General features: G+C 37.1%; 4 protein-coding genes across 4 annotated transcripts; 2 read left to right on the top strand and 2 right to left on the bottom strand.

Moving 5' to 3' along the window:
* Window positions 1-10,123: 10,123 nt before the first annotated feature.
* LOC18026645 (putative F-box/LRR-repeat protein At3g44810) lies at window positions 10,124-11,649 on the bottom strand. Its single transcript, XM_024148427.1, is given in 4 exon segments — window positions 10,124-10,387; window positions 10,467-10,613; window positions 10,701-11,268; window positions 11,270-11,649. Coding segments are annotated over 4 exon segments (1,359 nt in total).
* Window positions 11,650-12,081: 432 nt separating this feature from the next.
* Window positions 12,082-13,269, top strand: LOC112081495 (uncharacterized protein PHLOEM PROTEIN 2-LIKE A7-like). Its single transcript, XM_024148254.1, has 3 exons — window positions 12,082-12,207; window positions 12,299-12,796; window positions 12,907-13,269. Exons 1-3 carry the CDS (start codon window positions 12,082-12,084, stop codon window positions 13,267-13,269), a joined length of 987 nt encoding a protein of 328 aa, XP_024004022.1.
* Window positions 13,270-50,311: 37,042 nt separating this feature from the next.
* Window positions 50,312-52,668, top strand: LOC112081496. Its single transcript, XM_024148255.1, has 3 exons — window positions 50,312-51,346; window positions 51,421-51,952; window positions 52,046-52,668. The coding sequence occupies exons 1-3, from the start codon at window positions 50,312-50,314 to the stop codon at window positions 52,666-52,668; spliced, it is 2,190 nt and encodes a 729-aa protein (XP_024004023.1).
* A 4,575-nt stretch (window positions 52,669-57,243) lies between these two features.
* Window positions 57,244-59,583, bottom strand: LOC112081497 (uncharacterized protein At3g60930, chloroplastic-like). The gene is made up of 4 exons (XM_024148256.1): window positions 59,359-59,583; window positions 59,017-59,293; window positions 57,956-58,673; window positions 57,244-57,850 (listed from the first exon to the last, which is right to left on the bottom strand). The coding sequence occupies exons 1-4, from the start codon at window positions 59,581-59,583 to the stop codon at window positions 57,244-57,246; spliced, it is 1,827 nt and encodes a 608-aa protein (XP_024004024.1).
* Window positions 59,584-70,593: the final 11,010 nt, after the last annotated feature.

Genomic DNA, 70,593 nt, shown 5'->3' on the forward strand with positions numbered 1-70,593 from the left:
ACAAACCTAGCCTAACATATTGAAGGGCTTACTAGACTAACCTTATAAAGTTGGTTTAAGTCCATTTTATCCAGATGTTGAATATTATTACGAAAATGCCATTATGATTTTTTTTTTATAAATTTTTTTTTTTCGAAAAAGCTTTAATTTCGAAAAAAAACTTTTTAAAAAATCAAAATTTTTTTTGACGAAAAAAAACATTTTTTTTAAAACGAAAAAAGCAAAAAAAAAAAAATACAAAACCAAAAACTAAAAAAAAAAAAGTAAGCCCTAATTCATCTTCTTCTCTCTCTTTCTCCTGCGCCGTTTTTTTTTCTCCCATGGAGCTGCTCTTCTTCTTAACCTTTTCATTCCTCTCTTGCTCTCCTCTTTATCTTTTCTTTTGTTTTGTTAAATTTTGTTGTATGAATATGTATTCTTTATGAACTTCAAAGCTTCGATGTTTCAGATCGAGAAAAACACAACTAGTTCTACCGATTTTTTGTATCAAGAAGCCTCCAACGTTTCCAAGCTCGGAGATCTAGATCTTCCTATGGTTTCTATAATTCATTCTGCTATTATGTGAGTTTTTTTTTTCATTTTTTCGAATTCTTTGATTTTTTTCTAGATCTGGGTTTTTGGATCTAATATCAACGATAAACTATGGAGATGTGGCGGTTGGCGGTGACTCTTAAGCAGCATTCTCGCCGCGTCGCGCACAACCGTAGTGGATAGACGTTGTTTCGATGGAATGGTGGTGTTGTGGAGGTTGTCGGCGGCATAAATTTTTTTTTTCAGGTACGTTTGGTAGATATATTTGGAAATCGATTTTGTATTTTTTTGGTTGTAAAGTTCATAATGTGTGATGGTAGATTTATTTGAAAAACGGTATGTAGTTTGGTAGATTATTAGTTATTTGATGGTAGATATATTTAGAAAACGAAATGTGGTTTGATAGATTTATTAGTTATTTGATGGTAAAATTATTTTAAAAAACGATGTCGTTTGGTAGATTTATTAGTCATCTAATGATAGACTTATTTTTAAAACGATGTGGTTTGGTAGATTTATTAGTCATTTAATGGTAACTTATTTGAAAAATGATATGTGTTTGGTAGATTTATTAGTTATTTATGGTATATTTATCAGTCGTTTATATTTGAATTTTATATATGAATAACAATATTTGTTTATTTTTTTCTGACAGATTATGGGCTTTGCCATGGTGAACAAATCTTTGATGGGATATCCAGCACCGATCCGACATGTTTTACTATGAATTGTAGATTTACATTTGGTAGATTTGTTTTGAAATGATGGTAGATTTATTATTAAATTGATGGTATATCTATATTTGAATTTGTAAAAATGATAATTAGATTTTGAATAATAATATTTTTGTTTTCAAATTATATTTATCGTAAAACATTGATCCAGACATTTCACATTTTTATCACATTTGCTAGTAATGTTATTATTCAATTTAATTTATTTCTTTACTTTCATTATGATGTATATCATAACTGAAATCATTTGACATTGTGATGTTGTAAAAGTTTATGTAAATAGAGTTAAATGTAACAAATATTCAAAAATGAAAATCAAAAGATCATAAGTTAAGAGATGGTAATTACAAATATGACATATATGTTCAAAGTTAATATGAAAAGCAAAGTTATCATAGAGAGAAGATATATCATAGAAAAAATATTCATGTTAGAAATTTTTGATCATTGATTATGGCATCTATATCGTAAAGAACAATACTCATCTGTGATCGAATCACAGTTAACCGACATAATCTTAGCAAACTCATGCAAAGAAAACATCAATGGTAACAAAACCAAGTCAAATATAGCCATGGAACAAGTCTACCATATGTACGAAACCTGTTTAACATACAACATTCCAAAACAAGTCTACCAAACCGCTGGTTTTTTCGTAGATAGGAGAATATATTTAGGACAAAAAGTAATTTCAATCCAAAAAGTCAAATGTCTGCCAAACATTAACAACTAAGTCTACCTCAAGCATGGAAAATAACTCTACCATAGAAACAAGTCTACCATAAGCACCTCATATGTCTACCAGATCGAGGTTATATTTGTAAATACCAAACTTAATTAATCTACCACATGATTATTATAAGAAGTCTACCATACGTACAATAACTCTACCAGATTACATAAACTCTACCAAACTGACAAACAAATCTACAACATTCTGTAAGTCTATTTCATGTAGCAAATAATCTACCACTTACCGGAAAAAATTTTATTTCAATTTAAATCTACCACACAACAAACATATCTACCACAAAACAAATAAATCTACCAACATTTTATAAGTCTACCTCATGTAACAAATAATCTACCACTCACCGGAAGGAATTTTACTTGAATTTAAATCTACCACAAAACAAACATATCTACCACAAAAGCAAAAAATCTACCAACTAAATATAACTCTACCATGAAACAAATATATCTACCGTCACATATTGACAATTTTTTTCACATAAGTCTACTGCCAAAGGACATAAGTCTACCAACTTAGAAATTAAATCTACCTCATTGTCAATAAATCTACCGATAAAGTCAACTATGCGATAAAGTCAACACTTTCTTTAACAAATCTACCAACACGTTTGGCAAGTCTGCCATTCATAACAACAAATCTACCAAAACATAATAAATCTACCTCTTATCATCAAAACTCTACCAAGATAAGTCTACCAACATTTGTAAACTCTACCAACTCTCGAATAAATCTACCGACAAAATTTTTGCGTTGACCAAAATTTAATAAGTCTACCGTCAAAGCCTGGTAGACTTATCAAAATTTCAGCGCTATATTTTGCCTACGTGGCATTAAAAAAGTAATGGCATTTTCGTAATTATTTTTTTTCAACAAAGGCCAAAAGGGTGTTTTGGGTATGCTAGGTTAGTTTTGTAAAAAAAATAAAAGTGCGCCAAACAAGTAATATAGATACTTTCTAAGGTTAGTGAAGTAATTCTCCCAAACATTTATGAAGTTAATGAAATTGCTTTATACTTTGAAAAAGAAAACCAGTGAAAGGAAAAAAAACAAATACTTTTACCGGCCGCCATTTGATGGAAAAAAAAAGAAGAAACAATTAAGAATATAATTTCATAAAAATTGCAGTTTTGATGGACAAATAAATACATGTGATAATATCGGTAATTAAACAGTTTGTTTTCGCCATGGAAAATGGAAAACGGCCAATTCATACTTCAACTCTTTCAAATGATACTGATTAGTATCTGAATAATTTTGGTGTGCTAATTAATACCCGAACTTTTGAAAATTTGAATATGCATATCCGAACTTATATTTTTTTTGCCAAAACCAACTTTGATCCGAATTCTGTTAGTCAATACCGTCAAAATATTAACGGTGATGAGTAAGATGCCATGTGTCATCTTCGTTGGAACGAAACTGCAAAACAATATCGTTTTGTGAAAAAGAAATTTAATAAAACATGAATCCCAGGTGGATCGAATCCGGATCCAAAGCTTTTGTGCTCAGCTATTAGCGAATGCCCAAATTGAGAGAAAGCCAATCAATGGTGACAACAAGGCGCTGGTTCTCGCTTCAAACGACAACCTCTTGATCAAAAAAAAAAGAAACGACAACCTCTTGGTACACGTTTTATTTTTTTGTCGTTTCTTTTTTTTTATGATTACAATGATTCAATTAATTCATTTGGCGCAGCGGTAGCATAGGAATATTGCATTCTCTAAACTCAGGTTCGATGCACCTGATATGCATCTATATGATTAAAAAAATATAGTAAAATATCTAACCTATATTTAAAGAATTTTATTTAAATTAATATCTATAGACTATAGATAAATTCTATATTTAAGGAAATTTTTAGTTATCTAAATTAATATCTAATTTTCAGAATTAAATATATATATATATATATAAATATTAAAAAAGAAAATTTTGGGAATATTTGGAAACAAACACTAAAAATGTTTTTATTTTAATATAATAGATATATATATATATATATATAAATATTAAAAAAAAAACTTTTGGAGTGTTTGTTTCCAAACACTAAAAGTGATTCTATTTTAATATAATAGATTAGTGTTTTCAGCATTGAAGGCTCTTTTGTTTTTTTTTTTTTAACAAAACGACGTTGGTTGTTGTTCAAATTCGACAAACACAAATTATCAAAGAGAAAACAAAAATTGCAATCGGTTTTTTCGCTGTATTCCAAATTTCCAGATTGATGCATCTCTGACTGCTTCTTCTTCTCCTTTGGTTACTTTTCTTGATGGAGCCTCATAATGTAGAGTGCTGTCTTCAATCCCTGAGAAGACTATATGGTCTTCTCCGATCAAATGCAAACAACGAGTCCATACCCCAAGCATTTTTGGTGAGCTTTATATATATATTTCTATCATCGATCACTTCTTACATCAGGAACCTTGCATTTGCAATTCGCAGTTAGATGAGAATACACAGTGTCTACTAAAGCGCTTGCTCGATTCTGTGACTGTGAGGAACTTTTGGCTAGACATCCAAGGTTAGTATCTATCTGTTATCTACATGCTTCTTGTTGTATTCGTGTTTCTGCTCTAACTGTAATCTTAAAATAAGTTTTGTTACAGATACTTGCACAAGTGTAGTTGGGTTTGCCAGAGAGGGTTTCTACATCGAGTAAAAACTCAATTAAGGAATCAGTCTCAAGGGGTAGTGGTATCATCAAATTACTTAGTAAGGCTGGTTTAACAGAGGAAGTCGTCGAATCGAAACACAGCTTTCTGCTTTTTCGTTTTTGTACTGCTCGTGTGGACTCTCATAACGATAGAGCAAGGTCGTGTAAGGCTCCTAGCGTGTCTCCCATGGAAGATTACTCATCTTCTGGAATGCCTTTTCAAAGGTTAAGCGAGGGAGCGTTGATGAAACCAAGACAAAGCAATCAAGCTTCTGTGTTTGGTGTCAAGAGAAATTACATGATGCCAGCGAGTAAGCAAACGAGTCAGGCTCCAAGAACCTCGAATATAACACCTAGGCTGACAAGTGTGAACAATGCTGTAGAGGCAAGCCGTGATGATCCAACTTTGCCTCTTCAGACACAGGGAAGCCCTTCTCCTGATGATCAGTTTGTTTGAGTCAGATCATGTCGTCCATTACCGCCTCGTCCTGTGAGATCCGTTGGTTTCAAGAAGCCAAGTCAGAGTAACAGAACGTCACAGAAGATGAAACCATTTTTATTGGATAAAGGAACTTAGACTTGGGATGAAGATTCGATTGAAACAGAGAGTGGCGAAGAAACAGAACAAATTATTAGTGTAAAGGATCAAGAACATGAAGAAAACTAGTCTCAAAATTCTAAGGAAATTAACAGTGCAAAATATTTGTAAAAACTTAAAGCTGCAAATTCTATCTCTCCTGAATGAAGTTGAAAATAACATCTGATATGATCATGGCCAGCCACAAGAAAGAAGATCTTGCACCAGAGCCTGAACCAGATCTTGTACCAGTGGATGAGCTAGAGAATGAGGCATTGTTTGATCCAGATGGTACTAAGACCCGAGTTAATGCCGAGAAGCTCAAGGAAACAAATAGAGGAATACTTGTTCAAAACTATATTCGGCCAAGACACTTGGATCAGGAGGAAGAAGAGGTGTTTACAACTACTCTAGTTGTAAAAGAAATCCAAGAAGATCAACAAATGGCTAAGTGTCCCAGTTGTACTCTTTTTCCCTTACCTTTGGTTTTGTCCCAATGGGTTTTCCAAAGGAAGGTTTTTAAGGAGGCAATGGTGATCACTTCTCTTCAAGCCCAGTTTGTTGATTCAAGACTTATGCCCAGCCAGAAGAACAATCAAATTTCGTCCAAAGGAAGCCTAAAGGTCATGGTAAGTGGAGATGAAGAGTTATTCAACCTTAGTCATTATTTCTAGTCTTTGCACTTTAATGCTTTGAGAATTTCGTGCCTTGCTTTGTTTTTGGCACTTTTATTTCTTTATAAACTCATGTAAGATCCCAGAAATAATCATCCTGGATTGGATCACCAAAAATTAATCAAACTCTTTTTATCAAAAACTCTTTCTCTTATCAAAACTGTGAGAAACTTCTCTTTAACTTTTGAGAGTGACTCGTTGTGTTGTGCAACATCTTTATCATTTCTCATCTATCTCAGAGAGTGACTTGTTGCTTTGTGCAACATCTTTATCCTCTCTTATCTCTCTTTTGTGATCGATTTGTTGCTTAGCAACATCTTTATCGATTTATCTCTCAGAACAGAAGTCTATTCCGCACCTTCTGTTTCTATCTATCTCTTTCTCAAGCCTCTTTGTGCCGATCTTTGGGAAGATCACATCAGTTGGTATCAGAGCACACATAGAAGCTTGATCTGTTTGTGTTTTTCTGGAGGTCAAAGATGGATGATCATCAAGATGAAACCAGCAGCAGCAACGATAACAACAAACTTCTGATGGAAGCATTGGCGGCTCGGTTGGAGCAGATGATGAAAACTCAAGTAGAAGAGATACATCAACGGATTGATCAACTACAAGGAGAGCCTAATCCAAGGAGAATTCAAGAAGAAAATGCAAATGGAGTGCCAGTCCAGCAGAGACAGCCTAGAAACGATGTTGGTGATGATATTTCTTCACAAGGCAGTCCAAGACGTGGGAGAGGAGCAAGAGAACGTGTTGATGATGATATGAGAGGCATGAAATTGAAAGTTCCTCCTTTTCATGGCAAGAATGATCCAGACGCTTACCTGGAGTGGGAGAAGAAGGTCGAGATGATCTATGATTGTCAAGAGTATTCAGATCTCAAGATGGTGAAGTTAGCTGATACAGAGTTTTATGGCTATGCTATAAACTGGTGGGATCAGATCACAACAAGCCGCAAACGCAATAGAGATCCGCCTGTTGATACTTGGGATGAGTTGAAAGCACTCATGAGAAAACACTTTGTCCCTAGTCACCATCACCGGGAGCTACACCAGAGACTTAGGCGGTTGACTCAAGGGAACAGCAGTGTAGAAGATTATTTCCAAGAAATGGAATCTCTGATGATCAAGGCTGGTATTGAAGAAGATCAAGAAGCAACCATCGCTAGGTTTTTGAGTGGGCTAAACCGAGAAGTTCAAGACAGAGTGGAGATGCAAAGCTATGCTGATCTAGAGGAGATATATCACAAAGCTATTTTGGTTGAACAACAGCTTAAGCGAAGAGGATCTAGATCAACTTTTGGAGTTAGTTCATCTACGGCTAAACCAAGCTTTGCTAAAGAAGAAAAACCAAGTGCTGAGTTTGTGGTGTCTACTAAATCAGTCCCTGCTAAACCAGACTTCAAGGTCAAAACCGAAGCATCAACTACTAGAGCTCGTGAGATAGTCTGCTTCAAGTGTCAAGGAAGAGGACACATTGCTAGTGAATGTCCAAACAAGAGAGTTCTGGTTCTCTTAGAAAATGGAAAGTACGAATCAGCAGATGAAAAAGAGATCTCTGATTCAGTAGAAGAGCAAGAAGAGTATGCTGCTACAGGAGATCTTTTGATGATGAAAAAGATACTAAACGTGCAATCTAAGGAAGATGAGGAAGCACAAAGACAGAACCTGTTTCACACAAGATGTCATGTCCAAGGCAAGGTGTGCAATCTCATCATCGATGGAGGAAGCTGCACCAATGTAGCAAGCGAATACATGGTTAATAAGCTTGGCTTGACTGTGAAGAAGCACCCCAAGCCGTACAATCTGCATTGGCTCAATGATAAAGGTGCAATGCGAGTGAACAACCAAGTAACGGTTTCTCTAACCCTTGGAAAGTATGAGGACAAAGTTCTGTGTGATGTTCTACCTATGGAAGCAAGTCACATCCTGTTGGGAAGGCCATGGCAGTATGATAGACGAGTGACTCATGATGGCTCAACCAACAAGTATTCTTTTGAGTTCAAAGGCAGGAAGCACACTCTTGTTCCAATGACACCCTTCGAGATTTATCAAGATGAAAAGAGGAAAGGGAAAAAGTCTGAGGACAACATCCACAAGCGAAACAACTTCCTTGCTAAATCTGGTAATGTCGAAAGAACTCTAATCTCTCCATCACTTGGTCATAAGCCTGTTTACAAAGAAATTCTTTTGAGTTATGATGCACCGGAGCTGCCGAGTAGAAGATCTCTTGTTGTACAGGACTATGAGGACCATCTTCTCAAACCCGATGAGCCTTTGGAAGAGAGTGGGTGGAACATGATTCAGTTTGGGAAAATCGATTGCATCTTTCCTTTGAGAAACCCATCCGAAGGTCTTATCTTCACTAATAAGAGTCTTGCACTCAAGGAGCTTCGAGATAAAGCCACTACTGCAAAAGATGGTCCTGATTTGAGGACAAATCCTTTTCAACTGGGGGAGGATGATATGATCATGGCCAGCCACAAGAAAGAAGATCTTGCACCAGAGCCTGAACCAGATCTTGTACCAGTGGATGAGCTAGAGAATGAGGAATTGTTTGATCCAGATGGTACTAAGACCCGAGTTAATGCCGAGAAGCTCAAGGAAACAAATAGAGGAATACTTGTTCAAAACTATATTCGGCCAAGACACTTGGATCAGGAGGAAGAAGAGGTGTTTACAACTACTCTAGTTGTAAAAGAAATCCAAGAAGATTAACAAATGGCTAAGTGTCCCAGTTGTACTCTTTTTCCCTTACCTTTGGTTTTGTCCCAATGGGTTTTCCAAAGGAAGGTTTTTAAGGAGGCAATGGTGATCACTTCTCTTCAAGCCCAGTTTGTTGATTCAAGACTTATGCCCAGCCAGAAGAACAATCAAATTTCGTCCAAAGGAAGCCTAAAGGTCATGGCAAGTGGAGATGAAGAGTTATTCTACCTTAGTCATTATTTCTAGTCTTTGCACTTTAATGCTTTGAGAATTTCGTGCCTTGCTTTGTTTTTGGCACTTTTATTTCTTTATAAACTCATGTAAGATCCCAGAAATAATCATCCTGGATTGGATCACCAAAAATTAATCAAACTCTTTTTATCAAAAACTCTTTCTCTTATCAAAACTGTGAGAAACTTCTCTTTATCTTTTGAGAGTGACTCGTTGTGTTGTGCAACATCTTTATCATTTCTCATCTATCTCAGAGAGTGACTCGTTGCTTTGTGCAACATCTTTATCCTCTCTTATCTCTCTTTTGTGATCGATTCGTTGCTTAGCAACATCTTTATCGATTTATCTCTCAGAACAGAAGTCTATTCCGCACCTTCTGTTTCTATCTATCTCTTTCTCAAGCCTCTTTGTGCCGATCTTTGGGAAGATCATATCAACATCTTTCTCCCATTGTTGAATTAAAATATCCAACAATTAAAGCTGCAATTTTATTTGATAAAGGCAATTCATAGTGTCTTTTTTTTTTTATCATAACCAATTAAATGAATATGAAAATCATCATCTCCATGCACTATTTTCATATCTATCTCTTGCTTTTCCAAATACCTTTGCCTGCAAGATTTAAGATATCTAAGAACAAATGTCTCAGTGGAATTCCATCTAAAGAACATCTTTTGTACAATCTTCTTTTGTTTTCCATGGCAGGATACAAAGTTTCTTACTAACAAGCCAAACAACTTCTAAACTCTTCCCTCTCTAGACATATTTAAAATGAGATGGCAAGTGAGGAATTTGAAAGAAAAAGAATGCTGCAAACTTTAGGGTCTCGGAGCTACCAAAATCATTAAAAAGTGGACGACTGAATTAACTTAGAAAAAACCCATGAACTGATATTGTATAAACACACACACACATACATCCAGATAAAGGGAGAGGGATTTACCAATCAATCCCTTCTCTCTGAAACTCATAGACTTTGGCCGCAGGGGACGTGAAAGGAAGCCAGTGCCAAACTTAAATAAAGAACACGGGAGAATACAATATTACGAACACTATCACTATGTTTAATAGAAGATGCTGACTGATAAATTAACCGCCGTTTCTTACAAGAAGCCATAGCTTATGGAGCGAAATACCTCAGAAGCCCCTAAAGCATGAGGCAATCTAATAAGTCGTTTTTTATAATTTGCACAGCAGTAAATAAATCATAAATTGGACTGTTGAAGAAATACAACAACCCATGGATGATGATGATGATCATCGATCACATGATTTGCATCTTGAGTTTGGTTGAAGCTGCGGGAAGCTTCTGCAGATCATCTGTGAGTTGTTTCACCTTGTTGGGGTCATCGATTATTGCAGGTGCAGCGTGAATTCTCACCACTTCAAGACACTCCATTTTCAGTAAGAAATGGCTAATCTGTTTCAGCTCGTTTGCACATCCTTGATAATGCATGATACGCAACATCTTTACTTGGTTATTCGGGGGAATGTGAATCCCCACAGATGCACGCAAACTATCGAGACCCTGCACCATCAAGACGAGAGACTAATTTTAATTTCATGCCACAGTCATATAGATTTGTTCAGGGTTTGCTTCTTCATACCGAGAGAACCAGAGTTTCTAGGTTTGGAGAATGTTCCAGCAGAAGTGGCAGAAGCACTTTCCAACCACTTTTTTTGCAACTGGAAAACACTAACTCAATGAGGTTGTTGAACACCGGTAGTCCACGTTTGCAGCATACAGAAATCACCTGAAACACATACACACACACACAAAGAATGTTTTTCCTGTTTCCCAAAAAAAAAAAAGATGATGAGACTATACACTGAAAACTGACCTCAACAGCAGAAGAAGTCAAGTGAAGTGTCTTGATGTTGCGTATCCCCCAGATGAGATCCGTCACATCCGGGTCAAGTTGGGGCCCATGGGTTGTATGTTTCAAGAAATGAAGGTCCAGTGTAGCATTGACAAGTGAATCCAAAGTAAAATGTGGATACAAACGCAGAGCATAAACAGAATACTACAAGTCGACAACACTCGGCGTGTCAAGTTCAACATAGCTACACCAATCAGCACAACAAGGACAATCATAGGTAAGCGAGAGCCTCTTAATGGTTTTGCTAAATATGCCGTCTGGCATTCCTGAAAAAAACTTGTGATGTATGGTCAAGTCCTCAAGTACAGGGCAAGCAGCGAGAAACACGTCAGAGAATTCTTCCACTTCAAACCAAATTGTATCAAGGAAGAGAACCTTGAGTGCTGGGAGAGATGTATCTGAAGGGAAACTATCGATGCTGAATTTGGTTCCCAATGAGAGCTTAACCAGTGTTGTGCTGTTGAAGACTCTTGATGGGAAAAGGCACCGCGCCTCAGATTTTGATGTTATGCCTAGGTGAAGCTCAGAAACCGCGTTCCAGGGCATTACATATCCAGCGGTCAACTTGAGCTACGTCATCTCCATCCTCACATTTAAGTGAGAACTTTTTTATAGGGTCACCGCCTTGCAAAGCCAATACTCAATCCACAAAATCCCTGAAACTCTTTCGAATGTCTTCCCTATCACGTTTACCCTCTTCGTGGTACCAATAGATGGAATCGTCAAAATCGAGATCATGCCGGACAGCAAACAGTGTCCTCCATCTCTTGGAGAGAACAGAAGTTGAAGCCGCTTCTTTAATGGGAATTAAGGACAAGATTTTGTCAAGAAGCTCATCTGGAAGACAATTCAGTGAAGCCACACAGCCTGGATTAGAGACAGACCCCTTCCCTTGTGGTACCTGAAACATGGAGATTTGAGATCCACTAATTAAACATATATCCAGATCCTTTACAAAAAAAAAAACTGCAACCAACAAGTATGCAGCAGAGTACAACACTCTGGAGAAAGAGGAACATTCAGACAAAGCTCGAAATTGTTGGATTAAGCTTGAAGTTATCTTGACTTGCAAGATATTAGGAATAGGAAATATTCTTAGGAGTTATCTAGGAAAAAGGAAATTTATATTTCTATGGGAATTAGGAGTTATCTAATCCCTCTCTATATAAGGAGATATCAACTTGTGATATAACTTAATATAGATTGAGGGCTTTAGTTTTTGAGTCAGTTTTCTAAAGCAATAAGAGAGTTATTCTTATACTTTGAGTTCTTAAGTTCTTTAATCGATATTGCAAACTAGATTTGGTATCAGAGCCTTATCAAAATTTACGAAGATTCAGCCATGGGAGACTTAGTACCTGCGACGGAAAAATCCAAGGAGGGAGGAAGCTCTTCCTCCATTCAGTGCCTTATGCTTACCACAACCAACTATACGGTATGGGCTATGCGGATGAGAGTCTGTCTCAAGGTACACAAAGTATGGGAATCGGTAGAACCAGGATCAGCGGACGACGAGAAGAATAACCTAGCCATGGGTCTATTGTTTCAATCAATACCAGAATCGCTTGTCCTCCAGGTCGGTGAACTTGATACAGCAAAGAAAGTTTGGGACAGTTAAAACAAGATACGTTGGAGCAGAAAGAGTAAGAGAAGCTCGACTACAGACATTGATGACCGACTTCGATCGGATGAAGATGAAGGAATCAGAGAAGATCGATGATTTTTCAGGAAAGTTATCAGAGATATCATCAAAGTCTGCAGCACTCGGAGTAAGCATTGAAGACTCCAAGCTCGTGAAAAAGTTTCTCAAAAGTTTACCTCGGAAATATATACATATAGTGGCCTCCCTGGAGCAAGTTTTGGACCTTAACACTATCACCTTTGAAGAGATTATAGGACGGCTGAAAGCTTATGAAGATAGAATCTCCGAAGACAGTGAAGAGCAAAAAGACACAAACAAATTAATGTATGCAAATACAGAAGATCAAACAGGAAATCAAACCGCGATTACAACAACAACTGGAGAGGAAGAGGTCACGGAGGTAGAAGAGGCAGAGGTCCTGGCCGTTCGAACCAATGGAGAGATACATCGCAGATAACATGTTATCATTGCGACAAGATTGGCCATTACGCCTCCAATTGCCCTGACCGATTGCTCAATCTGCAGGAAGCTCAAGAAAGTAACAACAGTGAAACACAAAGTGCAAACGAACTATTGATGCATGAGGTCATTTACCTCAATGAAAGGAACTGCACACCAAGCGAGTATGAAACGAACTCAGGAGATGAAGATCTATGGTACCTTGACAATGGCGCCAGCAATCACATGACAGGTGATCGAAGATACTTTTCTGACATTGATGAGACGATAACCGGAAAAGTGCGTTTTGGTGATGATTCACGGATTGATATCAAGGGGAAAGGATCCATCTCATTCACCGATATGAATGGAGAACCAAGGATGATGACAGATGTATACTTTATTCCAGATTTAAAGAGTAACATCATAAGTCTCGGACAAGCCACATAATCTGGATGTGACATAAGGATGAGAGGAGATTGTTTGACAATGCACGATGCAAGTGGAAAACATTGCCAAATCAAGCCGATCGAAGAACAGACTTTACAAAGTACGTATGGGAATCAGAGATCAACAATGCTTGCTCTTATCAACGATGAGCGAATCAAAGAGATGGCACTCGAGACTAGGACATGTAAACTACGAAACGATCAAAAATATGGTGAATCGAGAGCTGGTTCAAGGAATTCCCAAGATGAACTTTGAAAAGGAAGTATGTGGTTCGTGCCTCTTAGGAAAACACGCAAGGAAGATGTTCCCACAAGCAACATCATATCGAGCAAATAAAGCACTTGAGCTCATACACGGTGATCTCTTCAGTCCCATAACACCAACGACCTTAGCCGGGAATAGGTACATATTTGTGCTTCTGACGACTTCACCAGATACATGTGGACAATTCTTCTCAAGGAAAAGGGCGATGCATTCTCAAGATTCAAAAGGTTCAAAAGTCTTGTCGAAGCAGAAGCAGGAGAAAAGATTCAAACGTTTAGAACAGACAGGGGAGGAGAATTTACGTCAAGCGAGTTTAACTCTTTCTGTGATGCATCGGGTATAAAACGACATCTCACTGCACCTTACACGCCTCAACAGAACAGGGTCGTAGAAAGACAAAACAGAACCTTGATGGGAATGGCTAGAAATATAATGAAAGACATGCGATTACCAAATTTTCTTTGGGGAGAGGCTATTAGACATAGCACGTATCTGCTGAATAGAGTGGCGACACGAGCACTGAAGGACAAGACACCATACGAGCTTTATCGGAAAAGAAAGCCAAACATATGTCATCTCAATTTTTTTGGATGCATAGCATTCGCTAAAGTGGAGAAACCAATGTTAAAGAAGCTCGATGACAGGTCTCGTATGCTCGTGCATCTCGGAACAGAGCCTGGGTCAAAGGCGTATCGATTACTTGATCCCCAAGCTCGGAAGATAGTAGTGAGCCGAGATGTAATCTTCGACGAGACAAAGGGATGGAATTGGAGCTCGACAAACCCAGAAGAAAGACAAGATGGAAGCTTCAAAATCGTATTTGGAGAATTCGGAAATCGTGGTATCCAAAGGACAACTATAGAAGAAGCAAAAACAGAGCATCACAGCGAACAAGAAAACGATACAGAAGAAGAAACAGAGTCTGTCGAAAATCACATCGAGGGTGATATGGATACATCGATGACTTCATATGAGCATGGTACAGAGGTTCAAGATGATAACATGTCTGCAGCACCAGGTCTTCGAAGATCAACAAGACCATCAGTAAAACCAAAATACTTGGTGGAAAATTACGTTTTACTTGCAAAAGAGGAAGGAGAAAAGCTGCTCATGTGTCTAAACGATGAACCCGCAAATTTCAAAGAGGCAAAAGACATAAAAGAGTGGAGACTTGCATGTGAAGATGAGCTTCAATCGATTGAAAAAAAATCGAACCTAGACTCTTGTTGATCTACCAGTTGGAGTGAAACCCATAGGCTTAAAGTGGGTATTTAAACTGAAGAGAAATTCTGATGGAAGTGTTAATAAACACAAAGCTCGATTGGTTGCAAAGGGTTATGTGCAACAGTATGGTGTCGACTTTGAAGAAGTTTTTGCACCAGTGGCGTGACTAGAAACAATACGTCTCCTCATTAATTTGGCAGCTTCAAACAGATGGGAAATACATCATTTAGATGTTAAAACAGCCTTCATTCATGGAGAATTAAAGGAGACTGTGTATGTAACTCAACCAGAGGGTTATGAGAAAAGGGGAGAAGAAGACAAGGTATACAAGTTGCATAAGGCTTTGTATGGATTAAGACAGGCACCAAGGGCATGAAACAATAAGTTAAATCAGATATTGGTGGAACTAAATTTTACAAAGTGCTCGAAGGAACCATCTGTGTACCGAAAGGAAATCGGTAAAGATCTCTTGGTGGTGGCTGTATATGTGGATGATCTGTTCATTAAAGGGTCAAGCAAATATGTCATTATCGAGTTCAAGGGCGAGATGTCTTCAAAATTTGATATGAGCGATCTTGGTAAATTGACATATTATCTCGGAATTGAAGTCTGCCAATGCGATGAAGGAATATCTTTATGTCAAAACAGGTATAGTTTGAAGATATTGGAAGAAGCAGGAATGAAGAACTGCAACTTGAGACATACACCAATGGAACCCAGATTGAAGTTGTCTAAAGCAGAGAACGAGAAAGAAGTTGATGCAACAAGGTATCGAAAGAATGTGGGCTGCCTAAGATATTTGCTGCATACAAGACCAGATATGTCGTATTGTGTAGGTGTCCTAAGCCGTTACATGCAGAGTCCAAGAGAGTCACATGGAGCTGCAATGAAACACTGCTTGCGGTATCTACAAGGTACTACATCACTTGGCCTTGTCTTTAAAAATCCGAGCATGAAGATACCAAAGTTACTTGGCTACAGCGATAGTAGTCATAATGTAGATCCAGATGATGGAAAGAGTACTTCTGGACACATATTTTATCTTGGAGACAGCCCTATAACATGGTGTTCTCAGAAACAAGAAACAGTGGCGTTGTCATCATGCGAAGCCGAGTTCATGGCAGGAACAGAAGCTGCACGACAAGCTATATGGTTGCAGGACTTGTTGTGTGAGGTCACTGGTACGCCAAGTGAAAGGGTTATCATTCGTACAGATAACCAGTCGCCATTGCCCTCACCAAGAACCCGGTCTTCCATGGACGAAGCAAGCACATTCAAAGGCGCTATCACTTTATAAGGGAATGTGTTGAAAGCGGGCAAATTGGAGTTGAGCATATCCCCGGAACAGAACAGAAAGCAGACATTCTGACTAAGGCACTTGGAAGGATTAAGTTCAAAGAAATGAGGGAGCTTATCGGTGTCCAAGAAGTAACAACAAAAGACTTCAAGCTTAAAGGGGAGATTGTTGGATTAAGCTTGAAGTTATCTTGACTTGCAAGATATTAGGAATAGGAAATATTCTTAGGAGTTATCTAGGAAAAAGGAAATTTATATTTCTATGGGAATTAGGAGTTATCTAATCCCTCTCTATATAAGGAGATATCAACTTGTGATATAACTTAATATAGATTGAGGGCTTTAGTTTTTGAGTCAGTTTTCTAAAGCAATAAGAGAGTTATTCTTATACTTTGAGTTCTTAAGTTCTTTAATCGATATTGCAAACTAGAGAAATTGCCTCAACAGTGACCTCGTAGACAGTTAGATCCAGTTTCCATGTTTGAGAGAGAGAGAGAGACGGGCACTATGACGAATCTCATAACGATATTAAAAAATAAAAAGAGAATTCATAACAGTTTACAAAGCCAAAAGGTCTAGACTTTAAGGCTTACAAGATACGCAACTTCTTCACCATGCCCCATATCAACAAGGTTCAATTCTGAGTCCTATTTACTGGTCTGCGACTTTAGAGGTTCTCTTCTGTTGATGGTGGAGGAGGCGAATGAATGGGGAGAGTTCTGTGGTTTCTTTGTTTTTTTTTTTTTTTAAGAAAATTACCTAGAATAACCTTTGAAAATAGCTATAATAACTCATCTAATATATTATTACTCACATAACCTACTAATTCTTTATATAAATCTATAATTTCAAAACTACCCTTTCTATTTTCATAATTTTGTTTTCAAAAATGTTTTTATTAAATAATTATTTTTTACAGTTAAATTAGTTATTTATTAACATTTATTTTATTAGTAAAAAAATGAAATTTGATATATCATTAGTTTTTATCCTAATATGATTTTAGTATTTTTCTTTTGAATCACTTCTCTGATAAATATCATAAGCTGGTTATGACTAACATCAGGTCCATGCTTGGAGCATTTTTTGAAAAAAAAAAGCTTTGTAAATTGAACTAGGAAAATAACTTCTATACCCATCAAAAGCTTTTTAATATTTTTTTTTAAAAAATAAAAAATAAAACACAAAGATCCATAAATATACACTCAAACCTTCATGGATAATTAAAAATGTTAGAATTTTAACAGTACAGGACTTTAAGATTTTCTGCTAAACTAACAAACAATATACATAACCAACACACATATTAGTGTGATTAATTAGACATGGTTTTATAAAAACTAATTATAATTATCAGCAGACTTGCATAAAGTGTATAAGTAATTTTAGATTATGATTCCATAGACATATTTTGTCTACGGTTATTTGTAATTTTTTTAACAAACTTAAATAGCCGATCTCGTAGACTTATGTTTAGTAAACTTATGTTTAGCAGACTTGAAAATCTCATATAACAGACTTTAGGCAAGTCCATGGATAGAATCTTCAAATCTGCCAAAAACATAAGGACTATATGCAAGTCTACCAAATATATGCAGACCTAATGTAAGTCAGCTGGCTTGAATTTTGAAGTCTGTCAGAAAATTGTAAACTTTAGGTAAGTCTGCTGAAATCAAAAGTCTGCCGAGTGTCTGCAGATTTGTAATCACTCTGCGTTATCAGATTTTGAAGTCTACCAAAATTTATAGATTTTACGAAAATCTGCCAAATAATTGTGGATTAAATATAAGTCTGTAGAATTGAGTATTGAAGTCTACCGAAGTTCTATAGACTTCACGACTATCTGCCGAATATCCACATACCTAATATAAGTCTGCTTGATTGGCTCTTGAAGTCTGCAAAAAACTAATAGACTTCACATTATTTTATTTTTTACAATAAAGAAGTTTCCTTCTTAAGAAAATAATTGATTTGTATTTAATATTTGTTTTATTATTGCTTATTTGATTTACTTAAAAAAAAATTTCGTTTTTAAATACGTTTTTCTTATTACTTTAGTTAGGTTAAAAAAATTATTAGGGGTTATACAGGAAGACATCTTTTTTAAAAAATTGAAAAATCTGAGTAGGCTATTTTGGCTATTTCTAATATTTTTAAGGTTATTGTAGCAAATGTTCCTTTTAAAAAAAAAAACTTCTTCCTTTATTGTTTTCATAAAAGATTTTTTTTCTGACGTAATGTGTATTATCCATGATACTTTTACCTTTTTTACATTTTTCTCCAAATTTGACATACCCATTTAAGGATAGTTTCAGGTTTTATTGATTTATTATAAGGTTCCGCATATATGCGAATTTATAGTTTATTATAAAAATCAAAATGCCAATAGAAACTATAGAAATCAACTCCTAAAAAAACGTCACTGTTTGTTTAAACAGTTCATAATAAATAAAAAAAAAAAACTACTATCTCAGATATAGTTTCGTATCTCGTTCTGCCAGAACGAATAAAGAGATAGGATCCAATATCATGGTGTGTGTCAGTTCATCCGACAGCAATATCCAAGTCTTGGAGATTTTTATTTTTTAAAAAAATTAAATTAATTTCAGATAGAAGAAAAAGGGTTTGGGGGTTTTTGTTAAAACCGCCATCGTTATTTCTATCAGTTATCTCTCCTCAAAGAACTCCTAAAAGAAAAATCCAACAGATTTTGGTATCACGGACGAACATAAATTTGTGCATGTTATTGATTTCTTGGAGGAATTTTGGAGAGCGAAGCCGAGTAGAACTCGGAAGAAGCTCGGTTGTTAGAACTCAATGATGCAAAATTATCAGAGCATGATATCATCCAGCAGGATTTTCTGCCATAACGAATAAAGAAATAGGATCCAATATCAGTGGTGTGTGTCAGTTCATCCGACAGCAATATCCAAGTTTTGGAGATTTTTATTTTTTTTAAATTAAATTAATTTCAGATAGGGCTTGGGGTTTTTTGTTAAAACAGCCATCGTTATTTATATTCTTTATCTATCCTCAAAAAACTCCTAAAAGAAAATCCAACAGATTTTGGTATCACTGGCGAACATAAATTTGTGTATGTTTATGTTTATACAGATAATGTAGTTACCATGTAATTTATGTTTATAGCGGTGATGTGTATAGGTTAACTTACATGTATGGTATTTATCAGATAACCAAATCTACTGCCAAAGAAAGCGGTTAATACGCATTCAAAAATAATTGATAACAATTGTTTCATTGATATAGCAACGGGATGTATATACTCTCAATTATTTTCCCTGTTACTATATATGAATGAAAAATTATTTGTTCATTTTTCTAGGATCACGTTTTCAATATCATTCGACCAGAGATTGTGTTTGAACCCGAGGAGGAAGATCTTAGTTGGGAGGATGATCATGTTGATCCCAAGGTTGAGAACATGCTAAAACTCATTTATCAAAACTTCAAAGTCAAGAGTGATATGTTTGTTGGAAGGAAAAATCCATCTGAAATAGCTTTCCAAGCCAAGACGAGGAGAGGTGTTAGTGGCAGTACTGTTACGGAGAAGAGTCGCAAAGGTAAGGAAAGAGATACTAGCACTTCTAGTTCTAACCCGGAAGAAGCTCGGTTGTTAGAACTCAATGATGCAAAATTATCGGAGCATGATATAATCCAGTAGGATTTTCTGAGGTATTCTCCAAGAAAACAACAAAGTTCTGCTAGAGGTTCTGACAAAATGGGTCGCTGATAACACGGTTATCGAAGAAAGAGTGGTATCTGTAAGCTGGATGTGTTGTATGTTGTCCTTCGAAGCCGCCTCCGAACTTGGGTTATTGTACCAAATGACCCTTTTTAAAAAAAAAAAGATTTCTTCCTTTATTGTTTTCATAAAAATATTATTTTTCTGACGTAATGTGTATTATTCATGATACTTTTACCCTTTTTAACTTTTTTTTCTTCAAATTTGACCTATCCATTTAAGGTAGTTTCATGTTTTATTGATTTACTATAAGGTTCCGCATATATGTAAAATTATAGTTTATTATAAAAATTTTACAAAATCTAAATGCCAATAGAAACTATGGAAATTAACTCCTAAAAAATCGTCATTGTTTGTTTAAACTATTCATAATAAAAAAATAAAAAAACTACTATCTCAGATATAGTTTCGTATCTCGTTCTGCCATAACGAATAAAGAAATAGGATCTAATATCAGTGGTGTGTGTCAGTTCATCCGACAGCAATATCCAAGTTTGGAGATTTTTATTTTTTAAAAAAAATAAATTAACTTCAGATAGAAGAAAAAGGGCTTAGGGGTTTTTGTTAAAATCGCCATCGTTATTTCTATTGGTTATCTCTCCTCAAAAAACTCATAAACGAAATATCCAATAAATTTTGGTATCACGGGCGAATACAAATTTGTGCATGTTATTGATTTCTTGGAGGAATTTCAGAGAGCGAGGCTGCGTAGAAGATAATATGATTCGCACCATCTGTATCCTAAGTTCTTTTTTTTTTACCGGAATTTGATTTGATTCCTCTGATTGCAGATGTCTGAGGAGAGAGAGATAACAATCCTACAGATGTTGCAGTAATTGTTGAATGTTTGAATCCGGTTGGTGGTGTCGAGGTGGACACAGATGATTTCATACCTCAACAGCGTCACCATCTCCAACTGAAGCTTAATCATGCTCGCAAGGTGGACGAAACTTGTAAGGTACGTGTATTCTCTTTTCAAAATACCTCTCACAGATGGTATTAAGATAGTTATGTTATAGTGGTTACCAATAATTTTATAAGACCTGATAACCTGCATAAACGCTAACACGGTTAGCTTCTATAGATAAATAATACAGATAATGTAGTTACCATGTAATTTATGTTTACAGCAGTGATATGTATAGGTTAACTTACATGTATGGTATTTATCAGATAACCAAATCTACTGCCAAAGAAAGCGGTTAATGCACATTCAAAAATAATTGATAACAATTGTTCCATTGATATAGCAATAGGATGTATATATACTCTCAATTATTTCTCTGTTACTATATATGAATGAAAAAATGTTTGTTCATTTTTCCAGAATCACGTTATCAATATCATTCGACCAGAGATTGTGTTTGACCCCGAGGAGGAAGATCTTAGTTGGGAGGATGATCAAGTTGATCCCAAGGTTGAGAACATGCTAAAACTTATTTCTCAAGACTTCAAAGTCAAGAGTGATATGTTTGTTGGAAGGAAAAATCCATCTAAAATAGCTTTCCAAGCCAAGACGAGGAGAGGTGCTAGTGGCAGTACTGTTTTGGAGAAGAGTCGCAAAGGTAAGGAGAGAGATACTAGCACTTCTAGTTCTAACCCGGAAGAAGCTCGGTTGTTAGAACTCAATGATGCAAAATTATCGGAGCATGATATCATCCAGCAGGATTTTTTGAAGTATTCTCCAAGAAAACAACAAAGTTCTGCTAGAGGATCTGACAAAGTGGGTCGCTGATAACACGGTTATCGAAGAAAGAGTGATATCTATAAGCTGGAAGTGTTGTATGTTGTCCTTCGAAGTCGCTTCCGACTGGGGTTATTGTAGCAAATGTCCTTTTTTTTAAAAAAAAAAATTTCTTCCTTTATAGTTTTCATAAAAGGATTATTTTTCTGACGTAATGTGTATTATCTATGATACTTTTACCCTTTTTTACTTTTTTTTTTCTCCAAATTTTACATATCCATTTAAGGATAGTTTCATGTTTTATTGATTTACTATAAGGTTCCGCATATATGTAAAATTATAGTTTATTATAAAAATTGCGTAAAATAAAAATGCCAATAGAAACTATGGAAATTAACTCCTAAAACATTGTCACTGTTTGTTTAAACTGTTCATGATAAAAAAACAAAAAAAAACTCCTATCTCAGATATAGTTTCGTATCTCTTTCTGCCATAACAAATAAAAAAATGTGATCCAATAGCAGTGGTGTGTGTTAGTTCATCCAACAGAAATATCCAAGTTTGGAGATTTTTATTTTAAAAAAAAATAAATTAACTTCAGATAGAAGAAAGAGGGCTTAGGGGTTTTTGTTAAAACCGCCATCGTTATTTCTATCTGTTATCTCTCCTAAAAAAACTCCTAAAAGAAATATCCAACAGATTTTGGTATCACGAGCAAACATAAATTTAGTGCATGTTATTGATTTTTTGGAGGAATTTCGGAGACCGATGCCGCGTAGAAGATAATATGATTCGCACCATCTGTATCATAAGTTCTCTTTTTTTTTACCTGAATTTGATTTGATTCCTCTGATTGTAGATGTCTGAGGAGGGAGAGATAACAATCGTACAGATGTTGTAGTAATTGTTGAAAGTTTGAATTCGGTTGGTGGTGTCGAGGTGGACACAGATGATGATTTCATACCTCAACAGCGTCACCATCTCCAATTGAAGTTTGATCATGCTCACAAGGTGGACAAAACTTGTAAGGTACGTGTATTCTCTTTTAAAAATACTTTTCACATATGGTATTAAGATAGTGATTTTATAGTGGTTACCAATAGTTTCATAAGACCTGATAACCTGCATAACCGCTAACAAGGTTAGCTTCTGTAGAGAAGTAATACAGATAATGTAGTTACCATGTAATTTATGTTTATAGCGGTGATGTGTATAGGTTAACTTACATGTATGGTTTTATCAGATAACCAAATCTACTGCCAAAGAAAGCGGTTAATACGCATTCAAAAACAATTGATAACAATTGTTTCATTGATATAGCAACGGGATGTATATACTCTCAATTATTTTCCCTGTTACTATATATGAATGAAAAATTGTTGGTTCATTTTTCTAGGATCACATTTTCAATATCATTCGACCAGAGATTGTGTTTGAACCCGAGGAGGAAGATCTTAGTTGGGAGGATGATCATGTTGATCCCAAGGTTGAGAACATGCTAAAACTCATTTATCAAGACTTCAAAGTCAAGAGTGATATGTTTGTTGGAAGGAAAAATCCATCTGAAATAGCTCTCCAAGCCAAGACGAGGAGAGGTGTTAGTGGCAGTACTGTTTCGGAGAAGAGTCGCAAAGGTAAGGAGAGAGATACAACCACTTCTAGTTCTAACCCAGAAGAAGCTCGGTTGATAGAACTCAATGATTCAAAATTAATCAGAGCATAATATCATCCAGCATGATTTTCTGAGGTATTCTCCAAGAAAACAACAAAGTTCTGCTAGAGGATCTGACAAAATGGGTTGCTGATAACACGGTTATCGACGAAAGAGTGATACCTGTAAGCTGGAAGTATTGTATGTTGTCCTTCAAAGTCGCCTCCGACTGGGGTAATTGTAGCAAATGTCCTTTTTTAAAAAAAAAAAAAATTCTTCCTTTATTGTTTTCATAAAATGATTATTTTTCTGACATAATGTGTATTATCCATGATACTTTTACCCTTTTTTACTTTTTTCTCCAAATTTTACCTATCCATTTAAAGATAGTTTCATGTTTTATTGATTTACTATAAGGTTCCGCATATATGTAAAATTATAGTTTATTATAAAAATTACGTAAAATAAAAATGCCAATAGAAACTATGGAAATTAACTCCTAAAACATTGTCACTGTTTGTTTAAACTGTTCATGATAAAAAAACAAAAAAAAACTCCTATCTCAGATATAGTTTCGTATCTCTTTCTGCCATAACAAATAAAAAAATGTGATCCAATAGCAGTGGTGTGTGTTAGTTCATCCAACAGAAATATCCAAGTTTGGAGATTTTTATTTTAAAAAAAAATAAATTAACTTCAGATAGAAGAAAGAGGGCTTAGGGGTTTTTGTTAAAACCGCCATCGTTATTTCTATCTGTTATCTCTCCTAAAAAAACTCCTAAAAGAAATATCCAACAGATTTTGGTATCACGAGCAAACATAAATTTAGTGCATGTTATTGATTTTTTGGAGGAATTTCGGAGACCGATGCCGCGTAGAAGATAATATGATTCGCACCATCTGTATCATAAGTTCTCTTTTTTTTTACCTGAATTTGATTTGATTCCTCTGATTGTAGATGTCTGAGGAGGGAGAGATAACAATCGTACAGATGTTGTAGTAATTGTTGAAAGTTTGAATTCGGTTGGTGGTGTCGAGGTGGACACAGATGATGATTTCATACCTCAACAGCGTCACCATCTCCAATTGAAGTTTGATCATGCTCACAAGGTGGACAAAACTTGTAAGGTACGTGTATTCTCTTTTAAAAATACTTTTCACATATGGTATTAAGATAGTGATTTTATAGTGGTTACCAATAGTTTCATAAGACCTGATAACCTGCATAACCGCTAACAAGGTTAGCTTCTGTAGAGAAGTAATACAGATAATGTAGTTACCATGTAATTTATGTTTATAGCGGTGATGTGTATAGGTTAACTTACATGTATGGTTTTATCAGATAACCAAATCTACTGCCAAAGAAAGCGGTTAATACGCATTCAAAAACAATTGATAACAATTGTTTCATTGATATAGCAACGGGATGTATATACTCTCAATTATTTTCCCTGTTACTATATATGAATGAAAAATTGTTGGTTCATTTTTCTAGGATCACGTTTTCAATATCATTCGACCAGAGATTGTGTTTGAACCCGAGGAGGAAGATCTTAGTTGGGAGGATGATCATGTTGATCCCAAGGTTGAGAACATGCTAAAACTCATTTATCAAGACTTCAAAGTCAAGAGTGATATGTTTGTTGGAAGGAAAAATCCATCTGAAATAGCTCTCCAAGCCAAGACGAGGAAAGGTGTTAGTGGCAGTACTGTTTCGGAGAAGAGTCGCAAAGGTAAGGAGAGAGATACAACCACTTCTAGTTCTAACCCAGAAGAAGCTCGGTTGATAGAACTCAATGATTCAAAATTAATCAGAGCATAATATCATCCAGCATGATTTTCTGAGGTATTCTCCAAGAAAACAACAAAGTTCTGCTAGAGGATCTGACAAAATGGGTTGCTGATAACACGGTTATCGACGAAAGAGTGATACCTGTAAGCTGGAAGTGTTGTATGTTGTCCTTCAAAGTCGCCTCCGACTGGGGTAATTGTAGCAAATGTCCTTTTCAAAAAAAAAAAAAAATTCTTCCTTTATTGTTTTCATAAAATGATTCTTTTTCTGACATAATGTGTATTATCCATGATACTTTTACCCTTTTTTACTTTTTTCTCCAAATTTTACCTATCCATTTAAAGATAGTTTCATGTTTTATTGATTTACTATAAGGTTCCGCATATATGTAAAATTATAGTTTATTATAAAAATTGTACAAAATCTAAATTCCAATAGAAACTATGGAAATTAACTCCTAAGAAATCATCACTATTTGTTTAAACTGTTCATGATAAAAAAACAAAAAAAAACTCCTATCTCAGATATAGTTTCGTATCTCGTTCTGCCATAACAAATAAAGAAATAGGATCCAATATCAATGGTGTGTGTCAGTTCATCTGACAGCAATATCCAAGTTTTGGAGATTTTATTTTTTTAAAAATTAAATTAATTTCAGATAGAAGAAAAAGGGCTTGGGGGTTTTTGTTAAAACAGCCATCGTTATTTATATTCTTTATCTCTCCTCAAAGAACTCCTAAAAGAAAAATCCAACAGATTTTGGTATCACTGGCGAACATAAATTTGTGCATGTTATTCATTTTGTGGAGGACTTTCAGAGAGCAAAGCCGCTTAGAAGGTAATATGATTCACACTATCTGTATCCTAAGTTCTCTTCTTTTTTTTTCACCGGAATTTGATTTGATTCCTCTGATTGCAGATGTGTGAGGAGAGAGAGATAACAATCCTACAAATGTTGCAGCAATTGTTGAATGTTTGAATCCGGTTGGTGGAGTTGAGGTGGACACAGATGATGATTTCATACCTCAACAGCGTCACCATCTCCAATTGAAGCTTAATCATGCTCGCAAGGTGGACGAAACTTGTAAGGTACGTGTATTCTCTTTTAAAAATACCTCTCACATATGGTATTAAGATAGTGATTTTATAGTGGTTACCAATAGTTTCATAAGACCTGATAACCTGCATAAACGCTAACAAGGTTAGCTTCTGTAGAGAAGTAATACAGATAATGTAGTTACCATGTAATTTATGTTTATAGCGGTGATGTGTATAAGTTAACTTACATGTATGGTATTTATCCGATAACCAAATCTACTGCCAAAGAAAGCGGTTAATACGCATTCAAAAATAATTGATAACAATTCTTTCATTGATATAGCAATGTGATGTATATATACTCTCAATTATTTTCCCTGTTACTATATATGAATGAAAAATTGTTTGTTCATTTTTCTAGGATCACGTTTTCAATATCATTCGACCAGAGATTGTGTTTGAACCCGAGGAGGAAGATCTTAGTTGGGAGGATGATCATGTTGATACCAAGGTTGAGAACATGCTAAAACTCATTTATCAAGACTTCAAAGTCAAGAGTGATATGTTTTTTGGTAGGAAAAATCCATCTGAAATAGGTCTCCAAGCCAAGACGAGGAGAGGTGTTAGTGGTAGTACTGTTTCGGAGAAGAGTTGCAAAGGTAAGGAGAGAGATACCACTACTTCTAGTTCTAACCCGGAAGAAGCTCGGTTGTTAGAACTCAATGATTCAAAATTATCGGAGCATAATATCATCCAGCAGGATTTTCTGAGGTATTCTCCAAGAAAACAATAAAGTTCTGCTAGAGGATCTGACAAAATGGGTTTGCTGATAACACGGTTATTGAAGAAAGAGTGATATCTGTAAGCTGGAAGTGTTGTATGTTGTCCTTCGAAGTCGCCTCCGACTGGGGTTATTGTAGCAAATGTCCTTTTTTAAAAAAAAAAAAAATTCTTCCTTTATTGTTTTTATAAAATGATTCTTTTTCTCACGTAATGTGTATTATCCATGATACTTTTACCCCTTTTTACTTTTTTCTCCAAATTTTACCTATCCATTTAAAGATAGTTTCATGTTTTATTGATTTACTATAAGGTTCCGCATATATGTAAAATTATAGTTTATTATAAAAATTGTACAAAATCTAAATGCCAATAGAAACTATGGAAATTAACTCCTAAAAAATCGTCACTATTTGTTTAAACTGTTCATGATAAAAAAACAAAAAAAAACTCCTATCTCAGATATAGTTTCGTATCTCGTTCTGCCATAACGAATAAAGAAATAGGATCCAATATCAATGGTGCGTGTCAGTTCATCCGACAGCAATATCCAAGTTTTGGAGATTTTTATTTTTTAAAAAATTAAATTAATTTCAGATAGAAGAAAAAGGGCTTGGGGGTTTTTGTTAAAACAGCCATCGTTATTTATATTCTTTATCTCTCCTCAAAGAACTCCTAAAAGAAAAATCCAACAGATTTTGGTATCACTGGCGAACATAAATTTGTGCATGTTATTCATTTCTTGGAGGACTTTCGGAGAACAAAGCCGCTTAGAAGGTAATATGATTCACACTATCTGTATCCTAAGTTCTCTTTTTTTTTCACCGGAATTTGATTTGATTCCTCTGATTACAGATGTCTGAGGAGAGAGAGATAACAATCCTACAGATGTTGCAGTAATTGTTGAATGTTTGAATCCGGTTGGTGGTGTTGAGGTGAACACAGATGATGATTTCATACCTCAACAGCGTCACCATCTGCAATTGAAGCTTAATCATGCTCACAAGGTGGACGAAACTTGTAAGGTACGTGTATTCTCTTTTAAAAATACCTCTCACATATGGTATTAAGATAGTGATTTTATAGTGGTTACCAATAGTTTCATAAGACCTGATAACCTGGATAAACGCTAACAAGGTTAGCTTCTGTAGAGAAGTAATACAGATAATGTAGTTACCATGTAATTTATGTTTATAGCGGTGATGTGTATAGGTTAACTTACATGTATGGTATTTATCAGATAACCAAATATACTGCCAAAGAAAGCGGTTAATACGCATTCAAAAATAATTGATAACAATTCTTTCATTGATAAAGCAATGGGATGTATATATACTCTCAATTATTTTCCCTGTTACTATATATGAATGAAAAATTGTTTGTTCATTATCTCAATATCATTCGACCAGAGATTGTGTTTGACCCCGAGGACGAAGATCTTAGTTGGGAGGATGATCATGTTGATCCCAAGGTTGAGAACATGCTAAAACTCATTTCTCAAGACTTCAAAGTCAAGAGTGATATGTTTGTTGGAGGAAAAATCCCATCTGAAATAGCTTTCCAAGCCAAGACGAGGAGAGGTGTTAGTGGCAGTACTGTTTCGGAGAAGAATCGCAAAGGTAAGGAGAGAGATACCACCACTTCTAGTTCTAACCCGGAAGAAGCTAGGTTGTTAGAACTCAATGATGCAAAAATATCGGAGCATGATATCATCCAGCAGGATTTTCTGAGGTATTCTCCAAGAAAACAACAAAGTTCTGCTATAGGCTGTGACAAAATGGGTCGCTGATAACACGGTTATCGAAGAAAAAGTAATTTCTGTAAGTTGGATGTGTTGTATGTTGTCCTTCGAAGTCGCCTCAGATTATTGTAGCAAATGTCTCTTTTTTAAAAAAAAAAAAGAATTATTCCTTTATTGTTTTCATAAAAAGATTTTTTTTCTGACGTAATGTGTATTATCCATGATACTTTTACTCTTTTTTACTTTTTTTCTTCCAAATTTTACCTATCCATTTAAGGATAGTTTCATGTTTTATTGATTTACTACAAGGTTCCGCATATATGTAAAATTATAGTTTATTATAAAAATTGTACAAAATCAAAATGCCAATAGAAACTATGGAAATTAACTCCTAAAAATCGTCACTATTGGTTTAAAATTGTTCATTATAAAAAAAACAATAAAAAATCATATCTCAGATATAGTTTCGTATTTCGTTCTGCCATAACGAATAAAGAAATAGGATCCAATATCAGTGGTGTGTGTCAGTTCATCCGACAGCAATATCCAAGTTTTGGAGATTTTTATTTTTTAAAAAATTAAATTAATTTCAGATAGGGCTTGGGGTTTTTTGTTAAAACAGCCATCGTTATTTATATTCTTTATCTATCCTCAAAAAACTCCTAAAAGAAAAATCCAACAGATTTTGGTATCACTGGCGAACATAAATTTGTGTATGTTATTCATTTCTTGGCGGACTTTCGGAGAGCAAAGCCGCTTAGAAGGTAATATGATTCACACTATCTGTATCCTAAGTTCTCTTTTTTTTTTCACCGGAATTTGATATGATTCCTCTGATTGCATATGTCTGAGGAGAGAGAGATAACAATCCTGCAGATGTTGCAGTAATTGTTGAATGTTTGAATCCGGTTGGTGGTGTCGAGGTGGACACAGATGATGATTTAATACCTCAACAGCATCACCATCTCCAACTGAAACTTAATCATGCTCGCAAGGAGGACAACACTTGTAAGGTACGTGTATTCTCTTTTAAAAATACCTCTCACAGATGGTATTAAGATAGTGATTTTATAGTGGTTACCAATAGTTTAATAAGACCTGATAACCTGCATAAACGCTAACACGGTTAACTTCTGTAGAGAAATAATACAGATAATGTAGTTATCATATAATATTTGTTTATAGCGGTGATGTTTAGGTTAACTTACATGTATGGTATTTATCAGATAACAAAATCTACTGCCAAAGAAAGTGGTTAATACGCATTCTAAAATAATTGATAACAATTGTTTCATTGATATAGCAATGGGAGGGACTGGGATGTATATATACTCTCAATTATTTTCCCTGTTACAATATATGAATGAAAAATTGTTTGTTCATTTTTTCAGGATCACGTTTTCAATATCATATGACCAGAGATTGTGTTTGACCCCGAGGAGGAAGATCTTAGTTGGGAGGATGATCATGTTGATCCCAAGGTTGAGAACATGCTAAAACTCATTTCTCAAGACTTCAAAGTCAAGAGTGATATGTTTGTTGGAGGGAAAAATCCATCTGAAATAGCTTTCCAAGCCAAGACGAGGAGAGGTGTTAGTGGCAGTACTGTTTCGGAGAAGAGTCACTAAGGTAAGGAGAGAGATACCACCACTTCTAGTTCTAACCCGGAAGAAGCTCGGTTGTTAGAACTCAATGATGCAAAATTATCGGAGCATGATATCATCCAGCAGGATTTTCTGAAGTATTCTCCAAGAAAACAACAAAGTTCTGCTAGAGGATCTGACAAAATGGGTCGCTGATAACACGGTTATCGAAGAAATATTGATATCTGTAAGCTGGATGTGTTGTATGTTGTCCTTCGAAGTCGCCTCCGACTGGGGTTATTGTAGCAAATGTCCCTTTTTAAAAAAAAAAAAAAATTCTTCCTTTATTGTTTGCATAAAAGGATTATTTTTCTGACGTAATGTGTATTATCTATGATACTTTTACCCTTTTTTATTTTTTTTCTCCAAATTTTGACCTATCCATTTAAGGATAGTTTCATGTTTTATTGATTTATTATAAGGTTCCGCATATATGTAAAATTATAGTTTATTATAAAAATTGTACAAAATCTAAATGCCAATAGAAACTATGGAAATTAACTCCTAAAATATCGTCACTATTAGTTTAAACTGTTCATGATAAAAAAACAAAAAAAAACTCCTATCTCAGATATAGTTTCGTATCTCGTTCTGCCATAACGAATAAAGAAATAGGATCCAATATCAATGGTGTGTGTCAGTTCATCCGACAGCAATATCCAAGTTTTGGAGATTTTTATTTTTTAAAAAATTAAATTAATTTCAGATAGAAGAAAAAGGGCTTGGGGGTTTTTTGTTAGAACAGTATCGTTATTTCTATCCTTTATCTCTCCTCAAAGAACTCCTCAAAGAAAAATCCAACCGATTTTGGTATCACGGACGAACATAAACTTGTGCATGTTATTCATTTCTTGGAGGACTTTCGGAGAGCAAATCCGCTTAGAAGGTAATATGATTCGCACTATCTGTATCCTAAGTTCTCTTTTTTTTTTCACCAGAATTTGATTTGATTCCTATGATTGCAGATGTCTGAGGAGAGAGAGATAACAATCCTACAGATGTTGCAGTAATTGTTGAATGTTTAAATCTGGTTGGTGGTGTTGAGGTGGACACCAATGATGATTTCATACCTTAACAGCGTAACCATCTCCAATTGAAGCTTAATCATGCTCGCAAGGTGGACGAAAATTGTAAAGTACGTGTATTCTCTTTTCAAAATACCTCTCACAGATGGTATTAAGATAGTGATTTTATAGTGGTTACCAATAGTTTTATAAGACCTGATAACCTGCATAAACGCTAACACGGTTAGCTTCTGTAGAGAAATAATACAGATAATGTAGTTACCATGTAATTTATGTTTATAGCGGTGATGTGCATAGGTTAACTTACATGTATGGTATTTATCAGATAACCAAATCTACTGCCAAAGAAAGTGGTTAATACGCATTCTAAAATAATTGATAACAATTGTTTCATTGATATAGCAATGGGAGGGACTGGGATGTATATATACTCTCAATTATTTTCCCTGTTCTTATATATGAATGAAAAATTGTTTGTTCATTTTTCTAGGATCACGTTTTCAATATCATTCGACCAGAGATTGTGTTTGAACCCGAGGAGGAAGATCTTAGTTGGGAGGATGATCATGTTGATCCCAAGGTTGAGAACATGCTAAAACTCATTTAACAAGACTTCAAAGTCAAGAGTGATATGTTTGTTGGAAGGAAAAATCCATCTGAAATAGCTCTCCAAGCCAAGACGAGGAGAGGTGTTAGTGGCAGTACTGTTTCGGAGAAGAGTCGCAAAGGTAAGGAGAGAGATACCACCACTTCTAGTTCTAACCCAGAAGAAGCTCGGTTGTTAGAACTCAATGATTCAAAATTATCGGAGCATAATATCATCCAGCAGGATTTTCTGAGGTATTCTCCAAGAAAACAACAAAGTTTTGCTAGAGGATCTGACAAAATGGGTTGCTGATAACACGGTTATCGATGAAAGAGTGATATCTGTAAGCTGGAAATGTTGTATGTTGTCCTTCGAAGTCGCCTCCGACTGGGGTTATTGTAGCAAATGTCCTTTTAAAAAAAAAAAACAAATTCTTCCTTTATTGTTTTCATAAAATGATTCTTTTTCTGACGTAATGTGTATTATCCATGATACTTTTACCCTTTTTTACTTTTTTCTCCAAATTTTACCTATCCATTTAAGGATAGTTTCATGTTTTATTAATTTACTATAAGGTTCCGCATATATGTAAAATTATAGTTTATTATAAAATTTGTACAAAATCTAAATGCCAATAGAAACTATGGAAATTAACTCCTAAAAAATCGTCACTATTTGTTTAAACTGTTCATGATAAAAAAACAAAAAAAAACTCCTATCTCAGATATAGTTTCGTATCTCGTTCTGCCATAACGAATAAAGAAATAGGATCCAATATCAATGGTGTGTGTCAGTTCATCCGACAGCAATATCCAAGTTTTGGAGATTTTTATTTTTTAAAAAATTAAATTAATTTCAGATAGAAGAAAAAGAGCTTGGGGGTTTTTGTTAAAACAGCCATCGTTATTTATATTCTTTATCTCTCCTCAAAGAACTCCTAAAAGAAAAATCCAACAGATTTTGGTATCACTGGCGAACATAAATTTCTGCATGTTATTCATTTCTTGGAGGAATTTCGGAGAGCAAAGCCGCTTAGAAGGTAATATGATTCACACTATCTGTATCCTAAGTTCTCTTTTTTTTTCACCGGAATTTGATTTGATTCCTCTGGTTGCAGATGTTTGAGGAGAGAGAGATAACAATCCTACAGATGTTGCAGTAATTGTTAAATGTTTGAATCCGGTTGGTGGTGTTGAGGTGGACACAGATGATGATTTCATACCTCAACAGCGTCACCATCTCCAATTGCAGCTTAATCATGCTCGCAAGGTGGACGAAACTTGTAAGGTACATGTATTCTCTTTTAAAAATACCTCTCACATATGGTATTAAGATAGTGATTTTATAGTGGTTACCAATAGTTTCATAAGACCTGATAACCTGCATAAACGCTAACAAGGTTAGCTTCTGTAGAGAAGTAATATAGATAATGTAGTTACCATGTAATTTATGTTTATAGCGGTGATGTGTATAGGTTAACTTACATGTATGGTATTTATCAGATAACCAAATCTACTGCCAAAGAAAGCGGTTAATACGCATTCTTAAATAATTGATAACAATTCTTTCTTTGATATAGCAATGGGATGTATATATACTCTCAATTATTTTCCCTGTTACTATATATGAATGAAAAATTGTTTGTTCATTTTTCTAGGATCACGTTTTCAATATCATTCGACCAGAGATTGTGTTTGAACCCGAGGAGGAAGATCTTAGTTGGGAGGATGATCATGTTGATCCCAAGGTTGAGAACATGCTAAAACTCATTTATCAAGACTTCAATGTCAAGAGTGATATGTTTGTTGGAAGAAAAAATCCATCTGAAATAGCTCTCCAAGCCAAGACGAGGAGAGGTGTTAGTGGCAGTACTGTTTCGGAGAAGAGTCGCAAGGTAAGGAGAGAGATATTAGCATTTCTAGTTCTAACCCGGAAGAAGCTCGGTTGTTAGAACTCAATGATTCAAAATTATCGGAGCATAATATCATCCAGCAGGATTTTCTGAGGTATTCTCCAAGAAAACAACAAAGTTCTGCTAGAGGATCTGACAAAATGGGTTGTTGATAACACGGTTATCGATGAAAGAGTGATATCTGTAAGCTGGAAGTATTGTATGTTGTCCTTCGAAGTCACCTCCGACTGGGGTTATTGTAGAAAATGTCCTTTTTTAAAAAAAAAAAAAAATTCCTTTATTGTTTTCATAAAATGATTCTTTTTCTGACGTAATGTGTATTATCCATGATACTTTTACCCTTTTTTACTTTTTTTCTCCAAATTTTGACCTATCCATTTAAGGATAGTTTCATGTTTTATTGATTTAATATAAGGTTCCGCATATATGTAAAATTATAGTTTATTATAAAAATTGTACAAAATCTAAATGCCAATAGAAACTATGGAAATTAACTCCTAAAATATCGTCACTATTAGTTTAAACTGTTCATGATAAAAAAAACAAAAAAAAACTCTTATCTCAGATATAGTTTCGTATCTCGTTCTGCCATAACGAATAAAGAAATAGGATCCAATATCAATGGTGTGTCAGTTCATCCGACTGCAATATCCGAGTTTTGGAGATTTTTATTTTTTAAAAAATTAAATTAATTTCAGATAGAAGAAAAAGGGCTTGGGGGTTTTTGTTAAAACAGCCATCGTTATTTATATTCTTTATCTCTCCTCAAAGAACTCCTAAAATAAAAATCCAACAGATTTTGGTATCACTGGCGAACATAAATTTGTGCATGTTATTCATTTCTTGGAGGACTTTCGGAGAGCAAAGCCGCTTAGAAGGTAATATGATTCACACTATCTGTATCCTAACTTCTTTTTTGCACCGGAATTCGATTTGATTCCTTTGATTGCAGATGTCTGAGGAGATTGAGATAACAATCCTACAGATGTTGCAGTAATTGTTGAAAGTTTGAATCCGGTTGGTGGTGTTGAGGTGGACACAGATGATGATTTCATACCTCAACAGCGTCACCATCTCCAACTGAAGCTTAATCATGCTCGCAGGGAGGACGAAAATTGTAAGGTACGTGTATTCTCTTTTCAAAATACATCTCACAGATGGTATTAAGATAGTGATGTTATAGTGGTTACCAATAGTTTTATAAGACCTGATAACCTACGTAAACGCTAACACGGTTAGCTTCTGTAGAGAAATAATACAGATACTATAGTTACCATGTAATTTATGTTTATAGTGGTGATGTGTATAAGTTAACTTACATGTATTGTATTTATCAGATATCCAAATCTACTGCCAAAGAAATCGGTTAATACGCATTCAAAAATAATTGATAACAATTGTTTCATTGATATAGCAATGGGATGTATATATACTCTCAATTATTTTCCCTGTTGCTATATATGAATGACAAATTGTTTGTTCATTTTTCCAGGATCACGTTTTAAGTTTCATTCGACCAGAGATTGTATTTGACCCCGAGGAGGAAGGTCTTAGTTGGGAGGATGATCATGTTGATCCCAAGGTTGAGAACATGCTAAAACTCATGTCTCAAGACTTCAAAGTCAAGAGTGATATGTTTGTTGGAGAGAAAAATCCATCTGAAATAGCTTTCCAAGCCAAGACGAGGAGAGGTGTTAGTGGCAGTACTGTTTCGGAGAAGAGTCGCTAAGGTAAGGAGAGAGATACCACCACTTCTAGTTCTAACCCGGAAGAAGCTCGGTTGTTAGAACTCAATGATGCAAAATTATCGGAGCATGATATCATCCAGCAGGATTTTCTGAAGTATTCTCCCAGAAAACAACAAAGTTCTGCTAGAGGATCTGACAAAATGGGTCGCTGATAACATGGTTATCGAAGAAGTAGTGATATCTGTAAGCTGGATGTGTTGTATGTTGTCCTTCGAAGTCGCCTCCGACTGGGGTTATTGTAGCAAATGTCCCTTTTAAAAAAAAAAAAAAATTCTTCCTTTATTGTTTTCATAAAATGATTCTTTTTCTGACGTAATGTTTATTATCTATGATACTTTTATCTTTTTTTTACTTTTTTCTCCAAATTTTGACATATCCTTAAAGATAGTTTCATGTTTTATTGATTTGTTATAAGGTTCCGCATATATGTAAAATTATAGTTTATTAGAAAAATTGTACAAAATCAAAATGCCAATAGAAACTATGGAAACTAACTCCTAAAAAATCGTCACTGTTTGTTTAAACTGTTCATGATAAAAGACAAAAAAAACTCCTATCTCAAATATAGTTTCGTATCTCGTTCTGCCATAACGAATAAAGAAATAGGATCCAATATCAATGGTGTGTGTCAGTTCATCCGACAGCAATATCCAAGTTTTGGAGATTTTTATTTTTTTAAAAAATTAAATTAATTTCAGATAGAAGAAAAATGGCTAGGGGGTTTTTGTTAAAACAGCCATCGTTATTTATATTCTTTATCTCTCCTCAAAGAACTCCTAAAAGAAAAATCCAACAGATTTTGGTATCACTGGCGAACATAAATTTCTGCATGTTATTGATTTCTTGGAAGAATTTCGGAGAGCGAAGCCGCGTAGAAGGTAATATGATTCGCACTATCTGTATCCTAAGTTCTCTTTTTTTTTTCACCGGAATTCGATTTGATTCCTTTGATTGCAGATGTCTGAGGAGATTGAGATAACTATCCTACAGATGTTGCAGTAATTGTTGAAAGTTTGAATCCGGTTGGTGGTGTTGAGGTGGACACAGATGATGATTTCATACCTCAACAGCGTCACCATCTCCAACTGAAGCTTAATCATGCTCGCAGGGTGGACGAAAATTGTAAGGTACGTGTATTCTCTTTTCAAAATACATCTCACAGATGGTATTAAGATAGTGATGTTATAGTGGTTACCAATAGTTTTATAAGACCTGATAACTTGCGTAAACGCTAACACGGTTAGTTTCTGTAGAGAAATAATACAGATAATGTAGTTACCATGTTATTTATGTTTATAGCGGTGATGTGTATAGGTTAATTTACATGTATGGTATTTATCAGATAACCAAATCTACTGCCAAAGAAAGCGGTTAATACGCATTCAAAAATAATTGATAACAATTGTTTCATTGATATTATGATGGGATGTATATATACTCTCAATTATTTTCCCTGTTACTCTATATGAATGAAAAATTGTTTGTTCATTTTTCTAGGATCACGTTTTCAATATCATTCGACCAGAGATTGTGTTTGACCCCGAGGAAGAAGATCTTAGTTGGGAGGATGATCATGTTGATCTCAAGGTTGAGAACATGCTAAAACTCATTTCTCAAGACTTCAAAGTCAAGAGTGATATGTTTGTTGGAGGGAAAAATCCATCTGAAATAGTTTTCCAAGCCAAGACGAGGAGAGGTGTTAGTGGCAGTACTGTTTCGGAGAAGAGTCGCTAAGGTAAGGAGAGAGATACCAGCACTTCTAGTTCTAACCTGGAAGAAGCTCGGTTGTTAGAACTCAATGATGCAAAATTATCAGAGCATGATATCATCCAGAAGGATTTTCTGAGGTATTCTCCAAGAAAACAACAAAGTTCTGCTAGAGGCTCTGACAAAATGGGTCGCTGATAACACGGTTATCAAAGAAAGAGTGGTATCTGTCAACTGGATGTGTTGTATGTTGTCCTTCGAAGTCGCCTCCAAACTGGGGTTATTGTAGCAAATGTCCCTTTTAAAAAAAAAAAAGATTTCTTCCTTTATTGTTTTCATAAAATGATTCTTTTTCTGACGTAATGTGTATTATCCATGATACTTTTACCTTTTTTTAGTTTTTTTTCTCCAAATTTGACCTATCTATTTAAGGATAGTTTCATGTTTTATTGATTTACTATAAGGTTCCGCATATATGTAAAATTATAGTTTATTATAAAAATGGTACAAAATCAAAATACCAATAGAAACTATGGAAATTAACCCTTAAAAATTGTCACTGTTTGTTTAAACTGTTCATGATAAAAAAAAACAAAAAACAAAAAACTCCTATATCAGATATAGTTTCGTATCTCGTTCTGCCATAACGAATAAAGAAATAGGATCCAATATCAGTGGTGTGTGTCAGTTCATCTAACAGCAATATCAAAGTTTGGGGATTTTTTTATTTTTAAAAAAAATAAATTAACTTCAGATAGTAAAAAAAAGGGCTTATGGGTTTTTTGTTAAAACCGCCATTGTATTCTATCTGTTATCTCTCCTAAAAAAACTCATAAAAGAAATATCCAACAGATTTTGGTATCACGGGCGAACATAAATTTGTGCATGTTATTGATTTCTTGGAGGAATTTCGAAGAGCGAGGCCGCGTAGAAGATAATATGATTCACACCATCTGTATCCTAAGTTCTCTTTTTTTTTACCGGAATTTGATTTAATTCCTCTGATTGCAAATGTCTGAGGAGAGAGAGATAACAATCCTACAGATGTTGCAGTAATTGTTGAATATTTGAATCCGGTTGGTGGTGTCAAGGTGGACACAGATGATGATTTCATACCTCAACAGCGTCACCATCTCCAACTGAAGCTTAATCATGCTCACAAGATGGACGAAACTTGTAAGGTACGTGTATTCTCTTTAAAAATACCTCTCACAAATGGTATTAAGATATTGATGTTATAGTGGTTACCAATAGGTTTATAAGACTTGATAACCTGCATAAACGCTAACACGGTTAGCTTCTGTTGAGAAATAATACAGATAATATAGTTACCATGTAATTTATGTTTATAGTGGTGATGTGAATAGGTTAACTTACATGTATGTCATTTATCAGATATCCAAATCTACTGCCAAAGAAAACAGTTAATACGCAATAAAAAATAATCGATAACAATTGTTTCATTGATATAGCAATGGGATGTATATATACTCTCAATTATTTTCCCTGTAACTATATATGAATGACAAATTGTTTGTTCATTATTCCAGGATTACGTTTCAGTATCATTCGACCAGAGATTGTGTTTGACCCCGAGGAGGAAGATTTTAGTTGGGAGGATGATCATGTTGATCCCAAGGTTGAGAACATGCTAAAACTCATTTCTCAAGACTTCAAAGTCAAGAGTGATATGTTTGTTGGAGGGAAAAATCCATCTGAAATAGTTTTCCAAGCCAAGACGAGGAGAGGTGTTAGTGGCAGTACTGTTTCGGAGAAGTGTCGCTAAGGTAAGGAGAGAGATACCAGCACTTCTAGTTCTAACCCGGAAGAAGCTCGGTTTTTAGAACTCAATGATGCAAAATTATCGGAGCATGATATCATCCAACAGGATTTTCTGAGGTAATCTCCAAGAGAACAACAAAGTTCTGCTAGAGGCTCTGACAAAATGGGTCGCTGATAACACAATTATCGAAGAAAGAGTGATATCTGTAAGCTGGATGTGTTGTATGTTATCCTTCGAAGTCACCTCCGAACTGGGGTTATTGTATCAAATGTCCCTTTAAAAAAAAAAATTTTCTTACTTTATTGTTTTCAGAAAAGGATTCTTTTTCTGATGTAATGTGTATTATCCATGATACTTTTACTCTTTTTTACTCTTTTTCTCCAAATTTGACCTCTCCATTTAAGGATATTTTCATGTTTTATTGATTTACTATAAGGTTCCGCATATATGTGAAATTATAGTTTATTATAAAAATTGTGCAAAATCAAAATACCAATAGAAAATATGGAAATTAAATCCAAAAAAAAATCGTTACTGTTTGTTTAAACTGTTCATGTTAAAAAAACAAAAAAAAAAATCATATCTCAGATATAGTTTCGTATCTCGTTCTGCCATAACGAATAAAGAAATAAGATCCAATATCAGTGGTGTGTGTCAGTTCATCCGACAGCAATATCCAAGTTTTGGAGATTTTTATTTTCTTAAAAAATAAATTAATTTCAGATAGAAGAAAAAGGGCTTGAGGGTTTTTGTTAAAACTGTGATCGTTATTTCTATCTGTTAACCCTCCTCAAAGAACTCCTAAAAGAAAAATCCAACAGATTTTGGTATCACAGGCGAACATAAATTTGTGCATGTTATTGATTTCTTGGAGGAATTTCGGAGAGCGAAGCCGCGTAGAAGGTAATATGATTCGCACCATCTGTATCCTAAGTTCTCTTTTTTTTTACCGGAATTGGATTTGATTCCTCTGATTGCAGATGTCTGAGGAGAGAGATATAACAATTTTACAGATGTTGCAGTAATTGTTGAATGTTTGAAACCGGTTGGTGGTGTCGAGGTGGACACAGATGATGATTTCATACCTCAACAGCGTCACCATCTCCAACTGAAGCTTAATCATGCTCACAAGATGGACGAAACTTGTAAGGTACGTGTATTCTCTTTAAAAATACCTCTCACAAATGGTATTAAGATAGTGATGTTATAGTGGTTACCAATAGGTTTATAAGACTTGATAACCTGCATAAACGCTAACAAGGTTAGCTTCTGTAGAGAAGTAATACAGATAATGTAGTTACCATGTTATTTATGTTTATAGCGGTGATGTGTATAGGTTAATATACATGTATGGTATTTATCAGATAACCAAATCTACTGCCAAAGAAAGCGGTTAATACGCAATCAAAAATAATTGATATTAATTGTTTCATTGATATAACGATGGGATGTATATATACTCTCAATTATTTTCCCTGTTACTCTATATGAATGACAAATTGTTTGTTCATTATTCCAGGATCACGTTTTCAATATCATTCGACTAGAGATTGTGTTTGACCCCGAGGAGGAAGATTTTAGTTGGGAGGATGATCATGTTGATCCCAAGGTTGAGAACATGCTAAAACTCATTTCTCAAGACTTCAAAGTCAAGAGTGATATGTTTGTTGGAGGGAAAAATCCATCTGAAGTAGTTTTCCAAGCCAAGACGAGGAGAGGTGTTAGTGGCAGTACTGTTTCGGAGAAGAGTCGCTAAGGTAAGGAGAGAGATACCAGCACTTCTAGTTCTAACCCGGAAGAAGCTCGGTTGTTAGAACTCAATGATGCAAAATTATCGGAGCATGATATCATCCAGCAGGATTTTCTGAGGTAATCTCCAAGAGAACAACAAAGTTCTGCTAGAGGCTCTGACAAAATGGGTCGCTGATAACACAATTATCGAAGAAAGAGTGATATCTGTAAGCTGGATGTGTTGTATGTTATCCTTCGAAGTCACCTCCGAACTGGGGTTATTGTATCAAATGTCCCTTTTAAAAAAAAATTTTTCTTACTTTATTGTTTTCAGAAAATGATTCTTTTTCTGATGTAATGTGTATTATCTATGATACTTTTACCCTTTTTCCATTTTTTCTCAAAATTTGACTAATAGTTTATAATACTTTTACCCTTTTACCTCTCCATTTAAGGATAGTTTCATGTTTTATTGATTTACTATAAGGTTCCGCATATATGTGAAATTATAGTTTATTATAAAAATTGTGCAAAATCAAAATACCAATAGAAAATATGGAAATTAAATCCAAAAAAAATCGTTACTGTTTGTTTAAACTGTTCATGTTAAAAAAACAAAAAAAACTCCTATCTCAGATATAATTTCGTATGTCGTTTTGCCATAACGAATAAAGAAATAAGATCCAATATCAGTGGTGTGTGTCAGTTCATCCGACAGCAATATCCAAGTTTTGGAGATTTTTATTTTTTTTAAAAATAAATTAATTTCAGATAGAAGAAAAAGGGCTTGAGGGTTTTTGTTAAAACTGTGATTGTTATTTCTATCTGTTAACCCTCCTCAAAGAACTCCTAAAAGAAAAATCCAACAGATTTTGGTATCACAGGCGAACATAAATTTGTGCATGTTATTGATTTCTTGGAGGAATTTCGGAGAGCGAAGCCGCGTAGAAGGTAATATGATTCGCACCATCTGTATCCTAAGTTCTCTTTTTTTTTTTACCGGAATTTGATTTGATTCCTCTGATTGCAGATGTCTGAGGAGAGAGATATAACAATTCTACAGATGTTGCAGTAATTGTTGAATGTTTGAGACCGGTTGGTGGTGTCGAGGTGGACACAGATGATGATTTCATACCTCAACAGCGTCACCATCTCCAACTGAAGCTTAATCATGCTCACAAGATGGACGAAACTTGTAAGGTACGTGTATTCTCTTTAAAAATACCTCTCACAAATGGTATTAAGATAGTGATGTTATAGTGGTTACCAATAGGTTTATAAGACTTGATAACCTGCATAAACGCTAACAAGGTTAGCTTCTGTAGAGAAGTAATACAGATAATGTAGTTACCATGTTATTTATGTTTATAGCGGTGATGTGTATAGGTTAATATACATGTATGGTATTTATCAGATAACCAAATCTACTGCCAAAGAAAGCGGTTAATACGCAATCAAAAATAATTGATATTAATTGTTTCATTGATATAACGATGGGATGTATATATACTCTCAATTATTTTCCCTGTTACTCTATATGAATGACAAATTGTTTGTTCATTATTCCAGGATCACGTTTTCAATATCATTCGACTAGAGATTGTGTTTGACCCCGAGGAGGAAGATTTTAGTTGGGAGGATGATCATGTTGATCCCAAGGTTGAGAACATGCTAAAACTCATTTCTCAAGACTTCAAAGTCAAGAGTGATATGTTTGTTGGAGGGAAAAATCCATCTGAAGTAGTTTTCCAAGCCAAGACGAGGAGAGGTGTTAGTGGCAGTACTGTTTCGGAGAAGAGTCGCTAAGGTAAGGAGAGAGATACCAGCACTTCTAGTTCTAACCCGGAAGAAGCTCGGTTGTTAGAACTCAATGATGCAAAATTATCGGAGCATGATATCATCCAGCAGGATTTTCTGAGGTAATCTCCAAGAGAACAACAAAGTTCTGCTAGAGGCTCTGACAAAATGGGTCGCTGATAACACAATTATCGAAGAAAGAGTGATATCTGTAAGCTGGATGTGTTGTATGTTATCCTTCGAAGTCACCTCCGAACTGGGGTTATTGTATCAAATGTCCCTTTTAAAAAAAAATTTTTCTTACTTTATTGTTTTCAGAAAATGATTCTTTTTCTGATGTAATGTGTATTATCTATGATACTTTTACCCTTTTTCCATTTTTTCTCAAAATTTGACTAATAGTTTATAATACTTTTACCCTTTTACCTCTCCATTTAAGGATAGTTTCATGTTTTATTGATTTACTATAAGGTTCCGCATATATGTGAAATTATAGTTTATTATAAAAATTGTGCAAAATCAAAATACCAATAGAAAATATGGAAATTAAATCCAAAAAAAATCGTTACTGTTTGTTTAAACTGTTCATGTTAAAAAAACAAAAAAAACTCCTATCTCAGATATAATTTCGTATGTCGTTTTGCCATAACGAATAAAGAAATAAGATCCAATATCAGTGGTGTGTGTCAGTTCATCCGACAGCAATATCCAAGTTTTGGAGATTTTTATTTTTTTTAAAAATAAATTAATTTCAGATAGAAGAAAAAGGGCTTGAGGGTTTTTGTTAAAACTGTGATTGTTATTTCTATCTGTTAACCCTCCTCAAAGAACTCCTAAAAGAAAAATCCAACAGATTTTGGTATCACAGGCGAACATAAATTTGTGCATGTTATTGATTTCTTGGAGGAATTTCGGAGAGCGAAGCCGCGTAGAAGGTAATATGATTCGCACCATCTGTATCCTAAGTTCTCTTTTTTTTTTTACCGGAATTTGATTTGATTCCTCTGATTGCAGATGTCTGAGGAGAGAGAGATAACAATCCTACAGATGTTGCAGTAATTGTTGAATATTTGAATCCGGTTGGTGGTGTCGAGGTGGACACAGATGATGATTTCATACCTCAACAGCGTCACCATCTCCAACTGAAGCTTAATCATGCTCACAAGATGGACGAAACTTGTAAGGTACGTGTATTCTCTTTAAAAATACCTCTCACAAATGGTATTAAGATAGTGTTGTTATAGTGGTTACCAATAGGTTTATAAGACTTGATAACCTGCATAAACGCTAACAAGGTTAGCTTCTGTAGAGAAGTAATACAGATAATTTAGTTACCATGTTATTTATGTTTATAGCAGTGATGTGTATAGGTTAATTTACATGTATGGTATTTATCAGATAATAAAATCTACTGCCAAAGAAAGCGGTTAATACGCATTCAAAAATAATTGATAACAATTGTTTCATTGATATAACGATGGGATGTATATATACTCTCAATTATTTTCCCTGTTACTCTATATGAATGGAAAACTGTTTGTTCATTTTTCTAGGATCACGTTTTCAATATCATTCGACTAGAGATTGTGTTTGACCCCGAGGAGGAAGATCTTAGTTGGGAGGATGATCATGTTGATCTCAAGGTTGAGAACATGCTAAAACTCATTTCTCAAGACTTCAAAGTCAAGAGTGATATGTATGTTGGAGGGAAAAATCCATCTGAAATAGCTCTCCAAGCCAAGACGAGGAGAGGTGTTAGTGGCAGTACTGTTTCGGAGAAGAGTCGCAAAGATAAGGAGAGAGATATTAGCATTTCTAGTTCTAACCCGGAAGAAGCTCGGTTGTTAGAACTCAATGATGCAAAATTATCGGAGCATGATATCATCCAGCAGGATTTTCTGAGGTAATCTCCAAGAGAACAACAAAGTTCTGCTAGAGGCTCTGACAAAATGGGTCGCTGATAACACAATTATCGAAGAAAGAGTGATATCTGTAAGCTGGATGTGTTGTATGTTATCCTTCGAAGTCACCTCCAAACTGGGGTTATTGTATCAAATGTCCCTTTAAAAAAAAAAATTTTCTTACTTTATTGTTTTCAGAAAAGGATTCTTTTTCTGATGTAATGTGTATTATCTATGATACTTTTACCCTTTTTTCCATTTTTTCTCAAAATTTGACTAATAGTTTATAATACTTTTACCCTTTTACCTCTCCATTTAAGGATAGTTTCATGTTTTATTGATTTACTATAAGGTTCCGCATATATGTGAAATTATAGTTTATTATAAAAATTGTGCAAAATCAAAATACCAATAGAAAATATGGAAATTAACTCCAAAAAAATCGTTATTGTTTGTTTAAACTGTTCATGTTAAAAAAACAAAAAAAACTCCTATCTCAGATATAATTTCGTATGTCGTTTTGCCATAACGAATAAAGAAATAAGATCCAATATCAGTGGTGTGTGTCAGTTCATCCGACAGCAATATCCAAGTGTTGGAGATTTTTTTTTTTTTAAATTAAATTAATTTCAAATAGAAGAAAAAGGGCTTGAGGGTTTTTGTTAAAACTGTCATCGTTATTTCTATCTGTTATCTCTCCTCAAAGAACTCCTAAAAGAAAAATCCAACAGATTTTGGTATCACAGGCGAACATAAATTTGTGCATGTTATTGATTTCTTGGAGGAATTTCGGAGAGCGAAGCCGCGTAGAAGGTAATATGATTCGCACCATCTGTATCCTAAGTTCTCTTTTTTTTACCGGAATTTGATTGGATTCCTCTGATTGCAGATGTCTGAGGAGAGAGATATAACAATTCTACAGATGTTGCAGTAATTGTTGAATGTTTGAATCCGGTTGGTGGTGTCGAGGTGGACACAGATGATGATTTCATACCTCAACAGCGTCACCATCTCCAACTGAAGCTTAATCATGCTCACAAGATGGACGAAACTTGTAAGGTACGTGTATTCTCTTTAAAAATACCTCTCACAAATGGTATTAAGATAGTGATGTTATAGTGGTTACCAATAGGTTTATAAGACTTGATAACCTGCATAAACGCTAACAAGGTTAGCTTCTGTAGAGAAGTAATACAGATAATGTAGTTACCATGTTATTTATGTTTATAGCGGTGATGTGTATAGGTTAATTTACATGTATGGTATTTATCAGATAACCAAATCTACTGCCAAAGAAAGCGGTTAATACGCAATCAAAAATAATTGATAACAATTGTTTCATTGATATAACGATGGGATGTATATATACTCTCAATTATTTTCCCTGTTACTCTATATGAATGACAAATTGTTTGTTCATTATTCCAGGATCACGTTTTCAATATCATTCGACTAGAGATTGTGTTTGACCCCGAGGAGGAAGATTTTAGTTGGGAGGATGATCATGTTGATCCCAAGGTTGAGAACATGCTAAAACTCATTTCTCAAGACCTCAAATTCAAGAGTGATATGTTTGTTGGAGGGAAAAATCCATCTGAAATAGCTTTCCAAGCCAAGACGAGGAGAGGTGTCAGTGGCAATACTGTTTCGGAGAAGAGTCGCTGAGGTAAGGAGAGAGATATCAGCACTTCTAGTTCTAACCCGGAAGAAGCTCGGTTGTTAGAACTCAATGATGCAAAATTATCAGAGCATGATATCATCCAGCAGGATTTTCTGCGATATTCTCCAAGAGAACAACAAAGTTCTGCTAGAGGCTCTGACAAAATGGGTCGCTGATAACACAGTTATCGAAGAAAGAGTGATATCTGTAAGAGTCACTATGGTAAGGAGAGAGATACCAGCACTTCTAGTTCTCACCTGGAAGAAGCTCGGTTGTTAGAACTCAATGATGCAAAATTATCAGAGCATGATATCATCCAGCAGGATTTTCTGCGGTATTCTTCAAGAGAACAACAAAGTTCTGCTAGAGGCTCTGAAATAATGGGTCGCTGATAACACAGTTATCGAAGAAAGAGTGATATCTGTAGGCTGGATGTGTTGTATGTTGTCCTTCGAAGTCACCTCCAAACTGAGGTTAATTGGCATATTTGCGGTTACGTTTGTCATTAACCGATCAACCAGGTTATCTGCAAACAAAATCACCAATATACAATCTCAGCTGATAACATAAATAGACGGAACGGGTCTACGGTTAACAAACTATTTAAAATTTCCAGTCACCTATATGCTGAACATTTTGGAATATGATATTAGCGTTTGACCAAGGATCAGCTCCCTCTGATAACAATACACAACATATCCGATAACAAAATTTATTACATAACTTATGTCGTTACCAGTTAACTCTGTTAACCAAACAACTTCAAGATTTATTAATTTTAACTAAAAATTCCAACCACCCTTCCCTGGGTTTTGAATAGCTGTGAATGTTGGCGCCAAAAAGTTACTTGTCAACATTATTATCAAATTCATTCAGTTATACAATAACAACTAAAAAAGACAACTATGTTATCAGTACCCATGACTGATTTATATTTCCCATAGCCACTTGCGTCAGGGTATAGCACATTTTCCCTTGGATTTGAAACTGCCGCCACACTCAGGTATTTGTCGATCCAAATTCACAGTAGTTGAGTACGAGTTCACGTTCCTCTCAGTTCCCAATGGGATAACTCGAACTCGAAGCACCACCTCTTCCAAGTCTGCCTGTATGGCCAAAAACAAGGTCGTATCATCATCATCGACGATGTAGATTGAATGGTTTCTTCTCCCTTCGGCTCCCAGCATCCACTGCAGCCATTGGTATGTTATTTCGACATCATTATCTGGTAACAGTAGGTCTTTTTTATAGATCCCTAGACAGACATAAAAGTATCTTTCTTCTTCAATGCGATAACACAGTTATCGCTAACTGCATCAGCTATATGATCTCATTTCCCAACATCATCTTTATTCCATGTTCAAGCGCACATTTCATACAAAAAAACCTAAAAATATAGACAGCATTCAGACTATTTAAGATATCATAAAGATCATCATAGAAAATTGTGTTATTTAATACACAAAAGGTTACCAATAACTGCTTTTTAGGGCTCCACCACTAGCTTCAGTAACTGAAACACCTGCACTTATTAACTCCTAAGTCTTTTATCTCTCTACGTTTAAGTTTTGTTAACGGTTATATAGACAACCAATGTTATCACCATTAATATAAAAGGTAAATCTGGGGTTTTAGTTTTTTACATCAACTGAGATAATTTTTTTAAGATAATTTTTCCAGATACTATCACAAATAATGGACGGTTGAGATTAAGAGGTTGGACGGCGCATGATCTCTTCAAGATATCAATTGTATTTTAATATTTTATGTTGCTTCTAGAGGAATGAGCATTAAATGCTTGTGCAAAAACTTCTTTTAGTAGGGGTAGAGGCATTTTTGGATACCACGACTTTCGCAAATTATATTTTATTCGTTTATAAACTATATTTCCCATTTTTTCAATTAATCTTTCATCCATGGGTATTGAGTCGTTTAACCCATAAAAAAATATAAACAAAAAGTAAAAATTATGTTAAATTATTTGTAAAATAATTGGTATCAAATTATTAAACTGTTTATATAGAAATGAAAAAAAAGTTTATTTCTTTTTAAAAATAACATTTTAATCTTGTTTAGAGGATTTTTGGTCTTCTTGTGGGGCAAGTCTCACTGCCTTCTTCTTTCCAACTGGTTCGTCTCTCCCATCTCTTCACCGAGACATCGCTCCGTTGTCTCTATGTCTTCGCTTCTCTGAGGATTTTTTTTTTCCTTGGAGCGGTCTTCTCTCGTTAGGGTTCATCTTCCTCCTAAGGTTTTCCTTTGTGGAAAATTATTTCTTCCAGCTCCCCGGGTCATTCCCTGCTATCGGATCTCGATTGGGCCAGCCCTTTCTTGGGCTTTTTATCTATGAGTCTCTTTATCGAACTCGCATGTGCCTCTTAGGCCTGCCCCTCCTGTCTTTTTTGTGAGTGTAGCGACCGGCTCTCTCTTACCCTTGAAAGGTGTTGCTCCCAGCTGTTTTCTTTTCGCATGTGATGGGACATCTACTCGTGGTCACTTTGCCATCAGCATCGCGTCTACTTGACGCATCTCAACTGTCGATTCCCTTCCGATTCGTGTCGTTTGACCGTTTCTCTTTATTAGTTAATTCATGTTTGCCCCTGTGGGCTCTTTATTGTTTGCTTTGAAGATCGCATGACCTTTGGCATTTTGTCTGCCCTTATTCCGGCTTTCCTATATATACAGCCCCACACAGGTTTGCCGTCTTAATCTTTCTCCCCTTCTTCCTGTCTTCTCGTCTTCGCCCCTCTCAGGACCTCCTTGCCTTCTTAACCTCTACGCCTTTTCTGTCTCTCGTCTCCATGGCTGCCCCCAAACGATCCTCTTTCTCACAATCCCGTCTTTATACATTATCTATCCCTTGGCGAGATCTGAGATGACGCTTTAACTCTTCCTCGTCAACCCGGTGACTATCGTAATCCTCTGGCGGGTTTTATGGGGGTCTACCGAGTTAATGCGGCCGCTGACTTTCACGGTTTTATCCCCACTCTCTTCGGGTACTACTGTACCCTGGTATCCATATCTCCCAGCCAGTTCGTCCCCTCTTCCTGGGGACTGTTGAACGCCATGCAGGTACTTTCGGATCTATCAGGGCTCTCGATAATGCCGCTGATGGTCATGTGATACTTCCGGATAAAATTAAAAATTATATTAAATTATTTGTGAAATAATTAGTACCAAATTATTAAAATGTTTATTTAGAGATGAATTTTTTTTTTTCTTTTTAAAATTACATTCTTTAATTTTGTTTATAGGATTTTTGGTCTTTTGTGGGGCAAGTCTCCTGCAAAACCGACAAACACGTGAAGGCCCAAAAAATATGATGGGGATGTGTTTTCCGAAGGCTCTCCGATGCTTAAGTCAGAAAACAACCAAAAAGACCTCTAAGTGGCTAATCAGAGAGGAGAAAGAGATCGGAAAACTAAAGAATGAAAGTGGGCCGAGTGTTCCTGAGAATGGTGGAATCAACTCGGACCTTTAGCGATGATGGGCTTTTTGTAGTGAAAAAGAGAAGAAGAGAAGAGTTTGTAGGTGTAAAATCTCAATGGCTTAGGGACCACCGTGGAGAGTGTTGGGGTCGGTTTTCATCCCAAGCAGATAAAACCATCTCAAAATGACTAAGTATTGAAGAAAGACAAAGTAGCCGAGCCGTCCACCAAACAGGAACCGAGCCGTGCTCACTAGGACCAGTAGGAGAGCCGTGCTCACCAGGACCAGTGGGAGAGTCGTGGTCACCAAGACAAGTGGGAGAGCCGTGGTCACCAAGTGGGAGAGCCGTGAAGACAGACCAATGGGGAGAGCCGTGAAGAAAGATAGATGGGCCGAGCCGTATCATGAGAAATGGGCCAAGCCGCACTTCAACATGCTTGGTATAAATAGACGATGTATACAATTCATTCTGTAACTTTGACAACCCTAAGCAATAAGAGCTAAACACTTTTCGCAGCAAGAAAAACTTTCTTTCGATCTTACCGTTCTTGACGATAAACCCTAGAAGTTTCCGATCCCTTAGTTTTTCTTAAACAAATTTCTGGTTGTGCGAGTTTTGGCTCACACAATTTGGCGCCATCTGTGGGGAATCGAAATTTTCTTACTCTAAATCGACAAGACTTTAAGATCCGAAGAACATGGCGAGCAACACCCTCGACGATAACAACAACAACGACAACGGTGCGGAGAAGGACGCTCCAGCATTAGGCACAACGACGGCGACGACCGAAACCCAAGAGGAGATGCGAAATATGATGGCTGCGTTGATGAAGAAAATCGACGAGCAGGACAAAAGAAACGAGGCGATTACGGAGAGGCTCGACGCGATGGCGGCTGAGCGACTACACCCAACTTGGAGAGCAGGAATTCCCGACCCGATGGATGGAATCCGGAGACGCTTCGATTTCTCAACACCTGCAGAAGCCTCAGGGAGCGGCGCAAGAAACCCCTCGGCTCCTCCAATATTTCGTGCCCTCGACGAACAGACTCCCGCGGCGACCCGAGTCAACATGACCGAGCCGCCCCCTCTCCGCCGGAACTTAAGGCGACGAGCCGGCGAAGAAGAAAACGACACGATCGACGTGGACACCCATCAGAACGACGGAACCACGAATCCGCAACAAACCGGCTCGGCTCGGCGAATAAGTCAAGAAGAGCTCGCCTCGGCACTAAACGGCGTTCGAACTGACGAGGTCTCCGATCCGACTCGCGGCGATAACCCAACCGAGGAGGAAGAAAACCTCCAGTGGATCGAGCAGGCAGAGCGCGAAGACGAGCCGAGGAGAGAGGAACGAGAGCGAGCCCCCCAATCAAAGGGAATGACTCACGCACAAACTCTCGAACTCAAAGAGCTGCGAGCCTCGATGGCTCGGACGGTAGCTGAAATACGCGCCATGAAGTCCCAAGTGCACAACGCAACAAGCGCCGCGCCCGAAATCGACCGAATGCTTGAAGAAACTCAGAGAACTCCATTCACGGCAAGAATCACGGAGGCAAAGATTCCCGAGCCCGGGAAAGTGAGAATCCTGTTCTACGAAGGAACAACCGACCCGAAAACACACATCACAGCGTTTCAGATAGAAATCGGACGGGCCTTCACAAAGACCGCCGCTAAACTGACCGAACGGGAAGTAGATGCCGGATACCGCCTGCTCTTCGTGGAGCATCTTAAGGGCGCCGCGCTCGAGTGGTTTTCAAGACAGGAACGCAATTCAATCGGCAGCTTTCAACAGCTCTCCGCCTTATTCCTTAAACAATACTCGATGTTTATGGACAGAGGAACATCCGATGCCGACCTGTGGACACTATCCCAAGGACCGAACGAACCGCTTCGGGATTACATGGCAAAATTCAAGGCAGTCGTATCCAAAATAGAAGGGATAAGCGACAAGGCTGCTTCGAGGCTCTGAAACGATCTTTGTGGTACAAATCCGAGTTCCGACGGGAGATGGCTCTCAACACGCCGCAAACAATTCAAGACGCTTTGCACCGGTCATCAGACTTCTTCGTAAACGAGGAGGAAATGAAAAACTTGGAAGAGCAGTACGAAGCAACGAAAGCAGCAATCCGAAGCTCAATTCTGCCGCGGCCCGCGAAAAAGGGCAACCCATCGAACAACACAACAATGCAGAGCTCGGATGAATCTAGAAGCGGAGGTGCCCATAACTATCAGGTAGGCACCAGACGCGGAAGAGGAGAGCCGCGCAACAACACTTGGGTGAGAAAGTCCGCCAACTACGACGAGAAGGCTTTCTGTGAGTATCACCAGACCTACGGCCACTCAACGGCACAATGCCAAACTCTAGGAGCAAAACTCGCGGCTAAGATGGCAGCGGGAGAGCTCCAAAATGCGGTCAACCTCAAAGACCTCGTCCCTAATGAACCACAAGAAAGAGCCAAGCTGAACGGCGCGGCGGAACCCGCGAATCCTCCCCGACGAGGCGATAACTCCAAGCGCGACAGGAGAGGCGAACCCGAAGAGCGACCCGAGCCGAGGCAAAGGATCAATATGATCATGGGTGGATCTCAATACTACCAAGATACCGTGTCCTCCATCAAAGCCTATCAGCGCCGAGCCGAAGGAAAGGAGAATTGGACAGAACCAACCGACATCCCAAACACAGTGATCTCTTTTGCCGAGGAGGAAACGGCAGGAATCGATCGACCTCACAACGATCCGTTGGTGATTGAGTTAACAATCAGGGATCATGGCGTAGCAAGGGTGCTCATCGATACTGGAAGCTCAGTGAACGTCATCTTCAGGGAAACACTCAGAAGAATGGGAATCGACCTCTCCGAGGTGGAAGCAATCCCCAAACCTCTAACCGGATTTTCAGGAGAAACAACGATGACTATGGGAACGATCAGGCTTCCTGTGGTAGCTGGCGGAGTCACTAAGATCGTCGAATTCTGCGTCACTGATCACCCAACAATCTACAATGTGATCATGGGAACTCCATGGATCAACGGGATGAGGGCGGTACCTTCCACCTATCATCTCTGCCTCAAGTTCCCAACTCCAGCAGGTGTCAAAACGATCTGGGGGAATCAGAAGGAGTCACGAATGTGCTGCCTGGCCGAACACAAGCTGAGGAACCCCGTCACCGACGCACGAGCAGACATAGACCACAAAAAGATGAAGACAGACCGAGAGCCTGCGAACGAGCTCTCGAAACTCCTATAGCAATTACAGATCGCGGAGAGCCGCGAAACACGCGCCGAGCCGGTATGTGATGCAGTGGACTCGGTGTGCATAGACGAGGCACGTCCGGAGCGATGCGTCAAAATTGGAATAAAACTAGAAGAGCCTCTGAGAAGCGAACTCTTTTCCCTCCTCAAGGAGAACATCAACACTTTTGCCTGGACAGCGGAAGATATGCCGGGCATAAGCATCGACGTAACCTGTCACGAGCTGAATGTGGATCCGACCTTTAAGCTAGTCAAGCAGAAAAAAAGAAGCTCGGCCCCGAACGAGCTAAAGCAGTTAACGACGAAGTCGAGAGGTTACTCAAAGTAGGATCAATCGCCGAGGCCAAATATCCGGACTGGCTCACAAATCCGGTGGTCGTGAAGAAGAAGAACGGCAAGTGGTGGGTCTGTGTGGATTTCACTGACCTCAACAAGGCGTGCCCAAAAGACAGCTTTCCCTTGCCGCACATCGACCGGCTCGTCGAAGCCACTGCAGGAAATAGACTGTTAACATTTATGGACGCGTTTTCAGGCTACAATCAGATTCTGATGCACCCCGATGATCGGGAAAAAACGGCGTTCATAACTGACCGCGGGATATACTGCTACAAAGTCATGCCGTTCGGGCTCAAGAACGCAGGAGCAACGTATCAACGGCTCGTCAATAAAATGTTCGCGGCTCAGCTCGGAAAAACCATGGAAGTGTACAAATCACTCAAGGAGGAAGACCACGTCGCGCATCTACAGGAATGCTTCGAGCAATTGAACAAGCACAACATGAAACTAAACCCGGCGAAGTGCAGATTTGCGGTCACCTCGGGAGAATTCCTCGGCTATCTGGTAACTCACCGAGGCATAGAAGAAAACCCCAAGCAGATCAAGGCGTTAATTGAGATGCCCTCTCCAAGGACGAAGCGCGAAGTGCAAAGGCTCACAGGAAGAGTCGCGCGCACTAAACATGTTTATTTCCCGTTCCACGGACAAATACGTGCTCTTCTACGACACCCTCCGAGGAAACAAGAAATTTGAGTGGGACGAGCGATGCGAAGCGGCTTTCCAGGAATTGAAGAATTATCTGGCGAGCCCACCGATCTTAGCAAAACCAGTCGAAGGAAAGCCGCTCTTACTCTACGTCGCAGTGTCTGCCACAGCTGTAAGCGGAGTGTTTATCAGAGAAAAACGATCCGAGCAAAAACCCATTTTCTACATCAGCCAGACATTGACCGACGCCGAGATCCGCTACCCCCAGATCGAGAAGGTCGCCCTAGCCGTCGTAGTCTCGACTCGCAAACTGCGCCCGTATTTTTAATCACATTCGATTGTTGTGCTCGCTACACTTCCGCTGCGCTCGATCCTACACAGCCTTAGCCAATCCGGTCGGCTTGCCAAGTAGGCCATAGAGCTAAGCAAATACGACATCGAGTATCGGAACAGGTCGTCTGCAAAGTCACAGGTGCTCGCAGATTTTCTCATTGAACTTCCAGCCGAAGCAACAAACGAGCCGACTCTAGATGAAGTATGGACGCTGCACGTCGACGGCTCGTCATCTAAACACGGCTCGAGAATAGGAATCCGTCTCACCTCTCCCACCGGAGAAATATTGGAGCAGTCTTTTCGCCTGAACTTCCACGCCTCGAACAACGAAGCAGAATACGAAGCACTGATCGCCGGCATACGACTAGCGCAGGGAATCGGGATTCGAAAGATAAGGACTTTTTGTGATTCACAGCTCGTAGCATGCTAGTTCAACGGAGAATACGAGGCGAAGGACGGACGAATGGGAGCCTACCACAAGGTGGTCCGAGAGTTGGTGCAAAAGTATGACGAGTTCGAACTCACGTGAATCCCCCGAGGAGAAAACACCTCGGCCGACGCCTTGGCGGCACTCGCTTCGACCTCGGACCCAGACCTCCGACGGACGATCCCAGTCGAATTCATCGAACGTCCTAGCATCGAAGAGGTGGGAGGAGTTCGGCTGATAAATCCTCCTGAACAAGAACCAGAGGACGACGAAGCCATTCCTATGGATGAAGACGCCTCACCAGCGGAGCCGGAATACGGCTGCGACAAAGAATGGCTTGGAGTTATCCGAGTGTATATCGCCGATGGAGAAGTGCCAACCGACAAATGGGAAGCCCAAAAAGTAAAAGCTCAGGCCGCGCGGTATGTCCTCGTCGATGGCGAGGTGTTTAAATGGAAATTTTCAGGGCCTCTCATGACATGCGTCAAAGGACCGGAGGCAAGAAAGATCATGCACGAGGTGCACAGCGGCGCATGCGGGAACCATTCCAGCAGAAGGTCGCTCGCTATCAAGATAAAACGGCATGGCTACTTCTGGCCTACGATGGTCAAGGACTGCGAACAATTTATGGCGAAGTGCAAGAAGTGTCAGCGGCACGCTCCAATAATTCATCAACCTACCGAGTTGCTCTCGTCAATTTCGTCACCTTATCCGTTCATGAGATGGTCGATGGACATCGTCGGACCTCTACATCGCTCAAAGCAGAAGCGTTTTCTGCTCGTCCTCACGGATTACTTCTCCAAGTGGGTCGAGGCCGATTCCTACGCAAGCATAAAGGATGTTCAAGTCGAACAATTCGTCAGGAAAAATATCATCTGCAGACACGGGGTCACCGACAACGGATCCCAGTTCATCTCAACACGCTTTGAAGCCTTCTGCGAGAAGTGGAAAATCCGCCTAAGCAAATCTACGCCAAGATACCCTCAAGGGAACAGGCAAGCCGAAGCAGCCAACAAGACGATCCTCGACGGTCTGAAAAAGAGGCTCGAAGGACGGTGGGCAGACGAACTCGAAGGAGTCCTTAGGTTTCATCGGACAACTCCGTGCCGAGCCACCGGGGTACGGAACAGAGTGCGTGATTCCCCCCGAGCTGGATTTCCCAGGTATTCGACGAAGACTTCTACCAGGACAGGAGGGCTCGAACCACTTAATGATGCTAGATGAGCTCGACCTAATCAACGAAAAGCGCGACCAAGCCTTAATCCGAATCCAGAACTATCAACAAGCAACGGCGAGATACTACAACAAAAACGTACATAGTCGAAGATTCAAAGAAGGGGACCTCGTCCTCCGAAAGGTCTTCCAAAACACTGCCGAGAAGAACGCAGGAAAGCTCGGAGCAAATTGGGAAGGTCCTTACAAGGTTACAAAAGTGGTTCGTCCAGGAGTCTACGAACTCGTGACACTAGCTGACGAAGCGATTCCAAGGTCGTGGAACGCAATGCATCTAAAGAAGTATTATCACTAAAGCTACAGCACGACCAGCATGAACTACGGGACGGCTTGATCCCTGCAAAGGGTACGTAGGCAGCCCGTCCTCGGACGGGTTCAGCTGTCCCCCTTCCTAAAAAGGGGGGGGGGGAGTGGGTACGTATATACATACCTCCTTTAAACTCTACAATTTTAGCTTGCCATCTTAGGAACGTCGCCACTTCGGCCCATTTTCAGCTCGTTTTGAATCATCTACTTATTTCATGTTTACCTCGGATTTCTAGTTCATTCATTATCGCTTTGCTAGTTTCTCATTCTTTCTAAATCGACAACTTATTTTAACAAGCTCGGATTTTTTAATTCTTTCACTCATCACTTCGGCGAGTAATCATACCACTTCGGCATGATATCATTACCTCGGACCTTTATTGGTCCTCAGTCTCAGTTCAGCAAACTAAGCCTCCAAACGCCTCGTCTCGTTGCTGGCCACAACGGGACAACAAATACAAAGTTCTCTAAACGGACTTTTACCACCTTTCTTAGGACGAGGGTGCAAGTTACATCCTCTACGGATAAAAATTAAGCGCGCTATACAAATATCAGACCAAAAACGTATCAGGTCGCCACGGTTTACTATCGCACACGAGATTATAAGTCGAGACTACATCGCTTTCTCTAAAACCGAAGTGAACTCTTAGAACCCGGACAAACATACTCATCCTCTCGGAAACGCCGGTCCATAGTCAAATTCAATGAGACTACCAAATCATCCTTGGTTATCAAAAACAAAATGCCTCGTCGTTTTCAGGGCTCGGCACCATGCAAAGCAAAAACGCCTCGTTGTTTACACGGCTCGGCACCATGCACAGCAAAAACGCCTCGTCGTTAAATACGGCTCGGCATTGCCAGCAAAAATTTGCCTCGACATTATCATTTAAAAACTTTCCAGCATCACCTGAAAAACGCTCCACAAAACTAACTCCCAGCTTAGGATTAAGAATCCAAACGAGATCCTTAAAACAACTCACCTCTTAGCCCGTATTTCTATCAATTTCAAAAATTTCGGCTAAGGAAGCAATCAAAATCATTCTCGACACAACAAATTTCATCCTTGACAATTTCTTCTAAGCCAACAGTTTTCATAAACATTCTCACGGATCGTTAGAGACAACTGAATCAGAAAACGGCTAAGGGAAAATAACATAACCAAATGCAAAAGAAATGACAATTGTCAGGTGGATAAGCCATCCAGGCACTGGTTACATACAAGTTCAAAAAGCAGATAAAAATACTAAGAACAGAAGCATGTCAGACGAAAATAGGAGAAAATGGAGAAGATCAGGCCGCGGACTGCGTTTCGCACTCGGCAAGGAGGTTTGAGAGGGCCGGCGTCCCCGCGTTCGATTTGTTCGGATCCGCGACGCCTAGTTTGGCCGCCGTCTCCTCAAGCGGTTCGTTACCAAAGCTGGTGTCGACTGAGTCCGGCGATACGGGCGAGAAAACCAGCTCACCTCGAATCTCGGAGGCAATGCGCTCATACGCATCGTCGTCGGCATATTCGCTCTCCCAGCTCTTTAGCTGCGCCTCCTCATCATCGAGCGTTGTGGCGTCTGGTTTCTTCAGAACGGCAATCATCGCAAGGTTACCCTTGATTTGCCCCAGCTCGTTCTCGTCGGTTTTGGCCTTCTCGAGCTTGGCCAGACCCTCTTCCACTTTGGCGAGGCGCTCCTGAAACTTAGCGGTCAGCTCTCGCCTCGCCTCCTTCTTCGCACGTTTGACCTTGGCCTCGAACAGAGCATCCTTGGCCTCAATACGCCTTTTGAGCAACGCCACCTCGGCGCTTTTTGCTCTCCTCGCCTCCTTATTTCGAGCCTCGTCAAAGCGGCGTTCGACCTTAGACAGGTCTGCCTCATATTCAGCCATCAGCTCGTTGATGGCCGCTAAACTGCAAGGAGCAACATGCGTTGAACACTTAGTGATAATTCGTGGAAATAAGAGAAATTAAATGGAGTTTACCGTGGTACCGCGCTGCGCCATCGCGCCGTACGACCTCGGTCTCCTCAACTTCTCTGGGGGAGGAAGACGCGTATTCGCATTATTGACGCGCACGAACATCACCGCCGAGGCGTCAGGGTCATCGACAACCAACTTTCGTCCGGCGGGATCACCAGGAGTCGACTTGCGTTTTTTCATCGACGGCTCGTCCTTTCGAACGGCGACGCCCTTCCCTTTGTCAGCAGCCGAACGCTTACGGCTCGGGTCATGCTTCTGTACAACCGAAGTCGGCGGCCTCGACGACTTGGGAAGGGCAAGGATTGCGGAGTTTGAAGAAGTTTTACTCCTCGCCGCCGAATCATCTTTGGACGCCTCGGGGATAATCTCGCCCGGTTCCAGCTCGGGCGCTGCTCCTCCTTCGCCCGCCTCGGTAACGATTGCATCCACGGCTCGGACCGTTTCGCCTTCTTCCCGGCTCGGCTGATCAGACTGAGGGACGGCCTTGGTCTGCGTTTGAGCCGCCTCGGCGGCTCGTCTCGCGGCCTCTTCTTCCTCGCGCCTCTTCCTGTCTCTGAGAGTGATTATCACCATCTTCTCTCGGGTATCTCTTGAAGAACTGGAGGACGAAGAGCTGACAGGGACTCTGGCAAGGATGGCTCGTGCTTTTTCTACTCTTTCGAGGGTAAAATTCTTCCTCCAGTTAACCTTCCGCGCCGAAAGAGAGTCTCGAACAGTAAAGAGGTCGTCGGGAATCGGGGGAAGAAAGCTCCGAACTGCAAAACAAAGCAAAAAAGAAAGGAAAAATTCAGTAAGGGAAGAGGATACCAAAAAATGGTTCCGAGCCAAGGCAAAGCTTCGGGTCGGCTACCAAGTGGTCCCCAAGTGGTCTTGGTTCTTTGAAAGTAATCCTCGCCGACCGACGCCTCGTTCACCAAGACGTAGAAGAAGCGTTCAGTCCAAACTGGTCCTTGCTGGGAAAACCGCCTATGATCCGTCGCTTCGCCTTGTTGGAAATATAGAATCTATTTCCTTTCGGAGCCTTCCTGATTTCCAGCAAGTTCAGCAGGTGATTCAACTCGATATCAAGCCCGCATTCAAAGCTTCGGACTAAGATACCGATCATATGCCGTAATCCCCTCGGCAAGATTTGCCCAATCGAGATCCCGTGTTTCCAGAGATATTCGAGGATCACTCCGGGGATCGGGAACCAGAGAAAGCAAAGTTTGAGAAATGCCTCGTACAAAGTGAAGTGATTCTCTAGAGGCTTGTCGGCTCGGTCGCTTTTCTCTGGAACGACAAACTCCACCGCCTCGGATATCCCGAAGCGATGCCTCAACGCCTCGAACGATTCAAGGGAGAAAAGTGTAGAGCCAGGCGGGTCAGGCTTTTGCCTCTTAACTCGTGGCCCTCACCCAGATGTGGAAGCACCTCGGGACGCCATGAGACGTTCCAACTCACGTTTTGCCTCGAATAGGGCAAAGGGAAATGCCTCCTCCTCGGCTTTGAGTGCGGCGTGATCAATATCTTCATCAGGAACGGGATCCCGGGGGTCGGTGAACGATTGGAAGGGGTCGGTGAAACAGATGCCTCGGAAGATTCTGTTGTACCTCTCGCCTCGACATCTACGCGGCTCGGCTCGTAATGAAAGAGTGAATCCAGCGAATCGTCGGAGCGGCTCGGCATAATTTACAACTTATACAGGAATTACAGCACGACTCGGCGAACCTCCGCCGGAAAAAGATCTGGAATGGCGGAGACCTCAGAACTCCTAGCCGGAAAATAAATAAACTAGAGAGAGAAAGAAGAGAGAAGGGAGAGCTACCTTTAGTGAGAACGAGTGAGTCTGAAGATAATGAGGAAGAATGAAGGAGCTCGCCTATTTATAGGAAAACCAAAGCGCGTGAATTCCGTGTGAACCTCGGGAAACCGTCCAACAGCGCGTGGGATCCGCGGTGAATTAGCTAGCTCGAACTGCGTCGGTTGCACGCGCCAATAGGTCAGGAATTTTCTTTCGGAAGACCAACGGTTGGGATACCCGAGCTTTCAGCCGACATCTTACCTTAGTAACGCCTCGTCATTAACGAAACGGCTTGGCATTAACTCTCTCTTGAAACGCCTCGTCGTTAATGAAACGGCTCGGCACCAACTCTCTCTTGAAACGCCTCGTCGTTAACAAAACGGCTCGGCACCAACTCTCTCTTGAAACGCCTCGTCGTTAACGAAACGGCTCGGCACTAACTCTCTCTTGAAACGCCTCGTCGCTAATGAAACGGCTCGGCACCAACTCTCTCTTGAAACGCTTCATCGTTAATGAAACGCCTCGGCACCAACTTTCTCTCGAAACGCCTCGCCATTTATTCGGCTCGGCATAACCTTCTTAAATCGCCTCGTCACGGCTCGCCAATACTAATCGCCTCGCCCTTAACACCTCGGCGTCCTCAGCACCCTCTTGAAACGCCTCGGCATCCTCGGCATCCTTTGGGAACGCCTCGGCATCTATATTCCCGAAACACCTCACCTAGGCTTAAGTCGCAATAGCTTGACTCGGTGGTTTATCCTACAGTCAGGAGTAATGGACCTCGTCATTCTCGCCTCCGAAACTGACGAGCTGGGGGGCTAACTGTTGGGGTCGGTTTTCACCCCAAGCAGATAAAATCATCTCAAAATGACTAAGTATAGAAGAAAGACAAAGTAGCTGAGCCGTCCACCAAACAGGGGCCGAGCCGTGCTCACCAGGACCAGTGGGAGAGCCGTGTTCACCAGGACCAGTGGGAGAGCCGTGGTCACCAAGACAAGTGGGAGAGTCGTGGTCACCAAGTGGGAGAGCCGTGAAGACAGACCAATGGGGAGAGCCGTGAAGAAATATAGATGGGCCGAGCCGTATCATGAGAAATGGGCCGAGTCGCACTTCAACATGCTTGGGCCGAGCCACGCCTCGGTGAGGTGGACCAAATCACGTCTCGACTCAAATGGCAAGTGGGCCGAGCCGTGGAGATGTTCAGATGGGCCAAACCAAGGCCTTAAGAACGAAGCCCATAGAAACCCTAGGCGAAATACAAAGGCGGTGAGCCGCACGAGGCGATAAGGAAATATTCCGAAAATCTCTCCCGAGATTCTCGGCTAGGCGGTTCAGAGAATTAGTATAAATAGACGATGTATACAATTCATTCTGTAACTTTGACAACCCTAAGCAATAAGAGCTAAACACTTTTCGCAGCAAGAAAAACTTTCTTTCGATATTACCGTTCTTGACGATAAACCTTAAAAGTTTCCGATCCCTTAGTTTTCCTTAAACAAATTTCTGGTTGTGCGAGTTTTGGCTCACACAGAGAGGAAGTGAAGAGATGGTCAAAATAGTGGCCAGAAAGTATAAAGTGCTAGCGTCCAAGACTCACAAGTATCTAGAGATATATTCTGAACTTTAGGATAGCTAAAAAAATGTGTCCCTCTCCTCGTTGGAAGGGTTAAAGTATTTATAAGATTTTATTTGACCCGTGTTAGTATACCGGGTCGATCTGCGGATAGTGAACCGGGTGGATCGGTCCACGACCCTACTGGACTGGACTCGAATCTTGTGCTTGTGTTACACTTCTGACGGTCTCACCAACTTTCTTTCGCATGTTCTGACTGCTACGAGACCGTTTCTCAGCGCGTCCCTTTCGTCCTCAGTGTACAGGTTGGGTCGGCGGTTCAGGCGCGGTATAGCGCTTGCTGAACATCTACTTTTCCCTTTGGTTCCTGCGAAATGTCACTGTCACCTAACACGTGTAAGAAAGATGCAATCTCGTGGGTTGTAAGGGTATAAGTAATCAAATCAGACTAAGGCATATTCTTATTATCGAATGGAAAAAAATTAGTGTTTCCCGCTTATGGATTCACTCATACCTGGTTCGGATCCCTCGATACTGGGGCCGGGCTGCCAGGGTTGCTTAAATGAATGACTCCGCTCTCCGAGTTCCTGTGGGGGTCACTCTTCTTTATATCCTGACCCTTCTGGATCACCAAGCTTAGGTCTAGGACATATAGAAGGTGACCTCTCCTCCTCCTGACCACTCTGTTTCCGATATCATTGTGCCTGACAGCGTAGCTTACGCTGTCAGATACGAGTAACCCGAGAACAGGTGGCCTATCATGTCGGATCTCCCGAATCTGAATGGATTCGAGGCCTAGTGCTATATGCTTAGGTTGGATTGGATCTTATGCTCAATACAAATCCTAATTTGGCCTAGAGGGGCCGTTCTTAATTAGGATTAGAAACCGAATATAAATTTTTCATTTTAGTGTTAATATTATTTGTCGAAATCAAATTGTAAATTTACTAAACATGTGTCATGATGTGATTGATTAACTTGACATGTGGCATGATCATGAGAGTTAGTAACTTTGAAGCATTCTCTTTTACGTAATAAGATATATTATGTTAAAATCTAACTAAAAAAATTTTTAGAGGTGTGATGATTTGGTGAGTTAATAACTTTGAAACTACTTAAATAAATTTCTTAATTTTTTTTGAAACAATTTCCCTTAAGATAAGTTTGAGAGTTTTTTAAGCTACTTAGTTTAATAATGACCATGGTATTTATTATTTTCTTTGAAATAATGCTATTTTGTTTTTTTTTTTGGTTTTTCCTGTTTTAAGTAGTTTTTTCTTTTTTTTTTAATTACCAATTTTTGGATGATTTTATTTCGATTTTCTACTTTATTTTGTTGTTTTTTGTTACTATTTTTATTTTTATATTAAGTTTATATTGTATTTTTTCTTTTACTATTAATATTTTGTGTCAAAATCTAATTGAAAGCTCATTAAACATGTGTTAAAATTTAATCGATTGACTTGACATGTGTCGTAATCACGCGAATTAGCAATTTTGAAACATTCTATTTTATATATATAGATAGATAGCTTATCTCTTTATTTCTCTTAATTATTTTGTTTCAGATTGTATATAAAAATAAGCTTTAATTTTTAAATCATTCTAATTATATTATATCGATAAAATCATATTATATTCAAGTAATTAGTTTATTTAGATATTATTTGTGTGTATTGTTGATTATATTAAAAATACTCGGTTTTAACTTCAGAATTTATATCTAGTTTTTGAGGTTTTAATAGTCTTTTGAATTTATATATGGCTCGTTTAAAAATTTCTTTGTCAAACGTTCAAATTTTTATATAACAAAACCAACCCAAATTGTAATAAACTAATTAACTAGTACTTAGATAGTATTGACATAGAGATAAAGCAAACAAAATAAATATTTTCATTGGTTCCATCCTGGTTATATATGCTTTTTTATTGATTAAAAAAACAAAAAGTAATAAAGTTTAAAAAAAAAACTCTCTTTCCAGAACTATTTTAATGAATACAATTTTCTGATTTAATCTAAATAAAAAAAACAAACTAATAAACACAACTTTTGGTTTCATATATCTTAAAACCAAGATAAGAAATGAAACTAATTTCAAATCAAAAAGAGTACTGAATTTAATAAATATTTTTGTCAATTTAATCTTAAATAGGTAAATACTAAGATTTTGTCGGGCAGCATATTGGTTGTGCTATTCGTACTGGTGCATTACAAGCTGGGATGTACGATTTGGTTACTTTGGTCGGGTCATTAAGTGAGTACAAATTATGCATTTATTTTCCCCCAATAAATTATTACATTAATTTTTTTGGTGTATATATAAGTAGATTTAGTAAATTTATTGTCACCTTTAAATTTGTGTTTAAACCACCAGTTATCCCCTTCAATTAATATATGTGTTATACTTTATGTTATAGTAAATATATTTTCATTGTTATTTATAATTTCAACTCGTGTAAATTTTTGTTTACGTCTTTTAATGCTTGTAGATTAGTATACTACAAAGGTAATTAAAAAGCGTAACAAATAATCAAATGCTATTTAATAAACATGTCTTGACACGAAAATAAATTAGTATATGTTACTTTGAAGATCAAAAGACCAGGAAAGACTCAAAGCTATTAATGAGAAGATAGACAACCAAACCCTTGTGATGGACAAGCAAACTAATTTGTTGGATAAGCTTCGGAAGATTGGCTATTTCCGACCTGAAGTATAAAAATATGTTAAACTATACCCGATTTTATTTATCGTGTTTAAACATTCTTAAACTTATTAATTATTTGAATTTTATACCTAAACTTATTTTTTGCGTAAATATACTTGAGTCGGTGTTAAGAAAATTTTAAATCATGTTGACGTGGATGCCACATCAGAAACAACGTCATTTTAGGTTTTTGAATTCTAAAAAAAAAATGACATCAAAACAAAACGACATCACTACCATCTCCACTCAGTGAAGTTGGGCGATTTTTTAACTCGTTAACTGTATCAAAAATATACATTTGAGAGAACTTTTTTCGCTCACCATCACATGGTAGTAAAGACCCAATAAGATTAATACTTTTTACAATGGATCTTGAAATAATACATATATGTATTTCGAACAGAATAATCAATTTTTGTACTCATATAGTAAAAGCTATGATAGAATTATATGCTCTTATATATTGTAGAAACAAAAAAATCATTAAAACCTTAACTAATAACGGTGGAGGCTCATGGGCAGTATGAAGTAAAAGATAACCTTGTTTGCAACAAATTGAGAACAATGATCACTTACTAACTGCATCTGTTTCGGTACTTTCTAATGACCAAACTCAAGCATTATAATTGGGATATTGCATTAAGTTAATAATTGGTTTCTTTTCTCGTAATCTTCTTCCTTTCCCTTTCAATTTTTTACATTATAAATTTTCATATATTAAAAAAAACAGATATGATATAATAACTAGGCAATAGAAATACTCATTATTCCAATTTTTTTTTGGCACAATGCTATTGTTTGATATTAGTTGAAAATCACCATCTAATATATTAATTATTAGAAGTCCAAAAATATTATACAAATATTATACAATATGAGTGACAAACCGTTAATCGAAGATTGTTGTTAGGAAAACTTTCTAATTCTATTGAATTTTCAGTATTCATTGATTTTTTATACTTTCTTGCAAGCAAAAAATCTAGAAAAATATATTAGATCAATTTCATATTTAACTTTTACACTCTTAAATGGAGGATAACATAATAATAATAAACATTATCAGCCAAATTTGAAAACATCTTACATGAGTAAATTACAAAAATATAAAGAAGCCAAAACGTAATAAATAAATTTGATCATATGGAATATTTAATAAATAAAATCTTCATCATTTAACAATAGTGAACTGATAGATCTTATGCCAATACTTTTAGAAAAATTTGTAACTGTAGCAGATACTTCTACTTTATTGCGTTTAACATGTAAATCATATGTTTGATAAATAGAATATTTTCCCATCTCTAAATGAAAATAAAAACAAAAATTGTATGCTATTAGTTATATATAATTTTGTAGAAAGTTGTGCTTTTTCACTAAGTAATTATGTCTTTATTTTGAAAAGATGCAATGTTTCAATTTTGAAAATATACAATGTTTCATTTAAAAGATGCATTTATTGAAGTATTTGGGTAAAAATATGGTCAAACATTATAATATGGTATAATTTTAAAATAATTTAAATTATGTGAAAAATGCATAAGTTCAATTATGTACTTAACATGTGGAACTTGAAATAATTGGTACCTTATTATTCGAACGATATTTAATCATTGAATTTTATAGAAATTTGTTTCTTTTAACTGAAAAGTTTGTCTTTTTATTTAAGTAAGTAGCTAATGAGTCTGCACCGTATGCATACTATAAATGTTTAATAAGTAAAACACTAAAATTTGAACAAAATTTTTATTTTTTATATTTTATTTATCGGTTTTTTATTTATATTAAATCTGAATTCTGAATAGACCTACATTTTGAAAAAAAACTAAAATCCATATATAGTCACAAATTATCTATGTGATCTATCGATAAAACTGAGTTTAAATGCGCCATTTACTAATGCAATCTTCCACCATATTCAGTACATGCAATTTCATTTATTTCATTTACACTCTCGAATCCGCAGTTAAGACTGATTAGAGGATCATGGTGACGTGATTGATGATAATGGTTAATGGTTGTGACTAAGTAACCAAAAAAGAAAGCTGAAAATAATGTTGAAAGATATTTTTCACAATTTCTTAGTAAATTCTGTAAACATCAAATACAACGATTCACAATTTTTTAGTAAATTATATATAAATATCACACTGCTTATGCTGCTTAAGCATAATGCTTTAGTATCAACTATACCAATCAAGGCCTAAGACGGAGCTAGAAGGAGTCACTTATTAAAGATAATGATGTTACAGAAAATATAATATATCTAGACAGAAAAAAAAAAAAAAATCTCGACGTTCTGATTTGATTTATTGCCCTCTCATTTGATCTTTATTACCCAATTCTCGACGTCTCCATTTGCAGTAAACATAATTTTCGACGTCTCCATTATTGTTGAATTGACATAATATATAGTAGATTTCACTTATTGTCCTCTTTTTTTCTCTTTCTATCTATTGTTTTCTTACTTTACCTTTAAGTGTATTATCCATCTCTTCCTTCTTCATATTGTGTACATGTTTTTAGCTGTCAAAACAATATTTTCTTACTTTATGAGAAGTTTATACTGAAGAACGAATCTACATTTTAAAATTAAATTATCTAAAATACATATTATCTTACAATATTATTTTTGGTTAATTATGTTTAAAATATTAGACCCAAAGTATTTAAAAGTCCTTAAATTGTTACTTAACCGTGTGAAGTGGAGACCGCAAGAAGCCCTTTCCTATGCCATAGCTGATATCAAACCTGGCTATGAAACGGATCATCTATATTAGGCTTAACATTTTTTAGAAAATAAAAATGTCTTAAAAGCACAATTTTATGAAATCAGTGATCCTTCGCACGCTCTAGTTTCAACATCAACTACTAAATAAAAGTTTCAGTCATGATGATGGTGTCCCATGCTCGTTTGTAAGCAGCTTCTTGCTCTAACAATGCTTTATGCACATTGTTTATATGATTCAGTAACGTTGATTCCTCCTGCTTTTCTTTAGAGTCTGCAGATGGTTACTTTGTTCTACTGTATTCTTGTGATCTTTCAGTTATTCACCATCTCATTCACATACTCAGAAAACTTCTTGAGACTTCTTCTCATGCGCAGATTCCAATCCATCATCTCTTCTTCATATCTTCTAGCTTCTGATCTAGATTGCATTCTGCCTCGTCACCAACTTTCAACATATGATTTTTTTTTTGTTCTCAGTCACTAACTTCTCAGTTTCATGTTTCTAGTTCCCAAAGAAATCCTATGATTTATTTAACTTCTTCAGAATTTCTTGAAACTCTGAATCTTGTTTCTAACATCTTTTCAGTTTATAAGTTTCAACACTACAGCTTGCATCCGGTTTTTTACCAATCCATGTAATTCTCAAATTACTTGTGCATGAAGCAACAACACCAACATTCAATTGATGTTGATTTACCAGTACTTACATTGACCCTATTTCTAGTCAATGCAAGAGTGTTCACATATTTTCAAACACAAAATTACTTTGACTTTCAGGGTCAAGTCACCATCATGGATTGATGGTGAGACTTTCCTTGTTGTAGCTCTAGTCTAAGTGCACTGTCGAGATAAATGAAACCACAACGCATCTCTTGAGGATTACACAATTTGCAGATCCCAATGAGAGTTGATACATAGACCATGTTTCAGATATACAATAGACACATGTGTTATTTGTGTACTTTGATTTGAATCAGAGCGGTTTCTTAGACCTCTCAATTTACTTAGACATTGAGTGAACTTTATTTTCTTGTATAATATCGTAAAATATAAAGACCTAACAACTGATGTTCTAGAAAAATCTATTCCTAAGCTTAGGGTAATTCAGAATGCTATGTAAATTAGAAAGTTTATTCTTAATCCCTATTCAAAAATTATTTTCAAACATTTAAAGCTGAAAACCGTAATTTCGACAAAAACTCAGAAGTTAATTATTACTTTCTCAATATTATCATTTTAACATTTTGTTAAAATTTAAGGTGACGTAAAAGTTGGATTTTTTTATTATTTTTTTCAATATTATCATTTTATCATTAACTATTACGTTTTCGTTAGATTTTACTAAATAGCAGTTGTATTAAATTTAAAAAAGGTTTGATTGATAATATTGAAATGAAGCATTAAGCCACAATAATTTAGAGCGATATTTTTTAATTTAATTTTATACATCATCAAATACGAAACAATCAAAAAATTACACTAAATTGAAAAATAGGGTTAAAAGGTTTTTGTGCAGCCGAAACTCATTGTAGAACTGACACATAAGCAAAATGTTTTGAAACTCGCTGTGGAGCTGACACGTCAGCTTTTCACTACATAAATAAGTATATAGATTGTGTTAATTTTTTGGAAAGATACAATGTTTTATTTAAAAGTGTTTGTTGAAATCTTTGGGTCAAAATATGGTTATGAACATAGAGTACATAATTGTCTTTTTGTTTTTTTGTAACCTTTGATTAAATTAGAAGTTATGTACATAATCTCTCGAAAGGAGTTTTTTCTCTCTCTTTGTTCTCTCATCTCTATCCTTTACGAAGAGAGAGCTTTTTCTCCTCCGATTAGCTTTTTGTTGTAAATTTCTGATGTTAATCGGTTTTCTTTTTCATTTTTCGGATTAATAAACTTCCGACCTAGTTCGGACAATAATTTCCGGCTAAGACCGGATCTGCCTTCTGTTTTCTCTCTCCCGGCGGTGCTTCTTCTCATCAGAATTTGTTGTTTTTCTTTTAAAATTTTGTTTCAAATTTTCTCTCTATCTCGGAGTAATTTCTTCGCTGTTCATCCTCATGCTCGTCACTCAGAGCAACGACGGACACCGGATCGGACGAATACATTGGGTCTGACCAGCGGCGGAGCTTTCCTGAAGAAAAAAAATTTTGAAGCAGTTTTAGAAGAGATCTTCATCTCTTTTGCAGCTTTCTATATCTGATGATTTTATCTGGGACAAGCAGTTTAACAGAAGGTAAACTCCAAGATGCATAATCTCTCGCTGTGGACGTCGACGTTGCCGGAGGTGAAGCTTGGTCGTGAGACAGCGTTGTAGCGGCCGGCGGCGAAGAGTGACGATGGAAGCAGCTATGAATTGCAGACGAGCTTAATGAACAACACGTGTTCTTTTATATGCTTAATCTGATTACACGTATATGAGTATGTGTATTTGTTAAGTGTATGTTTTATAGGCTCGTTTTCTTGCTAGACCTCAAACATGTATCTTGTGGTTGTGGCCCTATGGGCTTTAATGAAAATGTCAACAACAAAAAAAAAATAGAAGTTATCTACAAAAAGGTACAACTAAAAAAACCAAAAGACACAATCGTACAATTGTAACATATCACTAAAGTATCAGTTATGTGAATAAAACAAAATATATACAAACTTAAAAAACACAAATTTTAAGAGAATCAATATTTAATAAATCAGCGGTTATGTACGAAAAGGTACAATTAAAAACATAAAAAACTAAAGATACAACCATATAACTTTAACCTTTGATTAGCATTTATTTATTGAAAACTAAAATTAAAAAAAATTATAAAGTTTTCATAAAATCAGCATTTATTTCAGAAAAATCTACAATTAAAAATTAATATTTAATCCTCATTATAGTTTGGTATATCATATTTTTGTGTCAAGTAAATTATATACCTCCTCTGTTCAGAATTATTTGATGGTTTAGGAGGTTTTTTTGTTCAGAATTATTTGATGTTCTTACTTTTCAATGTAAAATTTAATAAATTTTTATTATTTTAACCTTTTATATTCTGCAGATTATATTTTTATTGGCTGAATTATATTTAAATGAGTTATAAAGTATAGAAAAAATAAAAATTAAATAAATTCTTAATCTGTCTGCGAAAACCTTAAACTTCAAATAATTCTAAACAGGAGAAGTAATTGTTTAAGTATAACCCAGAAGGGCGTTGAGTCCACTAATAAAGGCAATCGGGCGTTATAATTAATGAAAACAAAAACAAATGCACATGCAATATTTATCAAAGCTTTTAATCAACCAAATCATAAAACTGAGTTATAAGTAGTATCTGATTTGTACTCTCCATATAATAACGTAAATAAATAGAGATTTTGTTAATTAATTTTTTCCTTAAATGATTTAATAATGATATTTTGTTTTTAAGTAAGAACAGGGATTCTTTAACGAAAGTAAAAATTACGAACATGGTGATAGGTTTTAGTTTAAGTAAGAAAATGACAAGGCGTCATGCAGAAGCATCTGCGGGCTATACATCGACCATCAGGAAAATTTTCGGTCAAACAAGCTTGCTTGCATTTACTCCACCTCAAACACAATGCTGTAAAATTTATGCTTCTTGCTTTGCAGATTTGTTGTCCTTGAACCATCTTCATACCTATAAGATAGTATTCCGTTTTCGTTATCCCATAATAATTTCAAATTGTGACCGAACATATAATAATTTGTAATGACGTTGATCTTTCTCGTTACATCAAATATCTTTTAATGCTGCTAACGCCTAGTATTTAATGTAAAGCCTAATTCGTTAAAAGCAAAATTCATGAGTTCATCACAGTAATGACCATTTGAATATTAGCTAATCCCATTAAAAAAAAATATATTAGCTAATGTGAA

This window comes from Eutrema salsugineum, unplaced genomic scaffold (assembly GCF_000478725.1).
Source record: "Eutrema salsugineum unplaced genomic scaffold, Eutsalg1_0 scaffold_10, whole genome shotgun sequence".
In the NCBI taxonomy this organism is placed as follows: Eukaryota; Viridiplantae; Streptophyta; class Magnoliopsida; order Brassicales; family Brassicaceae; genus Eutrema; species Eutrema salsugineum.

Coding starts and splice junctions, on each gene's coding strand:
- LOC112081495 (XM_024148254.1), top strand. CDS start 12,082: ATGGGAGACTTAGTACCTGCGACGGAAAAATCCAAGGAGGGAGGAAGC. Junction 12,208..12,298: donor GGATGAGAGTCTGTCTCAAG/GTACACAAAGTA, acceptor AATCAATACCAG/AATCGCTTGTCCTCCAGGTC. Junction 12,797..12,906: donor CGGAGGTAGAAGAGGCAGAG/GTCCTGGCCGTT, acceptor CTCAATCTGCAG/GAAGCTCAAGAAAGTAACAA.
- LOC112081496 (XM_024148255.1), top strand. CDS start 50,312: ATGGCGGCTGAGCGACTACACCCAACTTGGAGAGCAGGAATTCCCGAC. Junction 51,347..51,420: donor TGGCAAAATTCAAGGCAGTC/GTATCCAAAATA, acceptor TACAAATCCGAG/TTCCGACGGGAGATGGCTCT. Junction 51,953..52,045: donor CTCCAAGCGCGACAGGAGAG/GCGAACCCGAAG, acceptor CCTCCATCAAAG/CCTATCAGCGCCGAGCCGAA.
- LOC112081497 (XM_024148256.1), bottom strand. CDS start 59,583: ATGCCGAGCCGCTCCGACGATTCGCTGGATTCACTCTTTCATTACGAG. Junction 59,294..59,358: donor TGCCCTATTCGAGGCAAAAC/GTGAGTTGGAAC, acceptor CCACGAGTTAAG/AGGCAAAAGCCTGACCCGCC. Junction 58,674..59,016: donor GGGATTACGGCATATGATCG/GTATCTTAGTCC, acceptor TTTGTTTTGCAG/TTCGGAGCTTTCTTCCCCCG.